Source organism: Aedes albopictus, chromosome 3, assembly GCF_035046485.1.
Source record: "Aedes albopictus strain Foshan chromosome 3, AalbF5, whole genome shotgun sequence".
Taxonomy (NCBI): Eukaryota; Metazoa; Arthropoda; class Insecta; order Diptera; family Culicidae; genus Aedes; species Aedes albopictus.
This window is the reverse complement of record NC_085138.1, coordinates 409131592-409203680: the sequence shown is the minus strand read 5'-3', so window position 1 is coordinate 409203680 and position 72089 is coordinate 409131592. Positions and strand designations below refer to the sequence as shown.

The 72089-nt window shown below is 36.9% G+C and overlaps 1 protein-coding gene across 1 annotated transcript; it reads right to left on the bottom strand.

Moving 5' to 3' along the window:
* Positions 1–40567: 40567 nt before the first annotated feature.
* LOC109402124 (neurogenic protein mastermind) lies at positions 40568–70001 on the bottom strand (the record flags this gene model as incomplete). The annotated part of the gene is made up of 3 exons (XM_062858280.1): positions 40568–47026; positions 47088–48065; positions 69605–70001. Coding segments are annotated over 3 exons (2070 nt in total), but the record flags the coding sequence as incomplete, so codon positions are not given.
* Between the last annotated feature and the right edge of the window lie 2088 nt (positions 70002–72089).

Sequence of the window (72089 nt, the reverse complement as noted above, 5' to 3'; positions counted from 1 at the left end):
CTGTACGAGTTAATGCGCAACACGCTAAAAAAATAACATGAAAAAGTTTTTGTTAGAAAAACTTTTTTTCCTTAAAAGTGCCCATCTTGTGATGTATGGAGGAAAGTTAGGCAACAATATTGACTTTCTTGGGAAAAAATTTCAAAACATAAAAACGTGGGCATTTTCTGTAAATTGACTTTTAATTTTAAAAACATATTTTAGCGTGTAAAAATGTATTTAGAATTTTTAAAATATTTTTTCATGAAAGCTTGGACAATTCTCTAAAAGTCCCCCATACATAGGTCTTGTCATTTTTGAGTTACATCGATTTTAAAAAATTCTTCGAAAAAAAGTTAGGCCCTCTTCAAATGTTACTCTTGAAAATTTTCGAAAATTTAAGTATGCAAAGTTGCTTATAAAAACCTAGTCTTTATGCCCACCAAGTTTCATTCGATTCTGAGAGGGTGTTGCCAACCACTGGTCGAGTTGGCGCGAAATTCGTCAATTACCAACTAAATGTTAAATCACCAGATAGGTTTTGACTTCCTGAAGAACTTTGCCGAAGACAAAACAATTCTATCTGCTCTGGATCCAAAGATAGAGAAGATTGAAACGTTACTTGACGATTAGCGCCACGCAGTGGTGAAATCACACATTACAAATCATCAGATTGTTCTGACCTACTGAACAACTTTGCCAAAGACAGCTTGAGATCTTGAGATATCGTATGTGATAACTTATGAGTACTTCTACTGGTGAGTGTACATAGCATCCACTTCTACATAGCGCCTCCAGCCAGCGCTCAAATTGCCTACTAATTGGATGTTAGTTAGCATTGTGTGGTAGATACATTCTAGTACTACAAATTTGCCGAAGAAAGTATGGCGCGTATGGATTACGCTTGAGATATTATTCGCTCACACCCCTAATTAGGCGAGATCTCAAAAGCTCTGGGATTCCTACAACACGGACTGCCGTAGCCGTGTAGTAGGAGTCTAGACTGTAGTTCTCATACTTCAACGGAAAACAATGCAACTTGGTCTGGAGAAGTCCAAGCCGAGAAAAAGCTCTTGATAAATGGGTTCATTTTACTGCAACAAACTGCAAAACTTGGAACCACCTTTGAAGAGACTCTGATTGTATAAGAAGCGGTCGGTCCCACACGGAATGCCTCTATCAATCGTCGCTCGTCGCTGGTTCCCCTGAGGGGATTAAGTTTCAACGCCGTATATGAACCAACCGTCATGCCTGTGACGACCACGCTGTCCGCGTCCACGAATGGAATTTCAACAAATGCTGATTGCAAGCGAAAATATGATCTTTTCGGGTGCATTTTCGATTTGCACTGCACATTCGCCGGAAGGTGTGCTATCGCTGCAATCCGAACACAAATTATCGTCCGTCCGTTTGTTGCTAAGACTACAGTGTAGAAGGTGAAACCTAAGCTGAGTCGCACATGTTTCTGGAAATCGCAAATCTCCATCCATAGAGCCAACAGCGACCAACTTCCAGACGTGACGAGTGCAACGGCTTCTGGTTGTCGGAGGGGCAGTGTCACTTTCAAGTACTCATAGTTTTAAATTTTTGTATTTTTGTATTTATAGTTAGTCAGTCAACAACAGCTATCCTCTAGATTCTCTTCATCCTTTCGTTGTCATCACATCCCAATAGAAAACTTGAATGATCTACCTAACAGTGATTTATCACTGAATTCTGGTCCGGCAAAGTTCCTACATCCTAGCAATTCTGCGACAAAAGTAAAATAACCTGCCCTGGGGCTCCTAGCTTGTCCCAACCGACTTGAGTTTGTCTGTCTGGGATGACGGACGATGGACTTGATGAGACGATGCACTCATCTCGTGCTTGCACATGTCCTATCCTACCCCAACCAAAGCCATAGACACCACCGCCGCCGCCAACTATCATACATCCATCGGTTGACTAACTGACTGGAAGGCGATGGCAATGTCTGGCTCATCCCTCATGTAGGTACCTACCACTACTTCCTTCAGCATCAACATCGTTTCATTCGACACGGCGGCGGCGGCAACGGCGACAGAGCGGGTAAATTCCGGAGCGATTTAAAAGGAGCAAGTTCAACAACACACATCGCACCGATGCGATGATGACGAGCTTTTTTGCTCGTTTTTTCTGGGAAGAGACTGGCTGGAAGTGGACGAACACCTCTCAGCTCAGTGTTTGAGTTATTTCAACAAATTCACCGACAACGGCGAGCAATCCAACCATTCCATCCACAACAAACAGCAGCTTCATTTCCACTTTTGATGTGGTTTGATGGAATGGTATGGTGCAATCATCATCATCATCACCAGCTGTAGATTGCAGAAGCTCCTGTCCTGTTGCACCTCTAGGTTTCGTTTTCTCTGAGAAGTGCACTGCTTTGTTGGCAACGAATGATCGTTTGCCATCAATTCTCCCAACTGTTTAAACCCTTTAAGGATGTGGACAACTTTTTTGTATACTTTTACTCATATGTTTTCGATTTTCGAAATAAAAAAAAAAATATAAATAGGATTTGTTGTGCATTCATAAACATATATAACGACCGTGTTATGAAAGAACATTTTGGATACTCTCTGGAGCTTTGATTGTAAGGCCGATACTTGTAACAGGATATCAAACTAATATGAACAATATGTTCAAGTCAGAACTGTTTTCATTGGACCCATACATGTTAATCAAAGTATGAGCATAGCATGAGCATCCCACCCAAGCAACCAAAAGTTCGGATAAAATGGCATGATTGGGCTTAATCAGCTATCCGAAGGAAGATGAAAAGCATTCTATTCAGCTCACTTTTTAAGTAATTAACCGAACTTGAGTTCACAAAAAGTACACTTGTGTCACTGAAAGGAACGCTATTCAGCTTAAAAATAAGCTTCGAAAAAATGAAAAAAAATCTGTTTAGTCCTCAAAGGTAATTTATTATTAAGGAACATTAGTTCATGTGGAATCCAAATTGACTAATACCTTGAAATAATTTTTGATGTTTTTTACTAACTGAGAATTGATCTCGGGTTCTCCTCGTTGAAAGCCGGTACCTTACCACTACTCCATGTATGTGTTGTTAGGCACTGTGAGATTTTACTCAATGTGCTGATATCATATAGTAGAGCTCAATCAGGTTCGCGTTTGAACTTTCCCTGAACTTGGAATACTTTTTGAAGTCGAAAGTTCGAAAGAAGTTCACGCGGAACTTCTTGTGAACTTACGCAGTTTGACATTTTCAATTTGTTGTGGTTCGCAGTGTAAAGCAATAAATTAGGGCCAGTGTATCGACTTTAAGAAAAGATTATAAGTTTTCAGCTTGATTTCCAGTGACTACGATTGCGTCGATTACCGGCGCGCTGCAGCGACAAGTGAGACGGGTGTGAAAATTTTTGTGCGCAGCCGAAAACCCCCCGGCGGAATCCTGGGAGAACAGTTGTCCGCTGCGTGGGCAGCCTTTGAGCCACGCAATACGGATCCTTTGCGTTGATTACAAGTAAGTACGTTGAAATATTATAGTGGAACACAGTGTACTTGTGAAATTAACACAAGCTGTGTTTGCTGGGCTCGATTTCCGAGTGATTTAATTGAATAAGAACTTCTCCCCGGCCCCGCTGTCGCCGAAGTTCAAGTGAAGTTCACTTTTGGTACGGTTAATATTTATCCGAACTTTGAGTAGTAAGTTCAAAACAAGTACGAAACAAGTTCGAAACGGAACTTTTCAAGTTGTTGGAATATGTCCAACTGAACTTTATTTGAGTTTTAAAGGCACGCAAAAGTTCAACATGAGTTCGGTTAATATTTGATTGAACTTTGTTTCAAAGTTCAACATAAGTTCCTTTTGAACCTTTTTTCGACTTTAATGTCGTTTTGAAGAGAAGTCAAAAGCTTGTACATGTACTTCCAAGTTCATAAACAATACAAGAGTAACTTTTTGGAGAATTAAGTTCAACGAAACCAGAATTGAACCAAACTTGAACTTCTGAGTTCGTTCTTCAAGTGGAATCCGAACTTTTGGTTGCTTGGGATAGGCTTGGATGACCGCACAATTCGTAGTTGCTGCTCCGTGATTGCCCAGAGGTATCGAAATCACACAAAGAACCGTTGAATAGGGCTTGGGACAATCTCAATGTGCACCAGTTCAGTCATGGTAAAATCAGAGCTGGATACTCAAGGTTTCCAAATTTCAGCGCCCCCTTCACTAGTTCGTCCCCATTGCAATTACAATCTTCATTCTTTTTCTGTATTTAATTATCGGGGAAGAAGCATTCTTGCGAGAATTCTTTTTATGAGTTCATCAAGAATTATTCTAAAGATTCCTGTAATTCTTCAGAATTTTCTCTACGATACCGAACTTCTGTATTGAGATTTTTTCAGGATTTTTCATTTTTCCTTCTGATCTTCTTGTGGATTTTCTCAAAAGATTCATCTTAAAAATTCCTTCAGTTATTCTTTAGGAAATTCCATGTTGTCTTTCACATGGTATTTGATGTGTATTACTTTAAATACTTCTGAAGGAATTTCTCCAGAAGTTCTTCAGGAAAACTCTCAAGATTCTTTCTGAAATTCCTCTGGGATTTGAGAAATTCAGATATCTGCTTAGTAGTTCCTTCAGAAATTATTGTTGAAATTTCTCCAAAGGTTTCTTTAGGTATTGCTTCATGTTACGCACAATGCGTGCAGGAAATTTGAACAATTTTCAGATCAGTTTGAACACCACTGTAATTGCCTATACGACCAATTATTTTGAAGCTTATGCACAGTTTTAAGGGAATAGGGACACAATGCGATTACGCGTATACAGTATACTGTAGTGCTAGTCTGTTTATGAAGACGGAAGCAAGTGCCCTTCTATTAGGTTACCGAATTTGTAGGTAAATTGTACATGCATAAAAAGAATATTTTAATACATGTAATATTTTTTAGCTTTTAAGCTGACCATGAATTATTACGTTTGCAGTAAGAGTCGCTTCGTCTTCATCTCCTGCATCACTCCACATAATCAGTAATTCTCTTAGGTATAGCAACGACCTAGAGAGTTCTAAGGAGATTCTTCTGGCACATTCTCCAGGATGTTCTCCAGAAGTTCCTCCAGATATTCCTCCAAGGATTGCCTAGAATTTATAAACACCTTTCTTCAGGGTTTCTCTCTGTTATTTTTATACTTGGTTATACTTCAGAAACCAAAGATTATCTTAGCATAAGTTCTGCAAAAGTTATCATTTTCCAAGGATTCTTCCATGAATACGTGCAATTCCTAATTCTTCCATGAATACGTGCAAAGAGTTCTCCAGTTTTCCATGTACTCTTTCAAAACTTCCTTCAAAAATTCCATTTTCAGATGGTGCTCAAAAACAATCTCCAGGATTTTTTGTTTATTCAAGATTTTCTTCAGAAATTTTGTGAACTACTTCCTTGAGAAATTGGATTATAAATTATTCAATAAAATCCTTCAGCGATATCCTCAAGTATTTCTTCAGAAATTTATTGGAGTTTTTCAAAACTCCATCAGTAACTGTGTCTGCAATTTCTGTAGGGAATAAAGGTTGCTCCTGGAATCTCTCTAGAAATTTCTCAAGATATTTTTTTCTTTTTTCTTATTTTAGAAATACATGGAAAAGCTCCAAGATACCTCCTCGTCTTGGAGCTTTTCCATGTATTCTCCCAGAGGCATTCACCCAGGATCTCTTCCACGAATAGCTTAAGAAATTGCTTCATGAATTTTGTCCAGAAATCCCCCATAAACAATTTACTCTGGGAATTTCTTAATGTATTCCATCAGGCAAACTTTCGGTGATTTCTTTAGAAATTCTTTCATAGATTCTTTCAAGAATTCTCTCAATTATTTCTGAGGGAATACTTGAATAAAAATTTTGGTGGATTCTCTGGATGATTCCTACAAAAATATTTTTCAGAAATTTATTTAGTGGTTCCCTAAAGATTTCCTCCATCTATTTTTTTTTTTGCATGGTTCTCCCTTCAAGGATTTTAGTATATTACTCTATCCAGAAACTGTTTAAGAAATTCTTCGAAGAATTCCTCCATTACTTGAAGAGTTCCCACACTACCTTTTTTCAACCTCTGCGGAGATTTCTGCAGACATTTTTTAAAGAGATTCTTTCAAAAATTCCTCTACAAATTTCTTCAAGCATCCCTCCAAAACAATTCTCATGTAATATTTCCTTTCAATTACTTTCAGAATTCCTCCAGAAGTTTCTTATGTTTTTGCCTTTCTCGTACACTAAGTGTACTGGAAAGGCTATATGTTCACTCCAAAACTGACTTTTCGATAGGAGGCCCGGAGGGTTGAGTCACATATACCAATCAACTTAGCTCGACGAATTGAGGTGATGTCTATGTGTGTGTATGTATGTGTGTATGTATGTGTGTGTATGTGTGTGTCTCTCTCTCTCTTCTTGGCGTAACGTCCTCGTTCGGACAAAGCCTGCTTCTCAGCTTAGTGTTCTATGAGCACTTCCACAGTTATTAACTGAGAGCTTCCTCTGCCAATGACCATTTTGCATGCGTATATCGTGTGGCAGGCACGAAGATACTCTATGCCCAAGGAAGTCAAGGGAATTTCCTTTACGAAAAGATCCTGGACCGACCGGGAATCGAACCCGTCACCCTCAGCGTGGTCATGCTGAATACCCGTGCGTTTACCGCCTCGGCTATATGGGCCCTATGTGTGTGTGTATGTGTGTGTGTATATAAAAAAACTCACAACACTTTTTGGCAGTAAACTTCAACCGATTTTAATGACCGACGGTTCGTTCGACGTGGAACCTGATCCTATTGTTTCCTATTGAAAATGGTTCGGATCGGTCCAGCCGTTCCGGAGTTATGGCCATTTAGGTGTTCCGAACCGGTACCCCAGGAAGGGGCCTGATATGAAAACGCTACAAACCCATCCATGCGACACATCAAACTACGGCATTTTCGATAACTTGAAGAACAGTAAGCAGAAAAATGGTCTAAGATCATACCTGAACCGGTAGTGCCCCGGAACCGGTTCCGGGTGTCCCGCCGGAAGTGGCTAAACATAAAAGTGAACTAAACCCATGCATACGACATATCAAACCGCGGCTTTTTCGATAACCTGATGAACAGTAAGAAGGAAAACATTCTCAGACCATATCGGAACCGGTAGTATTCCGGAACCGGTTCCAGATGTCCCCCTGGAGGTGGCCAAAGATAAAGGTTAACCAAACCCATGCATGCCATATCAAATAGTGGCTTTTTTGACATCCTGATGAACGGTAAGCAGGAAAATATTCTCAGACCATATTTGAACTGGTTGTGTTCCGGGACCGGTTCCGGATGTCCCATCGTAAGTGGCAAAATATAAAATTGAACTAAAACCAGACATGCGACATATCATACCGCGGCTTTTTCGATAACCTGATGAATAGTAAGCAGGAAAGCATTCTCAGACCATATAGAAACCAGTAGTGATCCGGAACCGGTTCTAGATGTCTCACCGGAGATGGATCATTTGTATTTACAGCGTATTGTGTAACTTGATCATTTTCAATTCGAAAAGTGTCGGGGTCGCTCGGGGTACGAATTAAAAAGTGTCGTATTAAAGAGTGACTAATACGCGGGGTTTGACAGTATATCAAATAGCAGCTTTTTTGATAACACGATGATCGATGCGTAAGAACATAGTCTCAGACCATATTTTAGACTACCGGTAGTGTCCCGAAACCAGTTCTGGGTGTCCCACTAGAAGTGGTCAAAAGTAAAAGTGATCTATACCCATGCATGCAATAAATCAAATCGTGTTTTTTGTTTTTAAGGTAATCTTATGAACCTAATGAAAGCAATGAAATAGTTTCAGACTATATTTGGAAGATCCGGTAGTGCTCCGGAACTTTTTTAATAACCCGAGGAACGGTTAACTAGAAAATATGCTCATACCACATAGCCCAAGTAGCACTTGTAACTTAGAAAATATTTTACAGTATGCGGCAGGAAAAAATGCGAAAGTGTTTTTCAACTTCAAACCTCATTTTCGTCCATTTGACGTTAACCAATCTATGTTTCAACGTTCGATGATCTCTAATAGGCTAGTTTTCTGAAAAGTAGATTTAAAAAAAAACATTTTGGTCACTAACCTTTACAGGACGGCGCCTGAAGCTGAAGACAATCAGAATTTTCAAACCGCAAAAAAGTACACAGGTCGCTAAATTTCGTATCTGATAAAATAAAATTTTTAATTTTCTCTACAATATCATCACATATATGTACTTATTTCATCTAGTATGTGAAACTACATGGCTCTGGATCAGTGTGGTCTTGTTGTTCATCAAATTTAAGCTATTTTTCTTACTGTTATAGTCAATTTGTTTAATGACCATTGGGCGCGCAGTTTATTGATACCCTCTTATTAGGCTTACATTATCACATGTTAAACATCAAATATGTTTATTTTTATTTTGCAGTGCTAGAATATAGACATTGACTGATACGCTGTGATGAAAAAATAGTCATATATATCCCATATTTAGCGTGTAATAGTGCCTTGAACTTTTCGCATTTTTTCCTGCCGCACCCTGTAGAAAAATGTTAAAGATTGCATAGCCGTTTCACTTCAGACTAATGGTAACAAATCTATTCTTGCAGTACACATTGTGGTTGCTCAGACATTACAATGCAACCTTAATTTTGCATAAGCTACATTAATGTCACACAGTGGCTTCCGTGAAACATGCTCTGGAACTGTCAAATTCCTAAAGTTGCATTCTTGACATCATCCTGTTACATTGAAACCAAACACCAAAACAAATGACCAGACCAGTTGCTGCGAAGTCAATGTTTGGTTACCATGTATCATGTTACCGAAAGTCGTTTCCAAATGACGACAGTGTAACTTTTTGTTGTTACATTGTAAACACATATAAGACGCACAAAAACGTTCGATTACTTGGTCACAAATGTGCAACTTAATAGTTACTAACAGGTTGAGTTCAACACTGCATGTCAAAAGTATCAACTAATTAGACATGTTTGTATGCTAAAATTTAAACAACAAATTCGATGTTTCACCTTATTGTATAAAAGATGCATTTAAAAATACTTGCTTCAAATCCTGTAGTGTAGAGTCCTGTATAAAACAATGTATTATGTGGATAATGATATTTTCAGACATATAACCGGCAATGTAGGCTCAGCTCAGTAATCACAATGGCGATTACTTGATTCAGTTACAAAAAAACTGACATAAAATTGCTTTCAGTTATGATTTTGGAGTTTTAATCAAACAAAATAGAAAAGAAAACTTACCACATTTGACAAAAAGGCCTGGCAAGCCTAGTATCCTTCTTCCCGTTCAAAAACCGTATAAAATTTCAGTGAGTCATGCAAATGCATATGCTGAAATTAATGAATTTCGCAAGCGCGCGTGTTTTCCGTTAGTAAAACTGGCAATTTCACCGAAAAAATACAATTGCCAGGCTCATTTAGGATACCGACCAAAAACATTTCCATTTTATTTGAGAGGCACTTTAATCAATCGCCATTGCCATGCATGGTAGGTCCATCATCATCATTTTTCATAATTGTTATGTCGAAACCAACAATGTAACTTTGAGTTTATTTTTCAATCGTAGTGTAAACAAACTACATTACACATTGGTTACCATCTAATCTCTTATGCAACGAACCACATGTTGCACAAAGGCTCCACCTCCTGCGCTTTTTTGGTTGCACAGCTGTGGGAATCGATGTTGCAGTAATTTAGAATCGACTTTTGCATTTGTCGCATAGAAATTACCGTGATTTAGTTGTAACAAAGTGTGCTGCTTGGGAAGAGACTACCAGTAGGCTTGCACAACCAGCGTTTGGTACTTCGCCGGAACTACGAAAGTAAATACAATCAATGCAAGCGAAAAATATGTGTAAGAGAACAAAATGTTGAGTGGAGCGGACCTGGTGTAGTGGTTAGAACATTTGACTATCACGCCGAGGACCTGGGATCGAATCCCACTCCCGACATACCCACCAAATGTGGGTTCTTCCTTCAGAAGGGAGGTAAAACGTGGGTCCCGAGATGAACTAGCCTAGGGTTAAAAATCTCGTTAATACAGACAAAAAAAAACAAAACCTTGACAAATTAAACCCACATACAAACAGACGTCTCACTATACACACTACCTATCGTTTTTGTTTTCAACGGTCAATAAAATATAGCCTAAAATGTGCAGAAAAAACTTTGTCCAAGACCGCAAAGTGATCTGTGATTGTGTAAAAAGTTATATTTTGGCTTGTTAGTATCATCTTGATATTGATCAGCCTCCAGTGTTAGTGAAGGTGATCAAGCAGTCAACTGAGAAGTCTGATATTATTCAGCCCTGCTTATACGTTGAACATAATGTCGGACTATCAATAAGTTTTAAGTCAATTCAAAGATGGCTTTGAAAAAAGGCTTGTTTTACTTTAAAAATATCCGGATTCAGAAACACTTTGACTTTCGTCGACGGAAATATTGTTAGAACATATTCGACGAGAAAGGCACTATCACCACTAGGTGGATTAATTTGGTTTTTTTTTATTGAGAGGTATTTTAAGAAGTTTTTTTTAAGTATTCTTGCAGACATTTATCCAGGAAATCCTCCATAGATTCAGAATATTTTCAAGAATATTTACTAAGAATCCTCAAATGTATTACCAGGAGTTTTTTAAGGGACTCTTCTAGCCAATACTTTATAAATTTCGTCGCGGGGTCTTTTATAAATTCTCCTAGTAATTTCGTGCAATTTTTGGAAGAACCAATTGCTGTATGGTGTCTGATGGAAACGGATGGTGTAGTTTCTAAATATTTAATAAAGAAATTTCTGCTGCAATTTCTGTATTAACTTTTCCAGGAATTCTTGAAACAAAACTTCCAATAATTCCCGAAGGATTCACTGTACGATTTTTTGAGAAAATTTTAGAGAAATTTCTGAAAAAAAAATCTTGAAGAAATCTCTAAAATTCTGAAGAAGTTTCAGGAGATATTTATGAAGAAATCCTTGAAAGAATTTCAGAAGCAGTCCAACCACGAGTTTCTGGATGAATTCCTGTACTCCTGAATAAATCTCGAATCTATGAGGATTGTCTGAAGGAATCCCAGGGAATTTTACATGTAGGATTTTTTTTGGAATAAAATTCTTTGATTATTTTTTGAAAGCATCTCTGGAGCAATCTGTGAACGTTTTTCTGAAGAGAATTCTGTAGGATTTCTTGGAGAAACGCGTAGTCAGATAAGCTTCTGTGAAGATCCCACGAGAAAACTCTTGAGATATTTCTAACGGAATTCCTTTAGAAATTCTTAGGAAATATATCTGAATAAATTGCTTAAAGAATCCGGACAAATTCATGGAGTTATCCCTAGAGGAAATGCTAGAAGAATTTCTGGGGATATACACCGTGTCCAATAAGTTCTGATATAAAATACAAATTAGGAAAATATATTTTTATTTCACATCTGTGATTCATATTTTCAAAATGAATGCATGTATTGAAATTCATTTTGAAAATATGAATCACAGATGTGAAATAAAACATAATACTGAATAAATGAAGCATACGGTTAAGAACAACGATATTTTCTATTTGTTTTATTAGCCTAGCAGTACAATAAAGTTTTCTGAAATTTGTTTGCCCCGGCACGCAAGAAAAGTGTTCGAATTTTTTTTTTTTTTTCATTCTGCGGTAGCTAAATAGACTCCATAAGGTTAAATTTGAAGTAATTTCAATCTCAAGTATTGTACGAAATTGATATACTAAGCCTAAAACAATACAATTTTAGTGAAGATATGGTAAGAAGTTTGGAAGTAAGCTCAACATGGGCTGATTCTTCAGAAATGACTGTTATGCCAGATAAACATCACAAACGTAAATTTTGGACAAAATTTCAACAATTGGGATACCAGCTAAAATGGACTTACGACACATAAGCGATCAGCAGAGAAGGATAAACGACAGTTCCAAAACCTATGCTGTATTTCTTCAGTGTTAGATGGCCTTGCAATTGCATCAATGATTACATCTTAATTACAGATATGAAATAAACTCAATTTGATTTTGCATAAGAACTTATTGGATAAGGTGTAATGGAGCAATATCTGGAGGAAATCCATAAGAAATCGCTTGAGGAATGCCTGCATGAATCACTGAAACTAGTAATGCGAATATCTATGGAGCAATTCCTGGTCGACTTCCTGTAGACAAGGATCGGTATATTCGCCTCACTCCATTCATATTCACTCCTCTTTGCTGAAGCGAATCGAGAAAGATGCAGCAAACGGATCGTCGTGATCAAACACGCAACCCCATCACCAGTGGGAAGCGATGAGCCAGCTGCTTGACATGAATGTTCGTTGCCATTCGTCGCAGTTTGGATCGCAAGCGAATGAATGCATGGTGAATGGTGAAGAATGCTGGTGAGCGATCGAAGCGGCTATTATCATAAGTAGAAAAGAATTTCTGCATGTAATGCGTACATTTTTACTGTATTGTTGTTGAAATGCTAGATTAGCAAAGAAAATATTTCGAAAACATCAAAAATTCGTATGCACAATATCAATCGCATCACTCACGAATCGTATTCGCTTGCGATGCGAATGTGGACGAATGAGTAATTTCCAAGTGTGGCTTCCCACCGTTCGCCGGAGTTTGCTGTTGTCGCTGACAAGCATACACACGAACTAAAGCGACAACCGTTCGCTGCTGACTGTCTTCGAATGTGGAAGAAGATGAAAAGTGGAAATCAGGAACCCTGCCTGTAGAAATACATGTACGAATTTCTGAGAGAATCTCTGGGAGATTTTCTGAAGCAACCACTGAAAGAATTTATGAAACTAGTCTTTGAACGAATTTCCGAAGGATTCTAACAACAAGTAACAATGATTGCTGAATAGTGAGAGTATTAGCTGAACATTGGCTGGTTTAAGGTGCCAGTGGCTGAAGACAATGACAGCTGAACATTGGTTTGAAATATGGCTTGTTCAACCTCTTTAATCAGCAATCCATAAGGCTCATACATATTTTATTTCAACTTTTTGTCCCCCCTCCCCCTTCCAAAATGTTTGGCTGGATTTTGCATTTTGAGTGGGCAGACAAAAAAATATTTATCAAAATATCGGGTTTTGCTAAAAGCTCTTTAACGAATCCGATGAGTTTTGAATATTTTTTAGATTAAATGCTTTATTTTTTCATCTCCTCCCCGTCGACTAGCCAAAGAGTGGTGGGACAAAAAGTGAAAAAAAATATTTGTAACGGCCTAGATGGAGAATATTCTCCATCTATGTAACCAGTTTTAAAACATAAACCAGCCTGCACAGTTATCCATCTGCTGTTCAGCCTTAAATCAAATAATTTTTGACAGCTGACCCAAGCAAGTTTTCGTGGTGTCCACATCGCTTCTGCAGCCTCTTTTTTTCTCCCCTGTTGGGGAAATTAAGCCGCTGCGTCCAATAGACTGAACTTTTGTGGCATTCTCCAGCCTCAATGCAGACTTAGTTCAACTGGTGTTATTGATATCTGTACATAATTATGCGTGGTATAGATGCTAAGGTCAGAGACTATAAATTAGGAGATGCGAGTTCAATTCCCAGTTTTTCAAATAAATTAATTTATACATTCCAATACATCTCTTCTGGGAAATAAAGCCGCAAATAATGAAATTAATCTCACTTAATTGTTTTTTTTTTTAATCACAATAAATAAATTTGAATGATTACTGATTAAGCCTTAAATCAGCCTTTCAAAGAATCTCCAATCAGCTAAAGGTGGAATAAAATCATCAAAATTAAATGTTAAGGAACTGCTTTAAAATGTGGGCTGCTTTAAAATAGTTGGAAAAACGTTTGTACTGTCTGAAATTGTTACCTGGGGAATCCCACTTGAAATTTTGAATGAATCCATAGGGGCATTTCCGAAGTATTTTTTAAACGGATTACTAATTAGAGAAAAAAACTGAAGTAATCTCTATCGTACACAACTAGTCTTTTTCGGTAATTTTCGGTGAAAATCTCAACTGCAGAGCATTCAGGAACGGTTTTTACCAAAATTCTGTGAAATAATACCAAATTTCTGTTAAATGTTATCGTTTTTCTGTCAAACTCTAACGAATTTCAGCAAAATTTGCTACCTACACAGTTAGTCGCGTTCGGTAATTTTTACTGAAACTTAACGGTTGAGATTTCGGTAAAATATTATCGAAGTTGGTGACTTTTATGAAATATGTAGTTTCATACGCTATCCATGGAAATCTACTAGACGGAATTATTGAATAAATTTATGTAGAAATTCTAAAGGAAATATCTGAAGGCAGACCTGGAGAAATTTCTTAGAAAATATTTGAAAGATATTAGAAAGAAATTGCTGAAGGAGTTTCTGATAGAAACCTTTTCAAGCAACACGCATGCCATATAAGCGTTACGGCAGCGCAAGTTTTGGTTGCATAGAAGTCACTGAGGCTTGGCATTTTTCAAATTGTTCAGTGTGGGCCAATCTATTCTCCATACACTGTTGAAAATATGAGAAGAAAAATAATTACCTACAAGATAATGAATTAAATCTTTATTATCGTGGAGCGGACCTGGTGTGATGGTTAGAACACTTGACTATCACGCCGAGGACCTAGGATCGAATCCCACTCCCGACAAACTCCCAAAATGTGAGTTCTTCCTTCGGAAGGGAAGTAAAGCATGGGTCCCGAGATGAACTAGCCTAGAGCACTGGCTGGGCGGGTTATCTTCGACAACCTACGAGATAGCTGGAGGGCCTCATTTGTCCTCTGTATAAAAAGGAATATCTAATACATGCTCATCTAATCCCATCCGAAGGAGGTTTAGATTGTGAAAAGAAGATAACCATGTGCGACTGTGGAATCGAGTTCAGTTCTAGGCCTACTGGCGATGGAGATAGATAGATAGATAGATAGATAGATAGATAGATCGATAGATAGATAGATAGATAGATAGATAGATAGATAGATAGATAGATAGATAGATAGATAGATAGATAGATAGATAGATAGATAGATAGATAGATAGATAGATAGATAGATAGATAGATAGATAGATAGATAGATAGATAGATAGATAGATAGATAGATAGATAGATAGATAGATAGATAGATAGATAGATAGATAGATAGATAGATAGATAGATAGATAGATAGATAGATAGATAGATAGATAGATAGATAGATAGATAGATAGATAGATAGATAGATAGATAGATAGATAGATAGATAGATAGATAGATAGATAGATAGATAGATAGATAGATAGATAGATAGATAGATAGATAGATAGATAGATAGATAGATAGATAGATAGATAGATAGATAGATAGATAGATAGATAGATAGATAGATAGATAGATAGATAGATAGATAGATAGATAGATAGATAGATAGATAGATAGATAGATAGATAGATAGATAGATAGATAGATAGATAGATAGATAGATAGATAGATAGATAGATAGATAGATAGATAGATAGATAGATAGATAGATAGATAGATAGATAGATAGATAGATAGATAGATAGATAGATAGATAGATAGATAGATAGATAGATAGATAGATAGATAGATAGATAGATAGATAGATAGATAGATAGATAGATAGATAGATAGATAGATAGATAGATAGATAGATAGATAGATAGATAGATAGATAGATAGATAGATAGATAGATAGATAGATAGATAGATAGATAGATAGATAGATAGATAGATAGATAGATAGATAGATAGATAGATAGATAGATAGATAGATAGATAGATAGATAGATAGATAGATAGATAGATAGATAGATAGATAGATAGATAGATAGATAGATAGATAGATAGATAGATAGATAGATAGATAGATAGATAGATAGATAGATAGATAGATAGATAGATAGATAGATAGATAGATAGATAGATAGATAGATAGATAGATAGATAGATAGATAGATAGATAGATAGATAGATAGATAGATAGATAGATAGATAGATAGATAGATAGATAGATAGATAGATAGATAGATAGATAGATAGATAGATAGATAGATAGATAGATAGATAGATAGATAGATAGATAGATAGATAGATAGATAGATAGATAGATAGATAGATAGATAGATAGATAGATAGATAGATAGATAGATAGATAGATAGATAGATAGATAGATAGATAGATAGATAGATAGATAGATAGATAGATAGATAGATAGATAGATAGATAGATAGATAGATAGATAGATAGATAGATAGATAGATAGATAGATAGATAGATAGATAGATAGATAGATAGATAGATAGATAGATAGATAGATAGATAGATAGATAGATAGATAGATAGATAGATAGATAGATAGATAGATAGATAGATAGATAGATAGATAGATAGATAGATAGATAGATAGATAGATAGATAGATAGATAGATAGATAGATAGATAGATAGATAGATAGATAGATAGATAGATAGATAGATAGATAGATAGATAGATAGATAGATAGATAGATAGATAGATAGATAGATAGATAGATAGATAGATAGATAGATAGATAGATAGATAGATAGATAGATAGATAGATAGATAGATAGATAGATAGATAGATAGATAGATAGATAGATAGATAGATAGATAGATAGATAGATAGATAGATAGATAGATAGATAGATAGATAGATAGATAGATAGATAGATAGATAGATAGATAGATAGATAGATAGATAGATAGATAGATAGATAGATAGATAGATAGATAGATAGATAGATAGATAGATAGATAGATAGATAGATAGATAAATAGATAAATAGATAGATAGATAGATAGATAGATAGATAGATAGCGGATTGGGTGTCGTGAGTTCGAGTCTCACCGGAGTACGTGGATTTCTTTTCATAATTCAAAGCTCAATTTGTTCATCGTGCACATGTTTATGTTGCGCACATGACTATATTGACGACGACTGTTTTGAAGACTTTCGAATAGTTTTGGCGTTTCAGTCTTTTCGGGGTCAAAAACAACTAAATGTTTGTAAGTAAAAATAAAATCGCGTTAAGTACTGTTCCTTTGAATTCCACTAAGAATTTGCATCCTTTGACAGATACGTATTTCGACCTCAACTGTAAGGTCGTCTTCAGTGTCTTGTACTTGACTCAACTCGTCAAAGGATGCAAATTCTTAGTGGAATTCAAAGGAACAGTACTTAACACAATTTTCTTTTTACTTACAGATATTCCCCTAACAAGCCCAGGTTAATCATCATCAACTAAATGTTTCTTCTTCCAACTTTTCGATCCTTATTGGATCTTCCTCAGGTAATCTATAATTTATTATAGTCATTTTCATTGGTTTTAACACATTGGACTACACTTAACACATACCGAATAAAATTGTTGCTTTTTCGTCCAATGATAGTTTTTTAAAACTTTTAACCGTCATTTGTTGTTTTTTGCTATAAAAGGTTATTGTCAATTAAGGAATACCTTAATGTCACTGTCTACTAACAATTTGTCCGTTTTTTCTGTTCCGAAAAACCTTCAAATTCAAAAAGATAATTTCCGTTAGTCGGAAATCGGACCGCTATCCACTACTTTTGCGTACAATTTTCAAAATGATAGTTTTAGTTTGTTCTATTCGTGTTATGTGTGTTCGGTTTCAATCGTGTCAGTGTCGTCAATTTTTGTCATGTTTACATTCGGTCTGTTTTGGTTGTTTGATTTTGTTCTTTTTACGTTCATGATAGAGTGGAGTAGACCAGCATAGACTACGTTCAGATTGACTGTGTCAGTACGTTTGTTTACCGTGTGTGTCGTATTGTATATGTGACAGCTTTCCAAGATGGCAAGATTTGATGGTTTTTGTGTCCTATCTAATATATTCACATCGTCAAGTCTGAAAACATAGTCATTTTCTGCTGCGTGGTCTACTAGCGCTGTCTTTTCCCTAATACTAATAATCACTGTGTCTGCATTGGTGTGTCCTGCTTCTCTTAGTGTCGTCAGTCTGCGTACGTTTGAGCGATGTCCCGATATGCGCGTTTTCAGCTTTGTCATTGTCATCCCAATGTAGCAGCCATCACAGTTGCCGCAGTTGATTTTGTATATTATATTACTCTTTATAGCAAAAAACAACAAATGACGGTTAAAAGGTTAAAAAAACTACCATTGGACGAAAAAGCAACAATTTTATTCGGTATGTGTTAAGTGTAGTCCAATGTGTTAAAACCAATGAAAATTACTATAATAAATTACAGATTCCCTGAGGAAGATCCAATAAGGATCGAAACGTTGGAAGAAGAAAACATTTGATTGTTTTTTAACCCGAAAAGACTGAAACGACAAAACTATTCGAAAGTTGCACACATGGATGTCAAAGCATTTTCAACAGTATTCGTGGGTACGTTCATGAACCACGTAGACCAAATTTTGGTCCTCTCAGACCCCCCTCCCCTTCGTAAACTTTTATTCATACAAAAATGTGTATCGAGCGTAGACTTTAGCCAGAACCCAAATCACCCAAATGGTTCATAAACAGCCCTCGTGCAAGGCAGAATAAAATCTTGTTTGAATCTCTTTGGAAAACCTTTGACACATAAAAATAACATCAACAGAACACACTTTTAAGTTGCGCTTATAGATTAAAGGATAAAATGAATTCTTTTTCACGCTTCTAATGGCTTAAGGTTGAAGGATTCGTCATTGACATAATCGTCATCATTGAACATTCAAAAGCAGTTTTCTCGCTCAAAACATGAATTTTTACATTGAAAATGTGTTCACTGTACTCCATTCTGCATCCGCAATGCAGTGAATACATTTTCACTGCGAAATTTTCAGCTTTGAACGAGAAAACTGCTTTCGAATTTTCAATGACGACGATTGTGTCAATGACGAATCCTTCAACCTTAATGACAGAAATTGACACCTCGTCCAGATACGATTAGACACCTCGTAAAATCAGTATCAAGGAACGCGTTTGCTACAATCCACCGCAGAGTCAGTCAAAGCCCCCCGCTGTGGCCTAATCCGGAAATGATTCCCAATAAATTCGCACATCCATACCGTGCATGCGGTTAAGTGCCCAGTCCAGTCCAGTCGGCCCCTATCACGTCACGTCTGTCAGAGACTTGCCTGGGATTGTGTCTCGAGAGGGAAGCCTGCTTGCTTCGAGTAGAACAGTCAGTCACCACAACCAACCATAAGCAAGCACCCATATAGTTAGTTATCTCCGAAGCCGGGGACGTGCGTAGGCGTCGCATCGTGGTCTCTCAAGCAGCTCCACTTTGTCACCTTAACGCCATCAATCACGTCGTCGTCGGGGCCGTCGCTCGCTCGCTAGCTGTCGCATCAGGTCTAGCCTCTGCGCTGCGGTGTGCTCGGGGTGCAAATATGCGACCGGGAAGCTTGTTTGGCTTATTATTTGCGGTTCGCTTCGCTTCCCGTTTCCCGGTAATTGGGTTTTATGAACGCTGGAGTAGTGCAAAAAAAAACGCTGACACTTGGATTAGTGTGATCACTTATCCGTCGTCGAGCGTTTTTGCATGAGATTCAGTGAGGTGATGGAAATGAGGTGACCTATTAAATTGTATCAGACAATAAACACGTGTGTTTTAATTGATAGAGTATTATGCAAAGCGACTGAGAATGGTACCACAATAAGGTTCAATTAACTTTGTACATAATATATGCTATGTTCAAGAACTCAGCTCTCCAAATAATTGAAATCATGCTGCATCTTCAAAGGAAATTCCATGTTTAATTATTCATGATCATATTTAAAGATATGTTGGTAACGAAATCAACAGTTATGTTACTTTGCAGCCTGCTCGATTCCCGACCATCCTTCGAGTCACTTTAACAAGCATTCCAAACACCTACATGCGAGCTTATCTCCCGTTCGATCGTCGATCAGATTGCTTACTAAAAATTAATAATCCCCTCCATATGACAAGATTCCCCATTTACGAGCAGCACCTTCAACGGCGACATCACAAACCCGTTTTTCATTCATGCCTCCGCACTTCTTAGCGCAGCGGCGTTGTTGGACTAAATTGTACGGGCGCGTAAAGTTGGCGGCATCGGTAATGAACTTGCATCTCGTGGCCAGAGTCAGTGGCACCTGTTGCACACATCCAACGTTCAGCAGAATCCTAACCGGAAATCTACCAATCTTTGAATGCGGTGTGGTGCGCGTCAAGCAGCAGCACCGCTCTTTTCTGAATAGAATGGGATGTAGGTTGGTTGCCCGCGCGCCAAGTCAAGTACAGTTTCTGACACCACCGTCATCATCTTGATCTGCATCCACAATGGACAATTAACAGCGGCTCAAGGAAACATCAGCAAGCAGTGGCAGCGCAATGGCTATTTTCGTCCGGTACAACTCGAAATGACACAAAGTCAGCCTAATTAAAGTCACCCATTCTCATTTGTCATCCCATTAGTGGTCTTTAGATCGCGAGAAGAAGGGGAGAGATGCGACGGCACGAGCAGCAATAAGTGCGTTGTGATTTACTGCGTAGCAATGGCGTTAATTATGACGTCTGGCGGCACTGCCGACAATAGAAGGTTGTCAGTTTGATTAAATGCGATACTAACTGGTCATGAATCCAAAGTCTTTTTAGCGCACTACAGTTTCTTACCGATTTTGGCAACACCCGTTTTTGTCTACTCCCGATTTTGGCAACACCCGTTTTTGGCAACATTTCCTTCCCGATTTTGGCAACACCCGTTTTTGGCAACAATTTCTTACCGATTTTGGCAACACCCGATTTTGGCAACAATTTATTACCGATTTTGGCAACAAAAAATTTTGACCAAAAATTTTTACCGAAAAATCGTTTGTATTTGTAAATGTAGTGTTATTTTATTCTTACTTTTCTTTAAAAAATCAAAATTCATTAAATTTTCCAAAATCGACAATTTTACAAATCATGACGTTATTTATGAACGTCACCTACATGGATCGTTTTATAGCTTGTGAATAGTCCATATTTATAATATAAGCCAAATTGACGCATAAAAGTTGAAAACTATCCACAAAATTTTTTTCCGATTTTGGCAACACCCCAATTTGGCAACATTAAATTCACCTCGTGTTGCCAAAATCGGTAAGAAACTGTATTAGTTTTCCGGACACATAAACTAATCCCGACAAACGAAACAAAAATGTGAGCTCTTCTTTCGGGTGTTAAGTCATACCGTAGTTCGTGAGTCCCGAGTTTAAAAGTATGCCTAGTAGAACTTTAGTTTTTTTGGGCCGAAGAGATCATCCATTGTTCCATATTACAATGTCATATTCAACAATAGTAATGCTCGATTTGTAGCTGCCGCTTCCCATTCTCGATAACGCCCAGTGCTCGCCAAGTCACACTCCACCTGGTCCGTCCACTATACTCTCTGTGCCATACGCCTTTAGTGCCAACCGGATTAATACACAGTAAACCCGCTCAGCACTGAAATGTGTAAGCCCTACTCATAAGTGCATAATTTCCAGACCACTCAAAAATGTGTTACAGTTACACATTCCCAAAAACAGCTCGTAAACTTGTCTAGATGAGAAATGTCGATATTTTTTTTGCTTTCCAAGGTCACTAGTAAACCTAGCTAGATTTCTGTACAAACATTTTTGCCAATTTAACGATTTTGTGGACACTGGAGCTGATTTTGTGAATGTGCAAGGGTTACACATTTTTGGTGTAGTCTGGAAATTGCACTTTAGTGCTGAGCGGCGTTAGCGTGTAGCGCACACCAATTTTGCAGGGTGGTTATACAACATTCATAAAACATGTTGTGCCCATCGTTGCATTCGTTTCCATCAGGATTTGGCCACCTTCTGAATGCTGAGTACACCGTAGAGTGCAACGAGTTCGTGATTCATTCTTCGCCGTCATACACCTTTTTCCTGACCACCATCGCGCCGAAGATCGTCCTTAGCACGCGTCGCTCGAAAACTTGCGGGTCCTACTCAAGCATGGTCCATGACTTGTGTCCTTGGAGGACCACCGATCTTAGCATTTCTTCCGCTGTTTCTCATGGAGCCTGTGTCCGAGGTAAACGATTTCCTCCACTAACTAGAAGTTATCCCCGTCAATTGTTTCTACTACACAGATGAAAATAATGAGATTTACACGTCATGTAACATACTGCTATGATGGTTTACATGATATATCATGTAAATTTGCATTAAATGTCATGTAAAAACTCAGAGTCATGCTGAATTACATGACATTTTATGACATTTACATGATATGTTATGTTAACTAAACTTCTGTGATATCCCACGTTCCAATCATGTGCATCATATGTCACACAATTCCACATTCTTTTTTCGATCTGTGTACTTTCTAGACGGAGTATTGAACTTTTGGCTGTGCCGTGTATGTATGTGCTCTCAGAAAAGTAAATAAACATTTTTTACACAATATTTTCAATAGCATGAAATTGCATAGGCATTGCATACTTTTAGGCGTTTATCTGTGAATGAAGATTTCTGATCCAATTTACAAAATAGATCCCAATTCGTAAAAAAAGCTTCACTAAGAAATTCAAGAACGAAATTTAATTTTTTTCATGATTGATCTATCGAGTAAAGTGGTCATGACGATCAAATATTTCCTCAGAGGTATTTAATGATCAACAGGGTGATTTTGTATTGGAATATCGAAATAATCGCCGACAACTTGATTGGAATTGCAGAATAGCAGCTAGTAGCAGCCAAATTTGTTTTCAATGTCTCCCAGGGATCCTGCAGAAAGACATAGAAGTATTCCCGATGCGAAACTTTGCAAAACTTTTGTATGGAACGGTTTGTATTGGAAAATTTGTTTTTTTAAATGTGGCATTATTTAGTGTAGTTTTACAATACCCCGTAACGTGGGTAGATTACCTTAGAATGGTGCGTTGCGGTGTAAGATCTACCAAATCAAATTTTGATCTTGATATTTACCGTATTTTTAAATATTCCAAGATCAAAGTTTGATGCTCTTTTCCTTGTGTTTTGTAGTATTTGTGTTTCAATGTACTGCTAATAAACATTATATTTCAGCAGGATTCAGGTAAATGTATCGTACGATATAAATAATATTTTAAAAATATGTAACTGTGGCGAGCGTATCACTGATATGTAGCTTAGGGGCTGTCCATAAACCACGTGGTCATTTTTTTGGGACTTTGGGACCCAAACCCGCCACTCCCCCCCCCCTTCCGCGTGGTCATTTGCCCATACAAAATTTTTATTTAGTCCATACAAAATGATCATTGGCCGAACCCCCCCTCATGACCACGTGGTTTATGGACAGCCCCTTATTTGACGTATGATGTTAATATTATTTTATATTTCAGATTATCAACCGAAGAATCTAGTAATTCAACCAAATGCCAACAAGATGACGAGGAAACCAGGATGAATTGGGCAGACAACTGATTCGAAGCAGTCTAACAATGGTGTGCCTGAACGTTAACCAAGCGTATCCTTTGGAGTTTACCCTTCCACTAACAACACCCAAATTCCCGTGACACCTAGGCCTGAGAGATCGTAGAGTTGTCTACATTTTTCATAGGTGTCCAAAACTAACCATCCTTTCCCATTCCTCAGCAGTCGCAAGGACGTGTCCAGGACAGTGCTCGACCATTGGAGGATTGCGTCAGTCTTGTCTAAGAGTCAGAGATTAGTCCCAAATCTTTGTGCTTTGGTTCAGACGGGAAGGAGGCAACCCTCATAACAGCGGTCTAGGACTGTACCACCTACCAATTTGTGCGACTCGCTTAATGCTAATGCTAATGCTTATTTAGTGTAGTTTTACAATCAACTTTTCTTCGTCCGATATGTCATTCGAAAGGTTTATAAGTAAGAGTTATCCCTCTATGCACTATGGGCCAGAAATCAAAATTTCGCGACAAAAGTCAAAAAAGTTGTTTTTCTAAGATCAATCAATTTTCATATTTGTATGATTATTTGGGCTATGTTTGATTGTATACCGACTGATTTTTTCGATTTGTAACAAAATTGTATCGTTTTTTGTATGGAGAAACTTCTTATAAGCGGAAATTCTCGATTTTAACCTATATTTAGAAAAATGTTATTTTTGGTGAAAAATGTGCCCAACAAGTAAAACGCATACATTTCCGAAAAGTAAATATAGTATATTTTGCATATTTGGTGCACAAATTGCGATGCTTTTAAGCTTAAAAAGAAAATTTTACAATATTTACTCAAATTTTACGGTTTATTTGCCAATGTGTTCCAAAAGTAGAAGTATTCGACCGTATTCGACATGCAACCGGTCTAGGATGCTAGTTTGGACTCTTCTTTTTCGAATGCTTCCGGACTTTTTTGCGGGAGTTTGCGGGAAACCAAGTTAGAGTGATTTTAGTGCTTGCTTTAATTTTTCAATATTTCACGCTGGGCTTCAATAATCATCTACTCTTGCCATTACAACGCAATGACTTTATGACTTGCGAAACAATATTCATAGCAACAAACAACTACCATTCTGGAAGATTTTGTTTCAGATATAAATGTGATTATAAGCTTTTAAATCAAGACCACACACTTACTCAATGTGCAAAGTATATCAATCCGTGTGATCAATAAAAAATTAAAATTAATCCAACGTACATACAGATGGATACATTATTAATGAAATTAGGGCCAAATCCACAGCTCAAGTGAAATTTTAACTCACGACCCTTATATGCTGCACAAGTGCTTTACCGACTTAGCTACCGAGCCAATCAATGACACGGCATTTTGAATATTTCAAGGAAAATTAAATATTTCTCTTTATCACAAATATGTCCATCCCACTCGCACATATGTACGAAGAGCGAGCGTAATTTATTTATTGTTCAAATACCGGCTCCGAGTCATTTAGCTGACTGTCATTTGGATGATTGCCGCTTAGCCGAACGCCATTTGGCTGAATGCCGTTTGGCTGAAGAAGAAACGATCGTGCCACTGATCTCCTTGTCAATATAACTCAAAATAATCGCCTATGATTAAAAGGAGGAAAATTTCTCTGATAAAATATTGACAGTTTCAACGCCAACTAACCCCTGAATTGTGAAACTAGAAAGAATAATCAATGATTGGAGGAAGGAAAAAGGAACAATTAATGATGATCAAATTGGAAGCTAGAATGTGAAAAGGGGTCTCTGAACTATTTTGAACATAATTCGGCCAAGCGACATTCGGCCAAATGCCGGACATCTGAAACACCTGAGCAGCGGATTTTTGCATCGAAAACTTATCCCTGTATACATAAATTGAGCTTATTAAAAATCATAAATTCGTGTGGTCAATTGATGTACCGAAACTTTACACTTTGAGTAAGTGTGTGGTATTGATTTAAACACCTACAATCACAGTCTTACCTGAAACGAAACCTTTGTTGCGTATTGTTTCGCAAGCCATAAAGAGATTGCGTCGTAATGGCAAAAATGGATCTTAATGTTGATGGTTATTGAAGCACAGCGTAAAACATAGTTTTGTAAAATTAACGCATGCACTAAAATCACTCTATCTTGGTTCCCCACAAATTCCCGCAAAAAAAGTCCGGTAGCATCCGAAAAAGAAGAGTGTCAACTAGCTTCCTAGACCAGTTGCATGTCGAACACGGTCGAATACTACTACTTTTTGAACAAATTGGCAAATAAACCATAATATTTGAGTAAATATTGTAAAAGTTTAATTTAAACTTAAAGATATCGCAATTTATGCATCAAATATGCAAAATATAGTAAATTTACTGGAATTTTTTTATCTTTTTCTTTATGGCTCGACATCCCCACTGGGACTTGGCCTTCCTCGCTTCAACTTAGTGTTCTTTGAGCACTTCCACAGTTATAAATTGAAGGGCATTCTTTGCCTGCCATTGCATGAATTTATATATTGTGAGGCAAGTACAATGATACACTATGCCCAGGGAGTCGAGAAATTTTTCCCAGCCGGAACCGGGTATCAAACCCGCTGATTCCAGATTGGCGATCCATAGCCCCAACCACTAAGCTAACTGGAGACCCGCTGTTGGGAAATGTAGGCGTTATATTTGTTGGGCACATTGTTCACCACAAATTACATTTTTCTTAATATTGGTTAAAATTGAGAATTTTCGCTTACAAGAAGTTTCTCCATACAAAAAACGATACAATTATGTTACAAATAAAAAAACAGTCGGCATACAATCAAACATAGCCCAAACAATCATACATATATAAAAATATATTTATCTAAAAAAAAACAACTTTTTTGAATTTTGTCGCGAAATTTTGATTTCTGGCCCATAGTGCTATGGTTGGCTTTTCGGTCAGGTTGAATTATATGCGAGGTGATAATTCTTAATCCAACGTTTCGACTCTCGGTTTGGGGCTTCTTCAGGGAGATCTAAAATAAGTGTGTTATATTACCAGTTTTAAATTTTGCTACAGATGTAGCTTTTTTTTTTTGAAAAATCTCGCTATATGTACCTCTACGTTTGTGTCATCGGTTGCTTGGTATAGAGCAGTCAGGTTTCATGAATTTGTGCTGAAAGGTAATCATCGGTTGGTGTATGGGGGTTGTTAGTACCTAACAGCGTGTGTTTACCATGTATTGACTATTTGTGGGTAGATGGTGCGGGTGTAGTTTTCAATTTTTTTTTACCACTGCGCCGAACACTAACGCGTCTTGATACTGGAAACTGTGGAAATGCTAATGGAGAGTTATTGGGAGATTGTTGAAGTGTCTCTCTGAGTTACGTGAGACGATGTGTGTGGAGCTAAACTGTTGTTGATCATGTGTTGTGGTTTTCTGTTGTTGATCATCTGTTGGTTGTTGATTGTCGGAGATTTTACCTAAAACTGTAGAGCCAATAAATACTGAACCGATTTCAATGATTTTTTTTTTCTGCACGTAAAGAATATGTGTGAAAATATTCTGTCAATATTTCATTCAATTGAGAGCATGAGTATGAGCATAGATGACCGTATAATTCGTAGTTGCTACACCGTGAATGACCAGATCAATCGAAATTGCATAAGGAACCAACAAACGGAGCTTGGGAGTAACTACCGCTCTCAATGTGCACAGTTCGAGAATTCCAGACTTTATTAGTCAATAACGGTGCCGGCCACGTCCTTACGGTCATCGAGGAAGGAAAGGAATGTAAGTACGTTGCTACTAGAGACCGAGATCACCTCATCTTCTCCACGACTGTCACGGGAAGGAGTTTTTGTTAGTGAGGAGGGGGAGAGTCACATGATTTGGATTCACTGGTAAGTGATGTGATTCATGTAACTTTTATTTGAATCAAAACATTTATTCATTTTGACTTAAATATTACAAATGTCGACACCAAAGATGACGAACCATTCAAATTTTTGTGTAAATGCAAAAAAATGATAGAAAAACATTTATTATCATTTAAATGTGCATTGGGAACTAGCGCCGACACTCGACGTGAAGAACTTTTCAATATATGTTAGATAAATACACAAAAACCAGAGCAGAATTTTATACATCCTTTACCACTAATTATTATGATAAAATGGAACGAGCTCACCAATAAACATCCTTTGAAGTGTCCAGTGCGTATGTGCTGCAGCATCTTCCACTAATTGGTCTTGTAGTGTGATGAATCGGCAAAGTTAAATAAACGTCCACGCGGATGTTTATATCATAACAATCAAACAGGCTATGCACTTTGTGTGGCCTGCTTAATCGTGCAACTAAGCACAACAGAATAAACCATACGCCACCGAGCGTTGGTCGGTTGCCACGAAAAGCAAATTGAATAAATCATTCTGGTTCCGAGCCCAACAGCTAACGGGTGTACACTTTACTCTGAAGAGAACCCCAAATTAGTACATGGCTACCTAAGACAGGTTTTGCCTTCTCCGCAGCAAAAGTGTGAAAGTGATACAGTTCGGTAAAGTGTATTCCAATCACATTTGAAAATGGGTTGGTTTTCAAGTGACGAGATCGTCACTACGAATCAAATGGGACCCAGTGAAGAACACCATCAAACACAAGCGGTTGCGCTTTGCATTTTAACAGTTATCGCGGGTGCGTACGTGCTAATAAAACTACTACTGAAGTTGCACAAATCACACACGGAACGGCTGGCAGAAAGAGCCGCTCGACGAGCCGCTGCCCATCCAAACTAACAGTTATAAGGAAGTGTCGAACTTTACTGTACTGTGTGGAGTAGTTGAAATAAATAATAACATTTTTATTGGAAACATTAAGTGCAAGTGACTAAGTAACTATACAATGACGGAACACAAGATAAACAGTTTAGTGTTCACATTGTGTTACACACAAATGTACGAGGTGAAAACCAAGCTCGAAGCTAGAGCGTACCGAGGATTTTCAAAGGAAGAGCAACAAGCAACGCCCTATTCCAAGTAGCAGCAGCAGCAGCGATCTCCAACGGAATGCAAACGAACACCAGGAGTTCGATTGTGGAACTTCGAGATGACATAGTGGACATACTCATGTGGAAAATCGAACACTACTAGTGGCAGTGCAGACGAAGAAACAACATAACAAACGGGTCATCCGGCAACATGGAGCCGACCCCAACAAGGGCGCAACATGGAGCGACCCCAACGTAGCTTCGTCGTTGCTGCTGAGACTTGCAGATGATATACTAGCGTGAGTGATGATTTAATTTAATAGTTAAAAATAAATAAGTACCGAAACAATTTAGTTAAAATGGTGTATTCAAGTGGTGTTTGACATTGTAATATTCAAAAATGTGTGACTTACTGAAAGATCTTGTTTGAAAGTAAATTACCAAATCTCATAAATCCTGTACGAGAATTAATTATCCGGAAGCCTAACAGTGACCTCATCCGATTTTAAAAAGAAGAGAGTTAAATGGAAAAAAATGTTGTCAAAAATATAGAACAACTTGCACTTACTTTGAGAAATCTGAGGAAGGCACCAAACAGGAAATTTTTGAGGAAAACACTAGTAGACAAGTTAGTAAAGGCTCGTAATCTTTATGAAGCAAATTTATACCTCTTAGACGAATTCGAATGTTCTAATCAAAAAATCCTCTTAAGAAAATCCAGAGATATTTTTAGTGAAATTAAAATTTTTATCGACGTGCGACTTGATAAGGCCAAACATCTCATACGTTTTAAAACAATTGTAAAACTTATCATTATTGTCGAAAAATTATACCGCAATAACAAGATGACAACTCCGAAGGTGGACCTTAAACTTGGAACCGCAGTGGTCCAAGTTTATGATGGAAGCCAAGAAGGCCTGAGTCCATTTATTGACTCAGTTGGCTTATTCGTAGACACGGTCAAAGCGGAATTTGTAACGGCAACAGCAGCTCAAAAAACAGCCGCAGATGTTACCGTTAAAAAATTCGTGATGACCAGACTAATTGGAAAAGCGAGATCGGCCGTAGGCGAGAACCCGGCAGATCTCGATGAAATATTAAACCACTTAAAAAATAGATGCGGTCTGGCAACGTCTTCAGACGTATATGTTTCGAAATTAGGAGCATTGAAACAATCTGGTGATGTCAACAAATTCACCACGGAGGTCGAAAATTTGACCTTCCTTTTAGAAAAGGCTTACATCACGGAGCAAATTCCGGTTGATGTGGCGAACAAAATGGCAATAAAGCAAGGAGTGAAGGCTCTTAGTACCGGCGTTCGTAACCCCGATACGAGGCTCATTCTAAAAGCCGGACAATTTGCAACATTGTCCGCAGCAATAGAGAAAACACTGAGCAACGAGGCTACAACAGCAACACCTAATACTAACGCGATAATGTTCGCTTCACGCCGCGGACATAACAATCGCGGCAGAAATAATTTTAATATGAATCACTACGGACAACGCCACAACGATTATCGTGGAGGCAGAGGAGGATTCCATAGTGGTCGTGGAAGACGACCCTATGGATCTCCATCTCAGCGTGGAAGAGCATCTCACAGAGGCTTCCACCGCGGAAATATGCAACCACGCATATTTTACGCAGATGTTGGACACATGGTTCCACCTCAACATCAAAACTTGACAAACTCAGGACGCATATGTCCTAACCAACAGCAAATGCAACCACAGTACCAACCACAGGTACAGCAACCGCAACAGCCGCAGCAACATTTTTTAGGCCAACTACACAACTTTTAACCATCAACGCGTCAGCATCGAATTTCATAAAGGCACATGTCGAAATGACAAATTCGGTGTGTACCTTTATGATAGATTCAGGAGCTGACGTATCGGTGTTCAAAGCTAACAAAATTCTTGGAAGTCACCAAATTGATGTAAATAGAAAATGCAGTATCTCCGGAATTTCCGGTGAAAAAATTGAAACACTGGCAACAACAGTTACGGCATTGACATTTTCAAATACCCTCACATTGCATCACGAATTCCATTTAGTAGGAGACGAATTCCCAATATTCACCGATGGAATATTGGGAAGAGACTTTCTATCCTTGTATAAATGCACAATAAACTACGAATATTGGATTTTAAGTTTTAATTTTAACAATGCAGAAGTAAATGTAATGATTGAAGACAATTTCAATGAAGGTATAATAGTTCCGGAAAGATGCGAAGTAATTCGCAGAATTCCGAATGTACAGGTAGCCGAGGATTCTGTAGTGTGTTCACAGGAAATCCAAAATGGAGTTTTCTGTGGGAACACTTTAGTATCACCTAATGCTACATACGTTAAATTTATTAACACAACGAGTAAACCTGTGTTAATCCATAATTTTAAACCAGTAATTAAACCCCTCAATCAGTTTATAATAGCCAGCATCCAAAAAGGGGAAAACGACACAAATAAACGTATTGATAAGATTAAAAATAAAATTAAAATATCTGAAATTCCTTCATTTGTCAGGACCAAATTTGAAAAGGTCCTGGAGGAATTTAATGACATATTTGCACTAGATACAGACAACCTCACAACTAACAATTTCTACGAACAAAGCATCAACCTAACCGATAACGTGCCTGTGTATACTCCTAACTACAGAAGCATACACGCACAGAACGATGAAATTGAATCACAAGTTAAAAAACTTTTGGAAAACAATATAATCGAAAACTCTGTGTCGGCGTATAACTCACCAATATTATTGGTGCCGAAAAAGTCAAACACATCAGATAAGAAGTGGAGACTTGTAGTGGATTTCAGACAGTTAAACAAAAAGATTCTAGCTGACAGATTTCCATTACCCAGAATAGACACGATTCTAGACCAATTAGGCAGGGCCAAATATTTTAGTACATTGGATTTGATGGCAGGTTTCCATCAAATTCCTTTGAGCCCAGAGTCCCGCAAGTATACAGCGTTCTCTACACCTTCAGGGCACTATGCCTTCACCCGTTTACCATTTGGACTTAATGTGAGTCCAAATAGTTTTCAACGGATGATGACAATTGCTATGGCAGGTTTAACACCTGAGTTCGCGTTCGTGTACATAGACGATATTGTCGTAATAGGATGTTCAGCAGAGCATCACATCAAAAATTTGATAAATGTCTTTAAAAGATTGAGGCATTACAATCTAAAATTAAACCCCGAAAAATGTCAATTCTTCAAAACAGAAGTAACATATTTAGGACACAAAATTACAGATCAGGGAATTCTTCCTGATGACACAAAATTCGAAGTAATCAAAAACTACCCAATACCAACAAACGCGGATGAAACTCGCCGCTTCGTCGCGTTTTGTAACTATTACCGTAAGTTCGTACCGGATTTAGCTAGATTAGCCAAACCGTTAAATGACTTACTTAAAAAAAATCAACTTTTGAATGGACAGATAACTGTCAATCAGCTTTCGAACAACTCCGTAATCACCTACTCTCACCACCTATATTAAGTTACCCTGACTTTTCGAAGAAATTCTATCTAACCACAGACGCCTCAAACGTAGGCTGTGGTGCAATACTATCACAAGTAATTGATGGACAAGACCTACCAATAGCTTACGCAAGTAAAGCTTTTAACTCGGCAGATTCCAAAAAACCTACGATTATGCAGGAAATGATCGCTATCCATTGGGCTATCGATTATTTCAAGCCATATTTGTATGGACGGAAGTTTATAGTACGAACAGATCACAGACCACTGGTGTTCCTTTTTGGTATGAAAGAGCCAACCAAAAAACTAACACAAATGCGTCTGGATCTCGAAGACTATGACTTTGAAATAGAACATATTAAAGGAACAAATAACGTAGGCGCCGATGCATTATCTAGATTAATGTCATCTGACGACCTAAAAAATAGAACAATACTCATGGTTAACACCAGATCCATGACTAAAAAGAAATCAGCTAAAGCCAAGGATGACGTTTCCACATACACGAAGCCTGATCAACTTCTAGTTAGCGAAGCTGTCATTTTAAAGGAAGCTCGAAATTCTTTTAAATTAACAACAAATCTCAGTAACAATATAATGGAATTCCAAATAAAAAGCGAGAATTATAAAAAGACGCATGCAGCAATACAATTCAATTACAAAAATGAAAGTCAGACACTCGAGTCTGCTCTTTCAAAATTGAATGAAGTTATGACAAATTTAAAGATAAAACAAATCGCCTTATCATTGAGCGATCCATTATTCTCGCAAATCACAGTAGAACAATTTAAATCAATTGCTACAAAAATTATAAATAGTTTTGAAATTTTACTCTTCAAACCTCCAAGACAAATAGAGTCAAAAATGGAAGTCGAAAAAATATTGCATGATTTTCATAGTAGCTCAACTGGAGGCCACATAGGACTGCATAGATTGTACCTAAAACTACGAGATCTATTCCAATGGAGAGGAATGAAAGGTTCTATCGCAAAATTCATAAAGGCCTGTGAATTTTGCAGAAAGAACAAAGTCAGTAAAAGAACAAAAGAAGCATCTATTATCACATCTACACCTCAGAAACCATTCGATGTGATCTCTATCGATACGGTCGGACCGTTACCCAAAACAAGCAGGAATAATCGTTACTGTATCACTTTACAATGTGACTTATCGAAATTCGTTATAATAATCCCTATACAGAATAAAGAATCTAATACTATTGCTCGTGCATTAGTAGAAGATTTTATCCTTAAATATGGTAACTTCTTGGAGCTAAGATCTGATAGAGGAACCGAATATTGCAACGAAGTTCTTCAGCAGATCAGCAAAATTTTAAATTTCAAACAAACCTTTTCAGCCGCCTATCATCCAGAGACGATCGGTGCATTGGAGAGAAATCACAGATGCCTAAACGAGTATCTGCGATCATTCTCAAATGAACACCATGACGACTGGGATGATTGGGTTGGTTTCTACACTTTTGTATACAATACAACCCCGCATACAGATTCTAATCTTACATCGTTCGAATTAGTCTATGGAAGGAAACCAAATTTACCGCAAGATCTGATGAACAACAGAACTATAGAACCAGTTTATAATATTGAGCAATACATGAATGAATTGAAATTTAAATTACAAAAAAGTCAAACTATAGCAAGGGAACATATGATCAAAGAGAAAATTCAAAGAACTGCTGACCTAAATATCAATCTAAACCCAATCGACGTCTCATTAGGAGATTTAGTCTACATAACCAAGGAAAACAGGAAAAAAATAGACTCGTTTTATACAGGACCATATAAAGTTATAGAAACTAAAAATAGCAACTGCGTCATAGAAGATCTTGCAAAAACAAAAAAATAGAAGTTCATAAAAATAGATTAATAAAGATGTAAAAAAAAAAATAAAAAAAAAAAAAATAAAAAAAAAAAATGGGAAGGCAGCCAACTTATATTATAATTGTTTAAATAATTCCAGTACATCAAATATAAAATAACAGAACATTGTCAAACTATAAATTAATCATATTTTGTCAATTCAATTATAGTCATACGACGAAATTCATTGTAACGAATAATCTAAGCAAGCAACCGAACAACGCTCAAGGTCATGAAAATTCCAAATCCATTTTTTCCAAAATTAATACGAGTGTCTGAATCCTCACGCCACTCTTTTCCAAAAGGGGGAAGGTGTAGTGTGATGAATCGGCAAAGTTAAATAAACGTCCACGCGGATGTTTATATCATAAGACCAAGCCCACCCGTGGGCTTCATACTACACACGCAACAGCACGTCGTTAACGATTTTTAATTTCGTTATCCATCCATTTTCGCACCGGTCGTTCGTTTCCATGTGAGTAAAATAATGATCGGTCGCCTTTGCGCACCGGTGGTCTTTATTCTATCCGTACCATCGGATTTTGCACTTCTGTAAATCATCACAATATTTTGTGTATTTCTATGGTGTTATTGCAAGTCTTATTCAGTATAATAATCTGTGCTCATATTTTGAAAGAAGGAGTTTTGGATAAGACTGAAAACTGTTAGTAAAAAATGAACTCAAATAAATAATTTCCTTGGAGATTTGTACCAGTTTTGGTGCGTTTAAAGATATCATTTTCTCAATAGTGTATGATTGTATTTTGTATTTAATCCCGGAATTCAAGCAATCTTTTTTTTTTAATTATATGTTTGTTGCTTACTGTATGACTTGTAGGTTGAATTTTCATCTAAAATAATATCCATCTCTTCAATATCCAAGTCAATATCCATGTTGACTTTCTCACAAGGAATTTATCTGAATTTGAGATTATGAGCATATTTTAAATAATTAAGTTTATTGAATAATTATATCCCTTGCATTTCCAGCATATTTATAACGTAGTTGTCTCCTTTACAACTTCGCGTAGGTCAAGATTCTTGAATCCTGGTCATAGTAGAAGCTGTTTTCTAACAGTCTGCGATAAGTTTGCGCAACCTTTTTTCATTAACGTATATTTTAACATCAGTTAATTCTTTACTCAGTCACAACCTTTTAGTTACAAAGCATCAATCGGAAATCTTAATATGTATTGCGATCTTTTGGATGCTGGTATATGAATAATTTGTTGGAAGCAGATTCTATGCGCTTGAAGTAGACTGCGAATTTGTCAAAGTACATAATGAGCCCACTCTCCTTTTTGGCACTTCATACAACAATAATTGTTGTATTTTAACATCCAACACCTTGCTTTTTCTATAACGAGGAACCTACAATATGGCAGTCCTGCACACCGCCTATTTTAATTGATGAAACTTGGCAGCTCGACTACATTTTTTAAGATTTTTATTGGTATGATTTAAGTTTTTTTTACAAAAAGAAATAACTGTCGTGTTTCTATGATATCTGAGTTGAGTTAGGTACAGTCAAAGCATCTTTGAAAAATCGTAACTACTCTTATCTAATCTCATACATACGCGGAATCACCCTGGAAAGCAATCGTGTTACTTTTCTTGTCAATACTGATGCTATCAGAGATATGACACATGCATCAAAGCGGCCTGGTCTACTGCGTTGTATTTACGCGCAAAGATAATTCTTCAAAATACTTGGAGTACAGAATATTTGATTTCGGCAAGGTACATCTCGAATTTACAGGGGAGGAAGGATGCGTGGACATATTGTACCAAACGATTCAGATTACATGTTGGTGAGTATGTTTTGAATATATGAAAATGTGTATAATAGAGCTATGAATAAATGTGTAATATTGGAAAGATCTCCCCAATTGTTGGGTTGTTTTTATAGATCTAATGTCGAATCTCCTATTCTGTATGATCGGTGTTATTCACATAGGGTCTTCGCAGATTTTTTTTTCTGCTTTGCCCTATTGTTTCTACAAGGGTGAAGTTACCCATTTCGCACACTTTCTTCCTAATGTCTCGTTTATTTAATTTATATTTTTAAATTTATATTTAATAAACCACCCACTGACGACCACCATTTTCAAAAACAGCAATTAAACCAAAACTTCTTTGCCTTTTTGAAATTTACACGACAAAACGAAACGCGAGGCACAGCTCTTCCAAAGCGGGGGATCTCTGCCCGGAAAATGAAGAAAGAAAACCTTGTGGTCACTTATTACCGTCAAATGGTATCTTTTCGGGTTAGAAAATACGCACATCTTCTCACCGGAATCTGCGACGAATGACGATAATTTAGGAACGAACTTCGCGAGTTATTTATTTGGACATTTTTCTAAATGTGCGGAACTAAACTTTACTTGCTGCGTAGAACCCGGCTCAAACATGTACGTGTTAAAACAGCAAAACTCACTGAATCACTATACATTTCTTCAAATATTAGTTTCGAAACAAAAACTAAAGGTGCGATTATGAGCAATCGTAACTATTTTTAAGAGAAAATCAATACATTTTTGATATGCATGATCCTAAAATTGGCGAAGAAAGGAAAACTTTATTCATAACATACTTAAACAAAGCTTGTCAATATAAACCTATTATTTTTCTACGTTTGTATTGTCACTCTATCACAATTGTATGTCAGACAATTTGTTGTGTTATTCGTGTAACGATCTATGATATTAATTTGTTGAAAATTTCAAATATTTGATGCAAACTAAAATAAATTCCCACCTATACAAAACAAGAAAATCATTCTCTAGAAACTATATACCAGGCAACAAATCCATACTCATGTTCTTTCGTCTCCTCTTTACGCTACCCAGAGAGCTAAACGCGAGAGAGCGCACGAGCCTACGGATAGAGACCGTACTTTGCGTGTCTCTATATTCTAAGCCCTGCTACGAACCGTACGTAAAATTTTCGCTTTCGAGCCCTACTTAGCAGCGACCGGTGCGGTTCGCTTCTTTGTTCGGGGCTCTACTTAACGTTAAAACGCTTGATGGAGCCCATGAGTGGGCCTGGTCTAACAATCAAACAGGCTATGCACTTTGTGTGGCCTGCTTAATCGTGCAACTAAGCACAACAGAATAAACCATACGCCACCGAGCGTTGGTCGGTTGCCACGAAAAGCAAATTGAATAAATCATTCTGGTTCCGAGCCCAACAGCTAACGGGTGTACACTTTACTCTGAAGAGAACCCCAAATTAGTACAGTCTCTTCTCCGAAATCACACTGAGCCAACTACACACGGGTACGACGATGTACACATTCAAATTGACGACGACGACGCGGCCGATCGGAATGAAAAAAGCGGCATTTCAACTGTGCCTCCAAAAAACACCTAAAATTTCATTCAATTTGATCTAACCATTAAGCCATATATGTGTCACTCTGTCACAATAAGCAGATGTGGTTTTTGGTATAGTGGAATTCAAACTGCTCTAACTTTAAAAGTATTCAAACAAAATGGATAAAATTATCACTGAAAATAGTTTAACACAACAATTTTACACTGTCAAAGTTTTATAAAAATCGGGACAGTGTTGCCAGTTCAACGTGAAACGGTCGGTCACTGTTTTCTTTTAGTGCCCAATAACCTTAGAACATTTTAAGGAAAATTCTAAGATACCTTTAGAGTTTTTTTACAGTTTTCTAGAGATTACCCCAGAACATAATTTAGGAACTTTCCCAGAAAAATGTTCATGGAATCCTTACGATATTGCTCCATTTCCTATAAAAAATCCGTCTTGTATTCCTTTTGGAAATCTTTCTACGGATTTTCTAAATTCCCTTTAGAACATCTTCCATACAGAATTTCCTCTAGAATTCCCTTCGGAACTTTCGTAAGGGAATTCTCCAAAAATTCCCCTGGAAATGCAACCATGGGTTCCAATAAATATTTCCCAATAGTTTTGTATTCAGCAATCCGTACGAGAATTCTTTCAGGAAGTCATCTACGGATTGCTTCAGAAACGATTTCAGCGATACTTTAAGTGAATGTTCTTCGAGAATTTCTCTAAGGATTTCTATAAAAAATCTTCTACATGATTTTTTTTAGATATTTCCCAGGAGATTCGTTCAAAAATTTCTGATGAGATTGCGCTCAACGTTAGTTCAAGCTTTCCAAGTAAATTTTCTATGGATGTATTTCAAAATCAATCCTTAGACCCCTTCAAAAGTTACTGCAGGAATTCGGTCTTGAAATTTACCAAGGTTTCTTCCAGAAACTTTTTCATAAATTCTCCAGCATTTTTTTTTTTTAATTTCTTCAGGGCTTCCTTTAGATATTCCCTCATTATTTTTTCAGAGATTTTTCATTCCTTCTCAAACTCCACCAAGAGTTACTTGGAAAATTATTCTACTGATTCATTAAAAAAAATAATGGAAAATTTCTCCTGGAATTCCTTTAGGAATTCTTTTAAATTTTCTTTCACAAATTCTTTCAGTGGTCTTCATAAAATAATCCAGAGATTCCTACAGAAATTTGTTCAGATATTTCTTCAGGAAGCCCACCGGAAATTTGTTCAGTAAATCCTCTATAGATTGCATTGGAAATTCCCGCATGAATGTTTCCAGAAATTTCGTCAAGAATACATTCAGAAAATTCTACAAAAATTGTTCTAGAGATTCCTGCAGGATTTCCTCCAAATATTTCCCCAGAAATTTATACAGCATTTCTTCTAAGGATAACTTTAAAAATTTCTCCAATAATACTTCGACAAATTTATTCAAAACTATTTTCTAGAAATTTCTACGGAAATTTCTTTAGAAATATCTAAAGAGATTTTCTTAGGCATCTTTGCTGGCGCTCATCCATGCGTTTCTCCGGATTTCCTGCAGATTATATTTTTCAAAAGTTCCTTCTATGATTTCTTCAAGAATTTCCAGAGATGGATTCGGTACTTTGCTTAGATTGCTGCAGAGAATATACCTTCAGAAATTCCATTGAGGTTTCTTTCAGTAATATCTGTGGGGAAGAATGTTTATGTCCAGAGACTTTTTCAAAATTTTTAGGATTTCGTTAGGGATTTCAGTAGGGGACTTCAGTAAGGGAAACATTATTCCAGGTTTTTCAAATATTCTTCTGAAGTTTTTTGCAAATTTTACAGGAATTTCTCCGTAAATTCTTCCCAGTGTTTCTTCAAAATTTCTTTGAGAAATTCCTTTAGTGATTCTTGCAGAAATACCCAAAAGGTATTTTTTATAGAAATTACTCCTGCGGTTCAATCAAAAATATCTCCTGGGATGTTTTGAGACATCTCTGAAAAATTTGTTCAGATATTCTTCCAGGGATTTTTCAGATTTTTTCCGGAAATTGCACAAACATTAGCAAATTCGAACTTGAAATTCTTGAAAAATTAATCTTTGGAGGAACTCCTGGACATTCATCTGAAGGAATTCTCAGATAAGTTTCTTATACAATTTTCAAGGTATTTGTATACTAACGTGCCAAAACTGCTACGTGGAGAAATGTCTGTAAAAAAATCTTGCAGAAACAATCAGAATTCCCGGAGGGATTCTTTGAAGAATCACTTAATAAATGAAAAAAAAAATCAAAAAATATGTGGAAAAGTTGGAGAACCCTTTGCAGGAATTCAGAAAAAAAATCTTAAAAATTCTTTGAAAAATATAAAATAATAGATTCTTGAGTGATTTATGCCGAGGTTGTTGAAATACTTTTTGACAAATTATCTGAACGAACCTCTGCGGTAAAGTCTGAATAAAACCAAAGCAATTTTGCTGGGAGGAATACCTGAAGGAACTATTGGAGATACCTCTCGTGGATCATCTTGAAACATTTGGGAAGTTTCTTAAGAAACTCCTGATGAAGTCCTAAGGAAAATTCCTGGAGGTATTCCTGAAAGAATATCAGATGATATCGCAATGTTCTACTCTTTCGGCTGACGTTGTTTTTATATCGTCAAACTCGACTAGATAGTCGGTTGTTCCTTTTCCTTTTCTGGAGGGAAATTATCGCTAACACAAATCGCCTTGGGTTTCTAGATGGGTTACAAGCCAGTGGTTCACCATTAGCTTTAAAGAAATTGAACTCAAATTTCTGTTCTTTTGGATTTCGGAGATGTCTACTTGGTGATCAAAGTCATTTCGTTGAATTAAATTATCTATTTTTATTTTCTGTTGCTTTAGTTTTTATTCTTCTTGTAACTTGTTTTTTTTTTCTCTTCGTTCAATGTTTGAACGTTTACTTTAAACTTGTTGGTATGTTTTTCGTTTTTTGTCTTATCTTTAAGTAAATGATGTTCACCTTATACTTTTTTTCAGTTTTAATCAATATTTATTTCCTTTTCTGTTGAAAACCAACAAATAAAGCATCTTATATAAAAAAAATCATCCAGGAAAATATGTACATCAATAGAATAAACTAAGGTAAAAAATTCATATAAAATATATTCATAAGGAAAATATCCGTCCATTATTGGCTGCGACATAAAAAAAAGAAGAATCTCCATCTGTTTTCGATCATATTTTACAAAGGTTCGATACTTTTGCGATTTTTTACCTAAGTAAGAAACATAATAACACCGGCATTTGCTTAAATAAAAAAAACCTCAGATTGCATTTAAAAAAATAGCTCTCCTGCATTTTCAAACTAATACCATTTAAGAATAATCAAGGACCCATTTGAAACGAAACGGCTAAAAACTAAAACGAAAATCTTATACAACTGTACAAATATAGGTACGGAACTGAAACGGGAGAGGGGCAAGAAAAGTGGGACGAGAACCAAACGAACGGAAGCCTAATTTTGATTTCCAAATGTCCGAATTGTTGATTGATGCTTTTAGTATACATTTTTTTTCAGTTTCTTATCCAATGTGTTAATCTCTAGATTTACTCAAAAGTTTTGATGCCACATTTGTTTCAATTCTTCTCGATTATCGATTAAATGTTTGTGGTATATATTTGATGGGTTGTTGCTTTTCGCCACTACTTTTAATAGTATGTAAATGATTCTGTTTATCTTTTTCTTTAGTACCAATGGTTTGTTCTTTTTGCTACTTTTTGCTAAATGTTTACTACTATTATCGAGTTGTTCTAGAATAGCTGTTGATAGGTTTTGATCAATAAATAGTTTGTTTGCGGTTTTCCCGGTTTTTCTCCCAACTTCAAGGAACTGTTCCTCCCGTTAGTATGTTCAATATAAATTAGCGGATCAGCGTTTGATTTTTTTTTTGGTTCAATCTGTGCCAGGTGTGTTTGTAAACGTGATTCATGTTTGTTCTACCGGCTTAAATGAGTATGATTATTGATTATAGTGGTTCGGTTGTGTATAAGTTGAGATAACGATATAGATTTTGTCATTTGATATATAGAGATGTGTGGTTGTGGTTCTTAGTGGCATTTGGAATAAGAAATGGAAATTGGTTGCCATAGCAGTCATAATGAGCTCCATTCCATGAATATCTGTCCAGACCTGTTTGGAGAGTTCTTAGTACTTTTCTTTGCCAAAGTATCGCTACTCTATGCAGCTTCCCAAGTGTAGTACAACTTTCGAAGCATTCCTGAAAGAATGTCTGGGGGAATCCATGGAGGGATCTCTGGACAAAATTTTCGAAGGAATCCTTCCAAGAATCCTTGATGGAATTTCCTGGAGAAATCCTGGAAGAAACCCTGGAGGACTTTCTGGGGGAATTCCTGGAGGAATCTCCAGGAGTTCGATCAGAATTTTTTTTTCCAAAAATTCCATCTGGGATTACTCTAATTCCACCTGGAATTCTTGCAGGAATTGCCCCTGGCATTTATCCAAGTATTCCCACTGGGATTCCTCTAGAAATTTCTTCTGGGATTCCTCTAGGAACTCATCCTGAGAATTCGCCAGGAATTCCTCCTGAGATTCCTCCTGGGAATCCTCCAGGAATTCCTCCAAGTATTTCTCATGGGATTCCTCTAGGAATTCCTCCTGGAATTCCTACTGGAATTCGTCCAGGATTCCCCTCTGGAATCCTGTAGGAATTCCTACTGGGATTGTTCCAGGAATTATTTGAGGGATTCCTCCTGGGATTCCTCCATGAATTCTTCCTGGTTTTCCTCAAGAAATTCTTTCTAGAATTCCTCCAGGAATTTTTCCTGGGATTGCTCCAGAAAATTCTCCTGGAAATCTTCCAGGTATTCCTCCTGGGATTCTTCCAGGAGTTCCTTCTAGGATTTCTTTTCGAATTCCTTCTGGTATTTCTCCGGAAATTTCTCTAGGGATTCCTCCTGGAATTCCCTCATGAGTTCCTCTAGAAATTCTTCCTGAGATTCTTCCAGAAAATCCTCCAGGTATTCCTACTGGGACTCTTCCAGAAATTCCTTCTGGGAGTCTTCCAGAAATTCCTTTTCGTATTCCTCTGGGAATTCCTTCTGGGATTCCTCCAGAAATTACCCCTGGGATTCCTTCAGGAATTCCCTCTGGAATTCATCTCGAAATTCCCTCTGGGATTCCTCCAGCAATTCCCTCCTGGGATTCCTCCAGCAATTCACACTGGGATTCCTCCAGGAATTTCTCCTTGGAATCCTTCAAAAATTCCTTCTGGCATTCCTCCAGGAATTCCATTTGAAATTTCTACAGGAATTCCTCCAGGAATTCTTTCTGCAACTCCTTCAGGAATTCCTTCTGGGATTCCTCCAAGAATTCTTCCTGGGATTCCTCCATGAATTCCAAATGGGATTCCTCCAGAAATTCCTTTTCGCATTTCTCTAGGAATACCATCAGGAATTCCCTCTGGAATTCCTCCAGAATTTCCTACTGGAATTCTTTCTGGAATTCCTCTAGGAATACCTTGCGGGATTCCTCCAAGAATTCCTCTTGAAATGCTTCTAGGAATTCCATATGAGTCCTTCTACAATTCCTTCAGGAATTCCTTCTGGAATTCCTCCAAAATTTTCTTCTGGAATTCTACCTGGAGTTCCTTCTGGAATCCCTCCAGGAATTCCTTGTGGAATTCCTTCAGGAATTCCTTCTGGGATTCCTCCAAGAATTTCTCCATGAATTCCTCCTGGGATTCCTCCAGGAATTCCTTTTGGCATTTCTCCAGGAATACCATCTGAAATTTCTACAGGAATTGCTTCTGGGATTCCTCCAGGAATTCCTTCTGGAATTCCTCCAGAAATTTCTTCAGGAATTCCTCCAGAATTTCCTTCTAGAATTCTTTCTGGAATTCCTCCAGGAATACCTTCTGGGATTCTTCCAGGAATTCCTCTTGAAATTATTCCAGGAATTCCATCTGAAATTCCTCCAAAAATTTCATCTGGAATTTCCCTTTTTTCTGGAATTCCTCCAGGAATTCCTTCTGGAATTCCTCCAAAATTTCCTTCTGAAATTCTTTCTCGAGTTCCTTCTGGAATTCCTCCAGGAATATCTTGTGGGATTCCTCCAGGAATTCCATCTGAAACTTCTCAAGGAATTCCATCTGAAATTAATCCAGGAATTCCTCTGGAATTCTTCCAGGAGTTCCTTCTTGAATTCCTCCACGCATTCCTTCTGGAATTGCTACAGGAATTCTTTCTGGAATTCCTCCAGGGATTCCTTCTGGGATTCCTCTAGGAATTCCATTTGGGATTCTTCTAGGAATTCCATTTGGGATTCTTCCAGGAATTGCTTCTGAGATATATCTAAGAATAGCTCCTGAGATTCCTCTAGGAATTCCTTCTGGGATTCGTTTAGGAATTCCCTAAAAAAATCATTCTGGAATTGCACCAGGATTTTTTCCGGAATTCCTCAAGGAATTATTTCTTGATTTTTTCCTGGAATCCCTCTAGAAATTCCGTCTGGAAGTCCTCCGGAATTTTCTCTGGAATCTTCCCAGGAATTCTTTCTGGGATATTTTAAGAAATTCCTTCAGTGATTCCTTCAGGAATTTCTGCCGAAATCTCTCCTGTAATTCCTTCTGAAATTCTTCCAGGAATTCCTTCTGGAAGTCCTCAGGAAATTTCTTCTAGAATTCTTCAAGGAAATCCTTCTGGAATTCCTCCAGGAATTCCTACTGGGATTTCTCCAGAAATCCCTTCTGGGATCCCTCCAAGAATTCGTTCTGCGATTCCTCCAGGAATTCATTCTGGGATTCTTCCAGGAATTCCTTCCGGAATTCCTCCAGTAATTCGTTTTGAGGTTTCTCCAGGAATATAATCTGGGATAATTCCAGGCATTCTTACTCGGATTCCTCTAGAAATTCTCTGCGGGATTTGTCCAAGAATTTCTTCCTGGAATTCCTCCAGGAGTATCTTCTGGAATTTCTCCAGGATTTTTACGGGATTTTTACTGAATTAACTTTTGGTTTATCTCCAGAAACTACTTTAGGCTTTTCCGCAGGATTTCCTCCAATGGTTGATCTAGTATTCTTTCAGGATTTTCTTCCGACATTCCTCCAGGAGTTCTTTCTGTGATTATTTGAGAAGTTCCATCCGGTATACTGCCCCCACTCGCATATCAGTCCCATTTGGCTTTTCATCACTTTTGAGTTATCGTAAGGAATCATCATCATTTTCAACGTAATTTCAAAACCCTTAATAAAAATTGCGGATTTTTATGTCGATATACGAAAAAAATAACAAATCATGAGTGTCCCATATTGAAAGTACCCGCATAACAGTCCCATCATGGATTTTTGTATCATGTAACACAAAACTGAACAATTTTTTGGTGATCCTAATATTTTTCACAGTTATGTATTCAGGTGCAAAGCAATCTGTGAAAGTTTCGAGATGATCCAAACATTTTTCAAGTTATGACGATTTTTAAAAGTTTTGTATGGGAACGAGTCGTCAAACTTCAAACGCTGTTTTCTCAATTCCTACTTTTTGCAAATGGGACTGTAATGCGAGTGGGGGCAGTATACCTCTATCAAATAATACAGGGATCCTCTAGGCTTGACGTTGACTATAATATTACGATGATAACCATTTTCCTGATGCCAATCCATATAGCACAAGAACAGCTCGAGCTTTGTTTTAAAGTTTGAGAGTACAGTGCAGTAATTGTTCTATTGACTTTATACAGATTCTTTTACCTTTTGCTACTTTGATTCTTGATTTTATTTTAAAGGATGATCGATCATAATAATTTCCGGTTCTTACATGTTATCACTTTGATTAATGACTTGTTTTCAAACGATTTTTGCTACCTCTTCCCTTCTATCAATGCAAGTTTTGACATTTTATGATTTTTCATTTAAGTTAATTTACTTTTCTTTGCTGACTTACATAGTGTTTAGTTTTAGTTAAAGTTTCTTTTGTTGATTTCTTTTGTATACACAGTTTCAACCGTTTCGGTTAGTTCCCTCCCCTTTTTCCCTCCCCGCTGCTCCGCTAGTACTCGCACCTCGTAATCTATCATAATAATTTAGGTTGTTCTTACTTTCCGTTTGTTGTTTAGAATATTTTGTTCAATTTTCCCTCATTGCGGTGGGGGACTTCCCACCTAAAAAGGGGGTTTCCTTTAAGTGTTGTTGTTTGTATAAATACGTCTTAACGAGAGTGAATACAGCAATGTATTTCCGCTAATCTGAATCATCGATGAAGCACAAATATTAACCCAGAAAAAAAATGGCAGACTGACTGATGACATCAACAAATATATCTGTTTCTCTGTAGTCTCTTAAAGGAATGTTTTCCAGCGTGCTCTACGGTGCACGCATGGTCATTTCTAAGTCCTAAATCTAAAATCTAACACGGTTGTCCGTTTTTAAACGATAGAGAGTTCCTTGTTCGACGACACATGTTTTCGTTAGTGTGTTTGTGTTGGCATGGAAGTTAATAAATTATGCGTTACGGAGGGGGTAAAACTGTACAACGTATCTATATTGAAAAACAGCTGTCACTGGCTCGCCTTACGATTAGGTTTGTTGATGGGTGTTTTGTAACGGGTAAGCAAAGTACTTCTACTTAGGCAATAATATGTTAATAATAATAGTCTCATATATACAGGATTTCCGGGGGGAAACTGCTGGAAACAGAGTTTCTCCAACCCCCGCATTGTTGCATTATTCTCTTAGAACTGTGTTTCATTAGTTTTGATTCGTCTTCTTTACGCTATCGGTTTTTTGATTCTCGAGCTGTGGGTTTATAAAAAAAATAGCGGCGAAAGCCAATTTCCATACAAAACAGTCAACTTTGGCATGTTGAAACTGTAGAGAACAGACTTCCAAGACCAATCAAAGAAGTGTGTAAGTGAATTTTTGTTCTCTGTATTGTAACTGATCAATCGCACATAGTTAGAGCATGCCAAGATGGATGGTTTTGTATGAAAATCAGGTGGTTTTGTGTAGTAGAGCGCGTTTTCAGAACAAGACTTCTATGGACATAAATCTGCAAAGAATCACTCCCAGCAGATATAATAAAGGGATTCACTAAAAAGCGTTTCACACCTGTTTTGCCACTGTGCAATCTGATGAAATGGAACAGAATCAGAAAAACCTTGATCTGATGGTGCAAATTTTCCCTACTTCACGCCTGCTACGATTTGCCTCAACCGTAGCAACAGGCATCATGAATCCACACGAAGCGAATTGCATGCAAGTTGGCTGCATTGGAAACGAGCCTTTGGCTCACCACCAGCCGCCGCCTACTGTACGCGTTGTAAATGCACCAAACATTCCCGCCAACCATGGCTTACAGAATGTCCTGGATGTTAAAGTTCTCGTTATCCAGCGAACTGAGCAGGTCCTGAGCATTGAACTGGCTCGGATCGCCCACCGGAAGGTTTTCCAGGAACTCCAAACTGAAGTCCGCGTTTGGCATGACGGAGGAAGCGTTGCCTGCGTTGGGTCCGCCATTTGGACCGCCACCGTTATTGTTACTACTGCTATTGTTTGCGTTGCTATTACCGTTGTTGTTACTATTGTTACTACTGTTGGGGTTACCTCCGGGGCCGGGACCCGGTCCGCCCCCGCCCGGACCCGGACCAGGACCAATACCCGGATTGTTGAACGAATTCATCACAGATTGTTGTTGCTGATTCACCGCCTGCTGCTGCTGTTGTTGGAGGGACATCGTTTGCGTTTGACTCATGTGAATCTGGTTCATCTGCATCTGTCCCATCATGGCCTGCTGCTGTTGCATCATCGTCATCTGGGCCTGCTGCATTTGGCCCATTCCACCTGCTCCAGCACCACCTCCCATCTGACTCTGGTACATTCCCATGCTCTGTTGCTGCTGCTGTTGCTGTTGTTGCCTCATCATGGCCTGCTGTTGCATTTGGAGCTGGGTCATACCGCCGGGACCAGCACCCGGGACACCACTGCCGTCCATTCGCCCTACCTGTCCGCCGTTTGGCATTCCCATGGCGTTACCGCCCGCTACTGGACCTGTAAAAGAAATAACAGCATTAAACTCATGAACACAACCTTCTAAACAGCTTTCACCCACCTGCACCGAATCCTGCTCGCATATTCCCTCCACTCGATCCAAAGCTCATGCTCTGCTGCTGGGACATCATCATGTGCCGCCACTCGGCCTGCTGCTGCGATCCCATGGGCATTCCTTCCGGGCCCACCTGTACATTCGGAGGCCTCTGCACCGGGCCACCGCCCATCGCACCAGGACCGCCCGCACCAGGTCCGAATCCTCCCAAACCTCGTGGCCCTCCGTGTCCATGCTGCTGCATATAGGCCGCATGCTGCGCCCTCATCATCGGACCCGACGGCGGTATCGGTTGCTGCGTTATCCTTCGCATCGCCCCCGGAAACCGACCACCGGAAGCGTGCAGCATTTGCTGCTGCTGGGCGGCCAACATGGCCGCACTGGGATTGCCACCTTGCTGGGTCGCCTTGTAGTCCGGAGGCGGAGGCCGACCTCCCACAGCCATCTGCTGTTGCATGGCTTGCGCTCGGATCATCTGCTGTTGCTGCATGTACCGCATGCTCATCGGACCGCCAGGTACGCCTGGACCTCCTGGACCCATGCTGTTGTGCATCATCTGTGCCCCGGGGCCACCCATCGTATTCGAAACCATCGAACTCAGTCCACTCAGACCGCCGTTCGGACCCATGGCCATACCACCCATTCCCAGAGGGGCATTCGGGTTCTGTCCCATTGGGCCACCTCCGCCCATTGGTCCTCCAAGGGGCATTCCACCGGCGGATATTCCCGAATTGGGACCACCCGGCTGATGCGGCTGCTGCTGTTGTTGAGGTCCTTGCGGGTTGGGTACTCCAGGGCCATTGGGGCCTTGCGGCTGCCCTGGGCCACCGGGTTGTTGCTGAGGAACCTGATTCGGCCCTGGACCTCCGGGGCCATTTCCCTGCTGCTGCTGTTGCTGTTGTTGTTGCCGCTGTCGCAACGCCTGCTGCGTGAAGTTGATCGTCTGCGACTGGGAAACCGTGTACTGCGATTCGAGTGAGGAACCTGGAAGGGTGAGAGAAAGAGGGGAAGCTGATAAACTTCTAGTTCAGGTATAGTAATTAAATAATGAGGCAAGGTAGTCATGAGTATTGGAATGTTTATCAAACATTCACCATTCACAGTGATAGTCAAACCCAGTCATATTCAAACTGCACCCAAAACATTCCGCCATCAACAATGTACGATACCGGCAACCGCCATGGTATCTAGAGCGACTGATGCAACCTGATAACGTCTAAAAATACGTGTAGAGCGATTTTGGGCTAGAAAAACGCAGCACGTGCGTTAATGCTGCAGCATGGAACCCGACAAAACGTGTAAATTGTAAATATTCTTCAGAGGTTCCTTTCTGTTTCTGACAAGGATTAATTCAGATATTTTAATCATTATTCCTCAGAAAGGCTTCGAATGATTATTTACGGAAATTAGAAGTTATTACATTAGTTTCTTTAAGAATTCTTAGGTATTTCCTTCAAAAATTCTTTAAAAGATTCCTACAGAATTTTATTTAAGGATTCATTGAAAAATCATCCAAGTTCCTTCACGTATTCAGAAATTTCTCCAGGGATTCCTTTGAAAAATCTTCCTTAGAGTTTTTATGAAATTTTGCCAGGAATGCCTTTTAAAATTTCTTTGAGAAAACTTCTAGAAATAACTCCTTTGAATCCTCTTAAAAACTCTTAGCTTCCTTTAAAATTTTCTTCAAATTTTTCCGAAGTTATCCCCAGAAATTTATTTAGGAACTTTGCAGGAACTTACTCCATGTTTTTTTTTAGAAAATCCTCCAGGAACTCCTTTCGGAAAGTCTTTAACGAATTTCTTTTGTAAGTTCTTTAGAACATATTCTATGTATGGTTTCAGAATTTCCTCTAGATTAATTTTGGAATATTCGTCAGAGGATCCTCCTCAAATTTCCCCAATTTTTTTTTCTTAAAAAAATCATTCATATATTTTTCAGGAATCCGTACGAGAATTCTTCCAGAAAATCATCCACAAATTCCATCGAAAATGCTTTCAGCGATTCTTCAAGGGAATTAAAGGTTCCTCCAAAAATTTCTCCAAGGATTTCTTTTGAAAATCTTTTACAAACTCCTTCAGAAATTCTTCCTGGGACTCTTTTAGAAATTTCTCAAGGGCTGTATTTAGATATTTCCTCATGAATTTCTCCACAAATTTCTTCAAGAACTGTTTTAGGTAGATTTCCATGGATTCCTCAAATTCTTCTAGGGATTCGTTTTAGAAATTTATCGGATATTTTTTCAAGGAATCCTATTCTACAGAGATTTCTTAAGAAAATCTTTTAGAGATTATATCATTAGTTCTTCAAAATATTTTTCATAAATAGTACCAGTGGTTTGTTCAGAAAATTCTCCAGATATTTCTTCAGAAATTCGTTCAAACATTTCTTCAGGAAGTTCATCAGGCATTGTTCAGGAATTGCTCTAGGAAATCTATTGAAAACTCCCACACGAATGTGTCCATGATGAAATTGCATCCAGGATTCATCCAGAAAATCCTGCGAAAGTTCCTTCAGATAATTCAGAAAATCTTTAAGTTATTTATTCTAAAATATTTCCTTGGAACTTTGATGCAAATTCCTTTAAAAATATCTCAACAGTTTTTTTCTCGGATTTCTTCTACGGGATTTTTTTTTTTCCAGAAATTCGTCCACAGAGTTTTAACAAATTCTCCAACAATTCTAATAAAACATTTCTCCAGGAATTTCCCTGAAAATCTATCAGTAATTTTCTTCTTGGAATTCCCCAAAGGATTTCCTGAAGGAATTTTACCAGGCATTACTTCAGAAAATTCTTAAGAAATTCCTGTTGTGATTCCTTTCAGAATTCCTTCAGATATTGCTCAAAAGATTCATTAAAAAGTACCTCCTACGATTTTCTCACGGATTCTACTGAAGATTTCTACAGAAATTTTTTCAGGGATTCGTGCTGGAATTTCTTCAGAAATTTTCTTGGAAAATATTGACAGACAGAGACTTTTTCAGAACTTGAGGGGTTTTATCAGAAATTTCAACAAGGAATTCTTCGACAAATTCTTCTTTGAATTTTTAAAACATTATTTTTATTTTATTTCTCACAAATTCTACTGGAATTTCATCGGAAATTCTTCCCACGGATTCTCCGAAAATACTTTGGTTAATTTCTACAGTGATTCCTGGAGGAATTCCTGCAAGGATTTTTTAAGGAATTGCTCTGATAGCTCCATTAGAAATATCTCCTGGGATTTCTTAAGAGATCCCTGCAGAATTTATTCAGATATTCCTCTAAGGAATTTCAGAAGTTCTTCCATAAATTACACAAACACTACATAAGAATTCTTAAAGAAATCCTTGAAGGAATTTCTAGGAAATCCATGGAGAATTCTCTCAAGAAATCTCAAGATATCTTTGGAAAATGCTAGAAGAAATTCTTGAAAATTTTCTGGTAAAGTTATTGATAAAAATAAATTTAAGCTATTTCTGAAGTTTTTTTCTGGAACAATTCTTAGATAAATGGCTAGCATAACAGAATACCTGAAAAACCGCCTTAAAATACACCCTAAATTTTCAAGAAAAAATCATGTGAGACTTCTGGAGGAACTTTGAAATTAGTTCCTAGGAAAAAAAAAATAAGTTAAATTTATGGAGGATTCCCGGAAAAATCCATAGAAATCCGTTAATTTCTGAAGAAATCTTTTTAAAAATGTCTGCATAAATTACAGAAGAAGGTAGTAGTGAAATTCTTGAAAAAATCCTTCATAAAATTTCAGAGGCATATCTGGAAAAAAATTTGGAAGAACTCCTGGAAATAGATCTGGTCAAATTCTCAGCAAATAAATCATATACAATCGTGTTAAAAAAAACCTGGAAAAAAATTCTAGTACCACTGAAAAAATAAAAAAAAAGATTTCGAAAGAATCTTTGGAATGATATCTGAAAGATTTGTAGAGCCCGAATCAAAGAAGCATTCATTGAAAAAATTCTTGCAAAATACTTCGGAATATATTCTAGAGTTATTTCTGCAGGAATTGTTGAAAGAGCTCCTGAAGAAAGTTCTGAATAAATCCAAAGCAATGACTGGAGGAATATCCGAAGGCACTGTTGGAGAAACCCCAGGATAAAGCTTCTGTAACAATTTCTAGAGGTAAATCCTAAAGGTGTGAAAGAATTTCCGAATCTTTTTGAAAACTTTCTTCTGGAATTGCATCTTTTTGTAGATATGTGTGAAAGAGTTCCTGATGAGACTCCTGGAGACATTTTTTGAAGAATTTTTTGACGAGTCTCTAGAGAACTTTCGAAGGAATCCTCATTCTTCTCTATTTTGTTCTTCCAGAATATTTCCAGAAGTTCCTCCAGCAATTCTTTTAATAGTTCGTCCGGGAATTTTCTCACAAATCCCCTGGGAATTCTTTAATATATTCAATTGGATGTCTTGCAAGAGTTTTTCCGGGAATTCTTTCAGGACTTCCTCGGAAATCCTTCGAGAAACTCCTTCAATATTTTGTAAATGTCCATTTAGGAATTCATCCAGGTATTATTATAGAGATTCTTAACGAAATTGCAGCGAGAAATCTAGAAATTTCTACGGATATTCTTTCTCACTTCTTTATTCTTTATTAAACTGATTCTTCTATGTAGGAGGGATTATCACTAACCACTATGCAAAATGCCTGTCTGGAATTCTTTCAGCACTTTCTCTGCGAATTCTTCTGAAAGTTGTTCCAGTTCTGCACAGTTTTTTCCAAAAAATCTTCAAAGATTAACTTTGGCAACCATTTTGTCCTGAATATCTTCAATCAGTTCCCTTTATATTTTTTCCGGATTTTTTCCCGAGAATTCCTATGAGATTTCCCTATGATTTTTTTTAGAAAAATGCATGGGCAGATTTTTGCATGGTCCTTGGAAGTTCTTCTAGATGCTTCACCAACAATCTTTGGAGAAATTTCTCCGAGAGTTCTTCTCCTTTGAAGGTTCTTCAAATAATTGTTCTGGGAAATTCCTTCTTGACTTATTCAGAAAATTCTTCCTAAAAGTTCCTTCGAAAATATACGAAAATATGTCCGAAAATTATTCCAAAATTCCTTCGGGAATTTTTCAAAAAGTTTTTCTGAAAATTCTTTCAAAAAATCACCCTGGAATGCTTCGGAAAATTCTCCCGATTGCTCGACCAACTACATATGTAGCTAGATGTATCTCAGAAAAATCGTCCAGATTTGCATGTGGAAATTTTTCTAGAAGCTCCACCTGGATTTCGGAAAGTCCTCCAAAAATTGTTTCCGGAATTCATCAGAAATATTTCTTCTTGAATTCTTCCAGAAGATCCTACGGAACTCTTCCAGAAGTTCTTACGTATTTTTTTTTTAAAAAGATCTTCCGAGATTTTACTTAGAAGTTCTACCGAAAACTCCTCAATAACATTCAGTAAGACTACTTCTAGAAGATCATCTACCAAAAATAATTTTGGGAAATTCTCCCAAGAGTTGCTTTGGAAATCCTTCAGTGCACTGCTGTGGAAATACTTTCAGGATTTGTTCAGAGAAGCTTTCTTGAAGTTTCTCAACGAATACTTGGAAAAAATCTTCCAAGAGCTCGTCTAGAAGTTCTTCTGGGGATTCCGCTAGCAATTTCTTCGTGATTTTTTTTTCAGAAGTTCCTCGAGCAATTCATCAAGCAGTTTCTCCGGGAAACCTTCAGAGAATTGGGTCAAAAATATTCCAGTAGATTCCCGGAAATTATATCACAAGTTCTGCCAGGAACTCTTATCAGAAGTTCTCTGGGAATTATTTCAGATATTCTACCGTGAGATGTTTCAGAAAGCATCTTGAGGCTAAGTCTTCCAAAAGTGGTTCTGAAAATTATTCCAGCAATACTTCTGATAATCTTTCAGAGCGTTGTTCCGAGAAAAAAAAGTGTGTCTCCTCCTAATCCTACAGGAACATCTTCAAGGACCCCTTCCAGTAAATCTTTAAGGAATTCCTGCAAGAATTATCTCATGGATTTGTACATGGATATTCCAAGAGCTTTCTCAAATTTCTCTAGAAATCTGAGGAATCTTCCAAAGGATTTTTCCAAATAGTTCTTTCTTAGGTTTTATTAGATAACTTCCTACGTTATACATTTAGTTTTTTTTTACTTCTTCTTGTATTTCACCAGGAGCTTCTCCAAGGATCCCTACAGAAATTCTTCTAAAGAATCCTAAAATAGTTATTTCATGATTTCTTGTGGAAGTACCAATAAGATTTCCTCCAGGAATTTCTCTAAAGATTCCTCTAGGTTCTAGGATTTCCTCCAATTATTTCTTAAAGAATTATTGTAATGGTACAATGATACATATTGCCCTTAACTGGCATTTTACCAGATTTGCTGGAATGTCTGAAACATACTGGAAAACTTGTAATTAGAAGGCACAAAATGTTGCTAATTGACATATTGAGAGCTGATATTTGTGATTAAAAAATGCGTTTTGGTGGGATTCAAACCCACGACTTCGTATTCGCTAGACTGACGCTTTAACCTACTAAGCCACAGAACAGGTAATTATTTTGTGGAATAAAAAGCCACACCGTGAACACTCCTTTTTCACAAACATACAGGGGATAGACAAAATGATTGGGACAGGCAAAATTTTCACTCTTCAAAAAATGTTCCACTACCTGTAGCTTTTCGAAAAATGCATCGAATATTCTCAAATTTTTACTGTAAGTTCACCAACTAGTTGTGTATTAGTGATCCAAATTTGGGAAAAATCGAGCCATTCTTCACAAAGTTATGAAGTTTTTTGAAAATGGTATAATTATCCGATAGCCAACTTTGAGCTGTTATATCTCCGGATTGAATGAACCAATTGCAATGAAATTTTGACCATTTATGACTTATATAATGAGCTATGAAAAACCTTTGACATTACTTGAAATTCTTAACACGGAAGAAAATTATAATGATTAGATTACTTTTCTCATAAAACACCAAATTATCCAAAACTTCAACATCGTTTCAAAATTCAAGATCCAAATTATAGTTCATTTAATATCCCTCTAAATGACTTATATATAAATTTGTTTTGAAGGAAAGTAACAACATAGCCGCCTATAAATTAAAAAAGTAATGGGATGCATATTAAAATAGACCAATTTACTAAACAATCGTGAAATAAATAAAATCGCTATAACTTTTTCTCTTGTTAAAAATTTCAAGTTAAGTCAAATGTTTGTATGAGTTCATTATATAAGTCGTGAATTATCAAAATTTCATTCCAATAGGTTCACTGAATCCGGAGATATAACAGCTCAAAGTTGGCTATCGGATAATTATACCCTTTTCAAAAAACTTCATAACTTTGTGAAGAATGGCCCGATCTTTTCCAAATTTGGACCACTGATACACAACTAGTTGTGAACTTTCAGTAAAAATTTGAGAATATTTGATGCATTTTTCGAAAAGTTACAGCTGGTGGAACATGTTTTGAAGAGAGAAAATTTTGCCTGTCCCGATCATTTTGTCTATCCCCTCTATCTCTCTTTCGGCTTAGATGCCAACCCACAAAACACTCGCGTTTGTGCCCATTAAGTACAAGTGAGATGGGTTTATGAAAAAAAAAGTGTTCATGGTGTGGCTTCGGAGTCACTTTGGCGTTTTATTCCGCAGAATCATTACCTGTTCTGTAACTTAGTCGGTTTAAGCACCGGTCTAGCGAATACGGAGTCGTGAGTTTGAACCCCGCCAGAACGCGATTTTTTTTTTTCACTAATTTCATCTCTCAATTTGTTGAAGAGCAACATTTCGTGTCTTCTAATTACAAGTTTTTCCAGTAATTATTGCAATGACTCAAGTATTTATCATTCGGAACGTTTTTTAAAAATTTCCAAAGGATTTTTTTTAGATTTTTTCAACCTCTCCATGAATTAAAATTCTTTCATCTGTTGTTCCAGGAACTCTTCCAAAAATGACTTCTAGAATTCGGGATTTCTCTGGGGTATCTTTAAAACTACTATACCAAGGATTCCTCCTTGTAATGGAGGAAAAAAATGTTCCCCAGAAATCACTCCAAGGATTCCTCTTTTGATTCTTCCAAGAGTTCCCTTAAGAACTCTACCAAGGATGTCTCCAAGAATTTCTTCGGGAAATCTTCCAGGAGTTTTTTCTAGGTTTCCTCCATGCATTTATGCAGGAATCTCCAATATTCTAGACTTTTCATCTAGAATCGCTACAAGAGTACTTCCAAAGATCTCTTCTTTAGTTCATCCGAGGGCATTCATAGGAAGGAATTTCCTATCCTTGTATTTTTGTGCAAAAAAAATTTCGAAACATGTTCGAAAGAATCCTTGGAAGGCTTTCTGGGAAAATTTTAAAAGTAACTGTCCAGGCAGACCTTTTCCTGGAAAGCAAAAAATAATCATTGTAAGTTCTTGGGGGAAATCCTTGGAAACATTATTGGAGAAAATTCCAAGAAGAGTGCCTGGAGAAATTCTCGAAATAAGTGCTGAAGAATATCCAAGAAAGAAATTCTGGAGAAATCTTTGAAAAAAATCTCTATAGAAATCGTTTAAAAAGGTAGTATTCTTGCAAGATCTTATGAAAGAATTTTCGAAAGTGTTTCTGTAGATGTTCTTGAAATATCCGGGAGGAGTTCTTCGAATAATTGCTAGTGCAGTTCTTCCAAGAGTTTCTTGAGAATTTCTTGGGAGAATTCTTAAGGGAGTCTTAGGAATAGTTCTTCAAAAAATCAAACACGGAAATTGATCCTGAAAAAAAATCGGAACAGCTCCTTGAAAAAATAATGGAAAAATCCTTGAGAGAAATCCTTAGAATATTTCCCAGAGGAACAATTGAAGGATTATTAAGAGAGTTTTTGAAATATACCTTGAAAGAATATTTGGAGAAATCTTTGATATATTTTCGGGATGAATGCTTAAATTAATTATTGTAGAAATCCTTGGGAAATTCCATCAGAAATCCGTGAACAAATTCTTATATGCATAGATTATATTAATTATTGGAGGAGTTGTTGAAAGATTTGACAGGCTCTTAAAATAATTCTTGTAGAAATGTCTAATGACATGGAGGTTTCTTGTAATAATTTTCAGCGGAATTCTTTGAGAAACTCCCGGGCGGGTCATTGACTTTTAAGGAGCAGTCCTAGGTAAAATTTTTGAATCCTTGAAAAGTTTCTGAAATAACTATTGAACATTTATCGGAATCAGTCCTAAAAGCAGAACTTTCTAGATTTAGAAGTTAAAAAACCCCAAATATCCTATTTAAACAAAATTTCAAGGGAAGCCTTGGAAGAATTTCCGGTGAAATTTGGGTGGAATTGAATAAAAATGGACAAATCTTTGAAAGAGTTGCCCCAGGTTTCTCGAGAAACCTTAGAACAATGCCTGTATAAATTCTTAGAAGAATTTTTGAAGTAATTCCCTAAAATTTTATGGATGAACTCTTACAAGGTTTTCTAGATGATTCCTTAGGCAAAAATCCTGGAAGTTTTTTTAGGAATCCTGAAAAACACCAAAATAACCCTTTCAAGAATTAGCGGATAAATCTTTAGATGTATTTCTGGAGAAATTCTTGGAATAATTCGTAGAGGAGTTCTTCCCTGATTTTTTTGGAAAAGTCTTTGGAAGAATTTGTGGAAACTTCAATGAAAGAACTACAGATCAATAAATTTAAAAATTCCTTAACCAATCTTTAGAAAAATTTCTACAGAAATCCTTGGGAGAACACCTAACAACAATCAGTTTTGTACCTTTCAATTCCACTGTCTAATGCTTATCCTTTGACAGATACGCGTATTTCTACTACTGCTACCACTACTGGTGGATAACTGACACTGAGGAAAATTACAAGTGATAATCGAAATATGCGTATCTGTTAAAGGATAAGCTCTGTAGGGCGGAATAGAAAGGTACAAAACTTATTATACTCATTCGAAGAGGGTATTGTGCTTATAGGGCTTGATAAGTCGGTACAAGAGCCGAAGAACAGCTAAGAGTTTATCTATGCCTTCACTTGCTGCAAGAGCTTTTGACTCGACCTCGTATTGAAAAAGAAGCGGTTCGTATGTTGGTAGTCAAACTTCATCATCATTATCATAAAAACTTCAAATTCAAAACCCAAACCACAATGCCGAACGAATTCCGGAAAAAAAAAATCGATACACATCCCAATTGGTGTGTGCAAACCACGACGATAAACGCTTTCCCCCCGGAGGAGCTCGAGAGTTCATTAGGATGCCTCACATTACACACTACGACGGGGCCCGGCATAAAAGAATAAGTAATTAAAATCTAGCAAACTGACTGCATATCATTCCGTCGTAGAGTCGTAAAAATCTTCTCCCTCAGCCCAACTCGGCGTCGTCGGAGGAAATCGCTCCAACAACATCTGTCCGCCAGCCAACAACGAGTCAGTTAGAACTCGTTTGATGGAGTGACGGAAAATTCAAATTTATTCGCGTACGTGCTTTTTCCGCTCTCGCTGGGAAAGTGAGAGAAAGCTGGAGCATGCGCAATTTAGTTTGAGTGGAAAAGCTGGGGAAAATTCTTCAAACCAGCAGCGGTGCTCCCCGTTGTCGCCACAATCGGAAAATTGCAACCTGAAATCATTGTGAGAATCGGGACTGGGCTGATGGGAGGTGGGTGCAGCCAGCAGTGAGTTCCGTACTTTTGGCACGGTTGTTGGAAAATGATAATAAATTCTAACAACCGTATAATGAGTGAATAAGCGCGTGTATGTTGTGTGGATTTTGTCGGATTGGAAGCATCACAACGTTTGTGGGAGGATGTTGTGGGATAATTGTACATTGTTATAATTTTTGGATTTGTTTCAGTTAAAACCTTTCAAAGCATCAAAGCATCCACACATCTGAAATGTTGCCAAAACTTTTGGAAAGCATTCAAACGGGCTGCCCGTTCTGGCGCCACTGCTCCATCAAGCTCATCATAGTCAGCTTTGTCGATTTAGTTGATGTTGATGTTACCATTAGGTATTTGTTGCTGTTGGTGACCACACGATGGAGAAGGCGAAGAGGGTGTCAAATCAGGCACACCCTCACAATGACATTAGGTACTCTTGCTTCTCCTTGTTGCTCTCATTTTCCTCCCTCCCTCTCCCAGGGTGAAAACCTTCGTGGGAAGCAAAACAAGAACATCGCCGTGCGAGGCATAGTGGGATTTTGGCTGATATTTAATGCTGTTCTGTATATCTCTAAATGATATTTGGTGTCTTTCAAAACGTATTTGTATTTTTTAAAACTCATTGAGTTTTGGTCACCTTTCAGATGTCATTGTTTCTTTTGTATTAAATCGCAACAATCAACGTATTTTTTTTTTCTTCAATCATTCTGTTACAGAATTCAAATTACAGTGTAGTATGCACTTGAAAATTGTGTTCTTTAAAATTATACGGAAAATAACATTTTCCATGAAAAAAATAAGAAATATTTTAACAATAACCATAAAATTAAAATGTTGTTGTCTTAAAGAATCGGTATCCCAACTAAGCTTCCAGTAAAAGTGTAGAAATGTAGGGATGTTCTGAACAAAAATAAGAAAAATAATGAACCAAAATTTACGAAATAGCGAATAAAAAACAATATTTTTTCCAAAACATGTTTAAATTGATTTTAGTGGACGAAATATATTTTTTATAAAAATAACCAACTTTACTATGATAACTTTCAATGTGTTAAATGGAAGGTTTCAATTTATCTTTATAGGAAAAATGCAGATATCAAGCTAATACTTTATTTTTGTATTTTTGTATTTTTGTATTAAAAGTGACCAGTGCACTGGTCAAAATAGAAGCACTGTGTCAGTTTTGGCCATATTCTCAAATTTGATTTCTAAATTGGCCAATCACGTATATGTCTTAGGGGAGCTGCCAAATTAGATGCACCCCGACTAAAATAGACATATGGGAGATGATTTTTTAAGAAAAAATAATTTGTTCCTGCATTTTTAAATCAAATTATATGGTTTGATCATCATATTATATTAAGATCTAGTGGTAAATAATATTTTTTGCTGGTTTAGATCGGAACAGGCAGACAGGCTTAACCCTATAGGGGATTTTGTCTGTAATATATCTGGCATTTCTTAACATCTTTCGGCATATCCTTTGACATCTTCATCGGTAATTACTTTGGAAACTTCTCCGACAATTCCTTCAGGGATTAATATGGCATTTTTTCAATTAATCGACAAATACCCTAGTTTTTTTTCTGGTGTTTCAATTTTTCTATTATATAAGCAATCGTTTTGGTATTTTTTTTTTATATCTCAATTACTTTTCCGGTAATTTCATCGGTTATGCCTTAAATAATTTATTGGAAAATTATCCTGGGAACTTCCTCGCAAGTTTCTTCGTAAATTCCACCTGCATTTTTTCAGGATTTTCGTCGGTACTTTTTTTTAATTTCTTTATTTATTCCTTCGGTGATTTCCTTAAAAACTCTAACAGCAATTCATTTAAGAATCCCTTTTACATTTCCTATGGAAATTCTTTAGACAATTTCTTCGAGAAAACTTTATTAATTATTTATGGAATTTTTGCAGCAGATTCTACAGGAACTCTGATCTAACTTGCTTCAAAACGTTCTTTGGGAATTTAATCTGCTATTTCTTTGGGTATTTCTCAGGCAAATATTTTTGAGACTTGCGAGTAATCATCGATATTACCTTGGTAATTTCTTAGAGATTTTTTTCTGGAATTTCTTTGAAAAAAAAAATTGTGCAAATTCTTTCAGAATTATTTCAGGATATTGGAAGTTCCTTCGAAGATTCTCTTTGGTTTTTTTTTCTAAAATTCCTACGAAAATTTTTCCAACAAATTCATTAAGAATTTCTCTGGCATGGCATGATCATCCTTCGGTATTTCATTAAAAGACTGCTCAAATAATTCTTTTGGAAATTCCTTTCAAAGCATCTTTGGCCATAATATTTGAGAATACCATTCGAAATACCTGCGGAAATGTTTATGGAAGTTTCTTTGGCAACTCCTTTGGAAAATATTTCAACAACTTATTTTGGGATAGGCATTTTTTTTTTTGAAAAACTTACATGATTTTCACGAGAATTTCTTTGGCATTTCTTAACAGAATTCCTTTGGAAGTTTTATTGAAAATTTCTTAAGTAGTTTTGATCTGAGAGAGAGGAGACAGCTCACTGACGGCGCAGATGTTTACATTTCTTCTTCTTACTTCTTTTTACAATTTTGTGCGCTGCACAATGGCTTGAAAATTTATTATTGGTCAAAACTGTTTTGCATATTGAGTTTGCTGCGACTCGTTGCGCTGGTTGAGGAAAACTGACCATCATCATTTTATCTTTTATAATTTCAACAAACGGAGCGAAATTTTAATAGGATACTTTGGATATTTGGCCACTCCACACCACCAATGTGCGATTTTCAGCTCGGTTCGCGGTGACAGTTTGTGACAGGTCCTCCTTGACATTAAGTAGCACGCAATCGAAGCCAGCTGTCTTCTCTCTCTCAGGTTTTGATGGGAATTTATCCGGCAATTCCTTTGAGAATTTATCAAGAAGTTTTTTGTGGGATTTTCCCGGTTTCCCTCTGAGAGTCCCTTCGAGAGTTTCTTTGCAAAATGATTCGGCAATTCCATTTTACAATATTCCGGCTATTCTTTTGGAAATATATTTTCTTAAATACTTTGAGCAACACCAATTGAAAGTGTCTGAATTTTATAAAAAAAATGTCTGGAAATATTTAAAGGAAAAGCCGAAGAAATTCATAAAGAAAAAGCCGATAAAATCCAGACAATACACCGAAGAAATTGTAAAACGAATTCCTAAAATAATTGTCTGGAAAATTTCCAAAATAATGGCCTAAGGAATTTCCAAAGGATTTGCCGAAAAAGCTTCCAATGAAATTTTAGGAAAATATATGAAAGGAATTACGGAAGAATTTTCTAAACAAATTGCCAAAAAAGTTCTCAAAGAAAGTGCTGAACACCGAAGTAATTCACAAAGGGATGATCGAAGAATTTACACTTCAAAACAAAACAAAAATCGTGAACATCTATCAACGATGCATAATTAACTGCTGATTTCAAGACCGTTTTTCAAAAACATTTAAGTAGAACAGTATTTGAGTTTTACCTCAAAATCGAGTTTTACAGTATTTAAAAGTGTGGATTCAAATATGTTGCATTTCAGCCAACCAATTTTAAATCTTCTTTTATGAATAGAAAAATAATAATAATATGTGTCGATCGTCTGAACATAGTTTTTGCATTAGATTGGTGGACTTCGAGAGATTGGTGAGTATATGGGACAATCACCTAAAATTTTAGCAAAATTTTCAAAAAAATATCTAGTTTTCGGTTTTTTTTTTCGATAAGAAAAAAAAAAGAACTTTTTTTTGTTTTCTCAACGTACTATTAGAGGTGAGCGAGTTACAGTGAAAAAAAAAATCAACTCAATCGGTACATTGGCTACGAAGAATGAAGTGTACGAAGCAGCAAGTTTGCCTAAAAATAGAATAACCCATTTCAAATCGTCAGCCTTGTACGGAAAGTAGAAAAAAGAATCGCTCTACAGTATTTTTTTTTCCTTCACGTTGTCGAGCTCAGGGCAAGATTCTACACTAAAAATGATCATCAGCTTTACCGAGATCAAAAATGCTGTAAACTAGTGTTATCAATGAAACGAACAGGTTAAATTTTTTGCCGTTGAGCATTTCCAATCGAAATCGATGATCGTTTTTTTATACCGCATTTAGTTCACCACTGGACTGCGCACTGAGTATTCATAAGTGCGAAAACGTAAATAAAACTGCGCGATTGCATCAAATCAAATTGATGTCTTCGGCGCACTATTTCTTCGAAGTATGCTGAATAAGTGCTCTGAAGACACCTAGCCGATTGAATGCAATCGCGCACTTTTATTTGCATTTTCGCACTCGTGAAAACTAGTGCGATAGTCCAGTGATGAACTAAATGCGCTATATTTTTTTTTTTCAATTTATCTTAAATTTTGCATAAGCATGTTTCACCAAAAAGGACAATTTGCATCATCAGTTCGTCATTTTGACTCTAGTATTACTTTTGACAAGAGCCTAAACAGAAAATCATTGGAAATTTAATAAAATATATATATCTCTGAAACGATTTGTCCGACTGATGTGCTGTCTTCGGAAATGTTTTAGTTAGCTTGTCGGACTATGAGAATAATGTAACTATACACTGTAAAAAAAGTTGTTTAAATTAAATTTGATATTTTTTATTTTTTAAATATTACTAGCAGACCCGGCAAACGTCGTGTGGCCATTTGTGGTGGTTTGACAACTGTAGGGCTCATTGCAGCATGGCACTCTAGATCAGTTTGATTGTGATCATGTTGATTTTCTTCTGAGCTCATGTAAAATTCGTTGTTTCGAAGTTTTTCATATAGTTTTAGTTGATCTCCTGAACAGTTTGTACACAGAGCCGTAGCGTGGTCCCGCGGCGCCCTTGGCAAGCATCCAGGTTGGCGCCCCACAATATTGTTAATTTGCTAAAGTTTGTAGTTATTCATTTTTTTTCATAGTTGTATTTTAGTGTTTTTAAGAAACAAATTTCCCTTGATTTTTTTTATTTTCTTATAATGTCCTTCATTCGTGTATTTTTTTAGGAATTTCAAAGGGAGTTATATCAAAACTATTCAAAATTTATTTCTCTTATATGAGTATGAGTACGAACATTTACGATTTATAACATAAATGATGCATAATTTTCTTCAGGAAATCTTGCAAAACAAAAGAAAAGGATATTTTTAAATTTTTTGTTCCTAATTTTTTTGTTCAACTAAATTTTGTTTTCAAAAATTTTTTATTGACTTTCAGGGGTTTTCAGGAATCCTCAAACAATCTATTTTATCAATATTCGGCGATAAGTTGAATTGGTTCCACCAGAATTTTCCAACCACTTTACCAAAGCTGTTTTCTGAAGTTTTATTGAAACATTTATTAGAAGATCTGTAAGAAAATGTTCAGTAATCATTAGACGAACCATGGACATGGTTGAATACCAGAAGGTATTTCTGGAGGAATCTGTACATCAGTTTTTGTTGAAATCTCTGAACGAATTCCCGCTGGAATCACAGGATCAAAACATGCTAGAATCTTTGGAGGAATTTCTGCAGAAACATCCGGAGGTATACCTGATGGAAATCTGGTAGAAATTTCAGCAAGAATTTCCAATGGAATTGCAGGAGTAGTTTATGACGAAATACTTGATGAAATGTTAGAATTTGTAGAGAACCACTTCTGGAAAAAATTCTGAAAGAAAACTTGGAAGGAATCCTTGAAAAGGTTTCTTAAGGAGCCTTTGAGGGATTTTAAGAAAAATCCCTAGAAGATTTAATAAAGAAATCCCAGGCAGAAGTTCTAAAAAAATCCATGGAAGGCTTCCAAAATGAACCTTTAGAAAAATTTTGCATTAAATCAATGGCAGATTTTCAAACGGAATTGGAGAAATTTCTGAATGAATTCCAAATTTATGATTTTCTGGAGTAGTAATGAAATAAATGGGAAGTTATTTACCGGAATTCTACCAGAAATATAATGAGCATGCAACAATTTCAGAAGGTATCAATGGGAGATTTTTTGATCGATGTGCTAGATTTTTTTTAAGGAATCTATAGATTACTTTCTGAATTTCTAAAGATTTCCGTAGAAAAATTTCTAAGAAAAATCACTGGAAGAATTTTCATAACGAATTCTTTGGATTTCTAACGGAATCTCTGCAGGATTTTTCATAGTAATCCATGGAGGAATCACTACCAAAAGAAATTGAAGAGTTTTTAGGCACCTAATCCTTGAAGATATTTTTGCTGGAATCACTATACGAATTCCAAAGAAAGTTTTGGAGCTCTGAAGAAATTGGAAAAAACATCGGGAGGAATCCTTTGACTAATTTCTGAATAAATTCCTAAGTAACTTCCTGTAACCCTCATTGAAGAATTTTTAAAGGAATTTAGAAATTTCTTCGAGATTTTTCAAGAAAACCTCCAGATAAGGTTATGATTTCTAATTCATTTCAAAAAAAATCCCTGAAGAAGTTTCTGAAAGAATTTCCAGAGGAATGCCTTCTTGAAGAAATGTCTTGATGATTTTCTGAAATATTTTTTGAAATATTTTTTGAAAGAACCCAGCAAAATATCCAAAGAAATACCTGATGGAATTTATGAAGGAATTCCTAGAATATTAAATTTGTTTTGGGGGAATAAAAATTAAAAAAAAAAATCACTGGCAGTTTTTTGGATGAAAGCAACCTGAAAGGTTTCTGCTAGACTTGCAAGAGTTTAAGCCCAAAGAAACCATTACTGGAAATAAAAATTGGATGAACTTAAAGAGCATCGTCTGTAAAATATTTCAATGAATGTGAAGAAAACCCCCGGACGTAACCTCAACACATTCACTAGACTTTTGAAAGCATATTGATTTTATTTTGTTCATTAAAAAACTAAAATAGCTTCTCAAAATAAAAAGCAAATCCCCAAAATCATCTAGAGAAATTTTCAAAATTTTTGAGAATATGGAAGATTGTAAAATACATGATCAATCTTAGATACTATTAATAAATAAATCTTAATAACATTCAATAAAACAAAAGTTGGTGGGCTTCGTGGCCGTGCGGCTAGAGGCGTCAGTCATCTAGACGTATCGTAGTAAGCCTCGGAGTGTGGGTTCGATTCCCGCTCCAGTCGGGGAAAACTTTTCGTCAAACGGAAAATTCTCCACTGGGCCACTGGGTGTTATGTGTGTTGTCTGTTGTCATATGTTAGTGCTTGTTCAGTCTGTACAACCTCTGGTTGAAGACGGTGTAGTGTCTTTTTAAAAAGCATCATTCTGTTTCCTTCTTGCCTTAGGCCTTTTCAGCGCCCCTCTGAAGCTGACGCTCTTGGCGGGGGCCAACCTGGCCAACCGCACGCTACGGCTCTGTTTGTACATATAAACACAACCTTGGTGGTCCAGTGGCTATCGCTTCTGATTCGTATGCAGAAGAAACGGGGAAGAAACTTTTCTCACGAAAAGTTTCAACGCCCGAAGCGGGAATCGAACCCTCACCCCATAGCATGGTGCGATTATAAGCTTGGCGACCCTAACCGCACGGCTACGAGGCGCCACTTACTCTATAGTATATTCATATGTTCATAGCAATCACTAGAACCAGAAACGATTGAAAAGTCATTTCCATTCCTTTCCAACTTCCACAGCACAGTGTCATTCTGTCAGATAACGCCTACGAATTATGCAATCAAGCGAACTGTGCCCCATTAGCTTCATAGTAATAATCGAACCAATCTATCACCATACACCTGGCATACACGCATTGGAACGCAATAAAATCACCTAATACTCAGAAAATTGAGCTCTTTCGATTAGGCTAAAGAAAATGGCAATATTTAATTCACTAAACAACCCAATTGGAATCGCTCACGCAGTGCCCTAGTGGACAAAAGAGCTATAAATGAGGTTAAGTGGTTGAAGAATAAAAAAAACTGAGCTGGGTTTAGCTGTTTTGAATGTTCACGAAGCAATGCTTGCAATTATTTCTGTATGCATTCAAAGATCGGTTAAAATGTTCAGTTCTTGAATGAATTTTTAAAATAATTTCTGAACAGATCGTGCTTTAGCTATCGTTTTCGGGAGTTGTCAAGTTTCCTTATGGAGTATTTCCGGTCCAAAGCAGGAAAACAACTGCCATTTTTGACTTGATAATTTCCAATTTGAATGAGATTTCGTTTATGCGGATTTCGTATCACTTACGTTTGCATCAACATACAACAATTTGTCCTCACCCGTGTTTTGAAAAGGGCGATTAAAACCACTTTCTTTCTTCTTCTACAAATTATAACTCGAAAACGGTTTGTTGGGTTAATACGATGTCTTCGAAGATGTTTGAGGGTATTTGAAGGTCTTTAACCTTCCTTTTGCATCACGTTGGCAGCAGTTCGCTGACGTAGTGTACGAAATACGATGAGTATAATATTCATCACGTTTGCCATATAATTTCGATTTTCCAATAACCTTACACCTCGTTTTCTTATTATTTTTAAATAGACAGCAGACTTCCAGCCACAAAATTTGACAAACAGCCCAGGATAATAGAAAGAACTCTAACTATATATTATCTAATTTTATTTTTTCATCAATTTGTAAAACAAGCACAAGGAGACAATATTTCAGATAATAAATATCAAAAATAGATTATATGTATTAAACCATGAACATTTTTACCTATGTCCAATAACTTAAGTTACAGCATATTTAAAAATCAAAAAATAATAAATAAAGAAAAATGTATGGAACCTTGTGAACTTTTTTTTTACTGTTAACAGTTTTATATTAAAAAAGGATAAATTATTTCCGTAAATTTTCAGACCGTCTCGAATAACATTTAACAAAGTATATTTTTTTTTCTTTTTTTTTTTGATTTTTTGATTTTTTAAATTTGCTTTAACTTCAGTATGCTCTTAGACATATTTTATAAAAGTTTTGTCTTTGATTTGGTAAACCCTTTAATATTTGATGAAGCCTCATACATTGCAAAGCCATTTTAATGACATGAACTACTTTAAAACACTTTGTAGATATCTAGAAGTTCTTAGCATAAACCTTATTTTCTTTTCTTGTAGCCGAGCATAAATTTCGTTCTAAACGAACTGTTAAGTACGTAATAAAACTTAAACTTCTTTCAATGCCGCACGCAAGGCATATCGCATCGATCTTAAAGCTTTTAAGATTGTATCAAGTTATCATAAAGCAAAGATAAACCTTTTTGGAATTACAAGTGGAAGCATTAAAGCAAGCTCAAGAGGGTCGATTACTGCAATGGGATCGTCCTTCAGGAAATAGATAAGATGCGCAATGGACACGAAAACGTAATCAATTACCTATAATTTTTCAATACCACTGAAGACAACACCTGGGTTTTCATTATTGAGAATCATTACCACTACATACTTTTCTAATACTAAAACAGAAACCTCAAAATAACACGAAACACTACCGAAAAACTGGTGAAATTATGAAAGTTTTTGTTTGTTTACATTTTTGACGACTATCGGCTAGCCGGCAAGTTCTTAAGAGCAGTAAGGCTGAACCCGCATTTCATTAAAACCTAATAGTGTCTGAGTAGCGCAAATAATATGCGCTAAGAATTAGTGGGCGTATGCTAGGCTTTGCTTCATATTCTTAGAGAACAGCAACTCTATAATATGTTGCTTTCACACTAATTGATCCTAAACAATTACATTCAAAACCAAGAGGACCCAACATGGCGGCATCCACACTTTCTGTTACTGTTTTCTATTCCTGCTTACAAATTTTGCACGCCATGTTGATGTTTGGATTGCGATTTGAATGTAAAATTTGTCAAGCGGGGTTAAAATTGTTGTTTTGTAGGATAACAAAAACCGAAAACTGGCGTGGCGCTTTGTGTTATTCAGCAGTAATTTATTGCATTATACATTTTTGAAAATTTTGCTCTCATATTTGACGTGATAGAATTCGAAAAGAATTCCATTGGGGTTTCCAAAATGTTCCTTTCTAATGTAAATGGTGAAAAAATAACTGAAAATAAGAGTTTGAAGCTATTTACGGGGCATAGGATTAAACCTTTGAAAAAATATAGAAGCATTGGAAACTTTTTCAAGAATCATCGTAATTTGAACCATGTGGACAATATGTACATACGTCTTTTTTGATACGTTGATATTCTACCATCAGAGCAAATTCACTCCATATTTAAAATCGTTACTACGAATAATATATGAAAAAGTAACTGCTCCAAATTTAAATTTCACCCTAACCAGATTTTAATAAATTGGTATTGATTTGTGACAGTTTTTGATCACATTTCTCCCACTGTGCATCGGTGTGAGCGGGCGTAGGGCAATCTGTTGTGGGTTGCCTTGCTGTTCAAGAATTGAAAATCATTCCCCTCCTTCGCACGAAGCGAGCGGTGGTGACCCAAACCGAATAAGACCGGTGTGAGCTAGGGTGTGAGCATTGCTGGAGCGAGATAGTCTACTGTTGTGAACCGGAGCTTGGAGGGGGTTTCATTTGGAAAATGAAGAAAATGTTAATGGATTGCCGTGCGGTTTGATTGGGGTGGTTCGAGGAAGCATCCCCCAAAAAAGAAAAAAAGAGCTTTGCATATTTATGGGCGTCGGTGCTGGATGTGAGTGAATTCGTGATGTGAAATTGAATGGGAAGATGTAGTAGGAAATCAATATGCTGTATTGTAATGCAAGATTCATAAACACTTTTTTTCTGATTTAGTTTTAAATGACGCAATCTTAGATCTTATCTTCCAAGTGTGAAGTTTGCTGAATTAATAGATAAAAGCTTCAGGAACACACGAAAGCTGAGCATTACAAGTGTTTCCAAAATTTTAGAAAACTTGGCTGAATAATCTGGAAAATTCTGAAAACTTTTTATCAAGAAATGTGTATTGTTTGAGATACAGCTAGTAAAAACTCTGTTTTTTCCTTGTGATACACTTATTTTTCTGCTGCTTGTTACGATCGGAAATATTTTACTAAATTTTGTCTTACAACAAAACTAATAACACAGCGCAACATTTTTTTGTCTCAAGAGCAAACTTATATGTCTCCGAAGGATTTTGGGCCGCTGAATCCGAATCCGGGCTCAGATTTGCTCTAACACGTCACAATTTTGAGCTATACCTCAATTTATAGGGCAGAATATGCGATTTTGGGCTTTTTTTGACTGCAAGCCGTTAAGCAAGGCAATATTTTTTTAAGCTATCAAAAGGTTAATTGGTCAATCAACTTCTAAATTAACGACTCATGCAAAATATTTCGTTTAACCTAATCAAATTTGATAGATTTAAGCATTTTATGTTAGTATGAAAACTTGCATGCAACTTTTGGAGGGTGGCTTGTATGGGAAATATCGTACCTAACATAAATCGCTTAAAACTATCAAATTCGATTTGGTAAAACGAAATATTTTGCATGAGTCGTTAATTTAGATGTCAATTGACCAAATAACCTTTTGATTGCTTAAAAAAAAAATTTTCCTTGCTTAATGGCTTGCAATCAAAAAAGCCCAAAATCGCATATTTTGCTCTATAAATTGAGGTATAGCTCAAAATTGTGACGTGTTAGAGCAAATCTGAGCCCGGATTCGGATTCAGCGGCCCAAAATCCTTCGGAGACACATAAGTTTACTCTTGAGACAGACAAAAAGTTAAATTTTGTTACGCTGTGTAATTTCCGAGTTCAGCGTTTTTATCTGAAGTCCAATAAAACTTTTCCCTATACTTTGCTGAAATTTGAAATTTTCTGAAACTATCTCAAAACTAAATTCGATAAAATCAAACCGTGTGTTTATTACTGTGACGTTTTAAATTCTTAAAATATTTGGTTCCCAGGTAGCAAAAATAAGGTAACTTGAAACCACCCTAACCTCAAAAAAGCCACCTCAGTATCGATTTCATCGCAGACAGCGATGATTTTTGTTTACGTTTACTTTCTCTCCCGTTTACTTCCCACACATTTCCCCCCGGAAATTCCCTTACCTTGTGAAGTATTTGGAGGCGCCTGATTTGGTTGCTGCTGCTGTTGAGGATTGTTACCGTTGTTGTTGTTGCTATTATTACCGCTATTGTTCTGATTGGGTCCATTAGGATTGTTGCTATTACTGTTATTCCCGACGTTCGGATTTGGTCCCTGCTGCTGCTGTTGTGGATTACCCGGTGCCTGCTGCGATTGCTGTGGACCTCCAGGGCCGGGTTGCTGAGATTGCTGATTCGATTGCTGCTGCTGCTGCTGCTGTTGGGCTGCTTGTTGCTGTTGCTGTTGGCTGAAGAATACTCCCTGTTGGGCTGCAACGGATACTCCCGCCTTGAGGTCACCACTCAGGTGTAAATGCTGACCGGCGGAAACCTGTGAAATCGGAGAATGGATGAGGGCAAAAACGATGAAATTTTAATTATGACTTCTCATTAACGGGTTATCGGAAATGATATATTGTAGGTCATCGCTCGCGTTGGGATTGGAATATTGCTCTCCTAGGAAGAGCCCACGTATTCGAATGCAGATTTTCATACTCGTTGGTGACAGACAGTGGTCGAAAAGAGGTGCATTGTTCCGAATTGTAAAGAGTTACGATAGAAAAACAAGTTTAGTTACATAGCATGGATATATCTTGGTGAGCTCGTTCCGTTTCTACAATGAAATTGTATGATAAATAAAGTTAAGAAATCGAGTATGTATATGTTTACTGAAAAAAAATAGATTTGTTATCCACCCGTACTCGGGAAGCGGGGAGATGAAAATACCGAAGCGGATTATGTGCTTTTAAGCTGGTTCAATCCGATAAAATTTCAGCTTTCGATGGCTGCAATTCAGCAATCACCTCACGGGTGCTTGCTTGCATGTGCAGTGCAAGCATGTCAGGCTTTCCAGCCCAGGAAGAGCTTCGATTTGTCGGATGTTTTGTGCGGAAATGCATGGGGCTGAACTCAAGCCACATAGTTGCACATAGTGTCGGGTCGGGTGGTAAAAGAAGGAGAGCAATGAATTTGCGGTGAGGCTTTTTCACAGGATTTATGGTAGCTTATTTCAGAAAATGGCAGCTTTTGGAACTGCACTGCTGGGAACAATGGAAGATTGAAACAGTAGTTCGGGGTTCTTTTAATAAGGAACTCCTACAAAACAAACAGATATTGAAAATTCACAATTAATAAATTTGATGGACTAGGGACATACAGGGGATAGACAAAATGATCGGGACAGGCAAAGTTTTCCCCCCTCAAAAAATATTCAAATAGCTGTAACTTTTCGAAAAGTGTATCAAATATTCTCAATTTTTTACTGTAAGTGGATCAACTAGTGGTATATCAGTGGATAAAATCTGGAAAATATCGGGCTATTTTGCACGAAGTTATAAAGATTCTAGGAAAAGGTATATTTATCTGATAGCCAATTTTGAGCTGTTATATCTCCGGATTCAATGAACCGAATGCAATGAAATTTTGACCATTTACGACTTATATAACGAGCTCTAAAAAACGTTTGACTCAACTTGAAATTTTTAACAAGAGAAAAAGTTATAGCGATTTCATTTATTTCATGATTTTTTAGTAAATTGGTATTTTTTTAATATGCATCCCATTATTTTTTCAATGCAATGCCGGCTATGTTGTTACTTTCTTTCAAAACATATTTATATTCAAGTCAATTAAAGGGAATATAAATGAATTATAATTAGTATCTTGAATTTTGAAACGATGTTGAAATTTAAGAAAATTTAGTGTTTTATTTGAAAAATAATCTAATCGTTATAATTTTCTTCCGTGTTAAGAATTTTAAATTAAGTCAAAAGTTTTTCAAAGCTCATTATACAAGTCATAAATGGTCAAAATTTCATTGCATTCGGTTCATTGAATCCGGAGATATAACAGCTCAAAGATGGCTATCGGATAAATATACCTTTTTCTAGAATCTTTATAACTTCGTGCAGAATAGCCCGATTTTTTCCAAATTCTGTCCACTGAAACACAACTAGTTGATCCACTTACAGTAAAAATTTGAGAATATTTGATGCACTTTTATAAAAGTTACAGCTATTTGAATATTTTTTGAGAAGGGAAAATTTTGCCTATCCCGATCATTTTGTCTATCCCCTGTAGTCTTGTAATTCTTGAATAAAAGATTGACTTCGCCCTATTGTCATACGGTGTATGTATCTTTGTACATACTAACTTTACATTATGTCATTATCACAGCGAGTAATACGATACAAATTGGGTCCATTCTTGTCAGCAGCAGTCAATCTCTTCCCCCAGCATCCCAACTATACCAGCCGGGAGGATGTTTTACGTAAAAGAGGTGAAACCTTGAGCACACATAAGCTGCTCCGAACAACACTCATAATGTGAGTGGCCAAGAAGGGGAGGATGTCCATCTCCCAGCTGGGTGGTTGTGAAACCTAGTGATAACTTCATATGAAGCGCAGACTTTTAGAGAAAATTCACAGCTTGGGTGGAGAGAAAGTGCTGC